Source organism: Nicotiana attenuata, chromosome 10 (assembly GCF_001879085.1).
Source record: "Nicotiana attenuata strain UT chromosome 10, NIATTr2, whole genome shotgun sequence".
Taxonomy (NCBI): domain Eukaryota; kingdom Viridiplantae; phylum Streptophyta; class Magnoliopsida; order Solanales; family Solanaceae; genus Nicotiana; species Nicotiana attenuata.
In genome coordinates, this window is record NC_031998.1 from 34,915,624 (window position 1) to 34,987,712 (window position 72,089).

General features: G+C 39.2%; 3 protein-coding genes and 1 pseudogene across 5 annotated transcripts in view; 1 reads left to right on the forward strand and 3 right to left on the reverse strand.

Annotated features, from left to right (window-relative positions):
• The window catches only part of LOC109233272 (dynamin-related protein 3A-like), a 49,154-nt gene extending 39,906 nt beyond the window's left edge, over positions 1-9,248 (reverse strand). The window contains exons 1-13 of one of the 3 annotated variants that reach the window (XM_019399086.1): positions 8,698-9,246; positions 6,455-6,737; positions 6,258-6,286; positions 5,996-6,097; positions 4,163-4,231; positions 4,028-4,087; positions 3,231-3,344; positions 3,003-3,051; positions 2,237-2,346; positions 1,925-2,017; positions 1,738-1,830; positions 1,451-1,588; positions 731-814 (exon numbers count right to left, since the gene is read on the reverse strand). In XM_019399086.1, coding sequence (XP_019254631.1) covers positions 731-814; positions 1,451-1,588; positions 1,738-1,830; positions 1,925-2,017; positions 2,237-2,346; positions 3,003-3,051; positions 3,231-3,344; positions 4,028-4,087; positions 4,163-4,231; positions 5,996-6,097; positions 6,258-6,286; positions 6,455-6,737; positions 8,698-9,087 — 1,614 coding nt within the window. In that variant the 5' untranslated portion in view covers positions 9,088-9,246. Of the gene's footprint in view, positions 1-730; positions 818-1,450; positions 1,589-1,737; positions 1,831-1,924; positions 2,018-2,236; positions 2,347-3,002; positions 3,052-3,230; positions 3,345-4,027; positions 4,088-4,162; positions 4,232-5,995; positions 6,098-6,257; positions 6,287-6,454; positions 6,738-8,697 lie in introns of all 3 variants that reach the window. The other 2 variants (XM_019399085.1, XM_019399088.1) reach the window with 2 other exon arrangements.
• On the reverse strand, positions 24,540-29,787 carry LOC109233703 (annotated as a pseudogene).
• Positions 31,233-35,571, forward strand: LOC109233274 (WAT1-related protein At1g09380-like). The gene is made up of 7 exons (XM_019399089.1): positions 31,233-31,579; positions 32,860-32,922; positions 33,620-33,736; positions 33,833-34,082; positions 34,429-34,584; positions 34,993-35,144; positions 35,255-35,571. The coding sequence occupies exons 1-7, from the start codon at positions 31,404-31,406 to the stop codon at positions 35,451-35,453; spliced, it is 1,113 nt and encodes a 370-aa protein (XP_019254634.1). The 5' UTR covers positions 31,233-31,403; the 3' UTR covers positions 35,454-35,571.
• On the reverse strand, positions 54,364-54,783 carry LOC109233903 (RNA-directed DNA polymerase homolog; the record flags this gene model as incomplete). The annotated part of the gene is made up of 1 exon (XM_019399754.1): positions 54,364-54,783. A coding segment is annotated over exon 1 (420 nt), but the record flags the coding sequence as incomplete, so codon positions are not given.

Genomic DNA, 72,089 nt, shown 5'->3' on the forward strand with positions numbered 1-72,089 from the left:
GCGGTAGTAAGAATTTTGCTAAAATAATATGATTTATTGTGCTCAAACAAGATAAATCACAACATTATATGTTTAGTATTCTTTAATTTCATGTCCTGCTTCTGAATTAATATCTAATAATTATTTATAATTTCTATATAGTAGGTTTACTTTTAAGGTTATTTGCACATACTTCAAATAATTCAAATCATGATTTGACGTTGTTTATGTCCGCGCATCGCGCGGGTACTAATACTAGTTTAACGGTAATGCGGGCATACATTGGACAAAATTCTGGCACGTGACTTGATGCCAAGGCTGACATTCCTTCTGGTGGCATATGGTGTTTTTTTCTTTTTTTGATGACTCTGTTCATCTCGTCTTAATGTAATTGGTTAACTTATATGGACCGAATAATCAAGGAAATCGAGGTAGCAATGCACTTAATAAACTTCGCCAGATAATGTTTTTGGTGGCCGAGACAACCTAAATTCGGATAGTTGCTCTATTTGGCTCTAAATTCATTGAAACAAGATATAAAAGAAAAAATACTTTGCATCAAAATTAACATGTAAAGAGAGACTTCTTAAATAGAAGTCTTTGTTTACATACAAATATACAATCAATTATGTTTCCTAATTATGTAGAATTCCATGGAATTGTCTACACAAAATCCTATCTAGTATTTCACTTTCCATACGCAGGCACAATGAATTTAGACATAAAACAGAAAGGAAGTTATAGTTGGTACCTGCATAGCCCTCAGTTCCATTTGAGCCATATCAACCGCTTTTGTCCCACCAATAAAATTGGGGTGCGAGGAATTTATATAATCCTTCTAAAATGAATTAAAGAGTTGGTTGATCAGCAATAGAAAATAATTTTGCATAACTGCTATGAACAAGCATGGAACATATAAAATCAACCGTTGAAGTACAAAACTCAACTCAAAGGAAACTGACAATACATCTTAATTGAATTTTTACTTCTCAATAACAGTCCAAGGAAGGCAATAAAAAGGTAATGGAAGATAATGATCTTAAGATGCAAAATATATTTCTACGACAACAATTCAGCAGATTCATAAAAGTGAGAAACCCACCCATCCCAACCCAACCTTTCAAATGGAAAGAAGCTGTATCTTGTTGTTACTTATCAAAAAGTGAACTGTATCTTGTTGATATTCATTCAAAATTTGAAGCATTACTCCAAGTGGCAATTAGAATATGGACCTAAATTAAGTTATTCATATCTATACTATTCTTCGCCATCTTTTTTTTTTGGTGTGTGTTTGTGTGTGTGTGGGGGTGGGGGGGGGGGGGGGGGTAGCATATAAAGAGTTTATCCTGGCCATATAAAAGAAAGAATGTAAAAGTATATGAGTATACACACTCTTGAACTGAAGAACCTTAAGTTTAAGGACATTACTTCAAGTAAATGGTCAAACAATCTGCAATTAGAGATCAGATACCTCCATCTCAATAAGATTTGTTATCATTCTTTCAGCGGGTTTTACACCATCTCGTAGAAACCTTGCAGTGACATCCTCTAGTCGCCTTCTTAACTCTAGGAAGCGGCGCATTTCAAATGTTTCACAAGCACGACTAATCTGCAAGATTTAATTAAGGGTAAGTCCAACTGAATATTTAGAGTGCCCCAAGGATCTAGTTTATGTGTGTTTGTAGCTGCTCATGAGAGAGGGAACCTACGTACTAAAACTGTAAAACACCATATAAGTCAAAAATACTCTTTTATCACCTTGATAAGCTCATCATAGACGAACCGCAAGCACTGGAGGCTGGGATCTAGCAGCCTGGCTATTTGTCTTCTAACCAAAACTTCAAACGGGACCTAAAACACTTATACCATCATTATCATCCCAACGATAATAGAAAGAATTATAGGTGCTCCGCTTGAAGCGTAAATTTACTATCACGGTATGCACCTCTGGCACAAATAGCGCATTTCTCGGACCAGTTGCATTGTGGATAGCTATTCTTATATCCTCGTTACTTAGATCTTCACAAGGATCCACTTCCTACAGTGACACAAATAACAACTTTACTACCTGATGCAGCATCAACAGCTTACTGCTACTGCTAGAACAACATCAGTTACATAGTTAAGTAGGTAAGATCTTGTTAATATCTAAAGCAAGAAATATTAAAGTAATATTGTCTTTAGCCCTTCACTAGAGAAGCTAGTCCATGAAAGACCAGCAGCAACAAGAAACTAATTGAGGAACAAAAATTTGCACCTCCAGGCTCTTTACAAAAATTGACTGGAATATGTGATGAATCCGTGCTCCCCCTGACAATTCTTTGGTTGTCATTGCTTCACTTTTTCCATCCACCACTGCAGAAAATGCTGTTAATCACCAAGAAAAGGAAGAACATCAGAAGCAACCAAAAATTCTACCCCCTCTCTCTTTGACTTGATTAACCTACTTTGACTGGCACAATGATTAAGACAACTTAGCAACATGTGCTAGTAGTCTGTTAGAACAAGATAAAGTAACAGTGGGAAGAAGCAACAAGAGATTAAAGATGTTTTTCAAATTCAAAATAAAGTGAAAAACAATACTCCATGTCATTCCGACCTTCTAAAGCTGTAAGCTTTACCACTTTAAGGAAAAGATCAATCTTTTGGAGGACGTTAGTAGGCCAATCAAAATGAGACAAGTGGGGTACAGAAGAACTATATGTTTTGCTACAGATTCATATCTACCTAGGTCAATCCAGAAAAGAGAATGCACTTATCTAAATTAAATACTATGCCGTCGTATTTGGATAACAAGACTTAATTTTCATACACAAGCCTATCTGGAACATACAGATGAGCCTCCCACTCAGTATCTTTCTCAACATCAAAATATTGAGGCGGATAGCTAAAATATTAAAGATGTAATCATCCTAGTAACTGAAAAAATGGGATGGCTAAAGAGAAGTTAGCACAAAGTTCTAGAAACACATAATAAAAGGAACTAGCCAACTTCCATAAAAAGAAAACAAGATACTCCTTACCTTCAGAGTATTTTGTCAGAACATTTAACAGCATGACCCCTCTTTCTGCCTGTCTCATGCCATGCAACAAGATAAATTCATTTAAATTAGAAAATATATTCATTTGTCTATAACTATCTGGTTATGCATATCTTAGAATCATTCCACCCATGACTTGAAATTGCAATTCATAAAAGATCAATTTCTAGCCCACGACTTTGAAATAAAATCATAGCACATTATCTTTACATTTGATTCCAAAGCCTCCCCGTAAGTACGTAACTCCTTTTCAACAGCTACAAGATGAGAATTTAAATCAGTCTTCAAAGTGGGGAGAACATTTCGAATGTGCTGCTCCAGAATCTGAAACAAAACAAAAATACCATAAACTTCATGCTATTATCTATTTTATTTCTTTAACACAGTTTGATTTATTGTAACAAAAAGATTAGCCAATGATGCCAAGTAGGATGTTTTATGTTTGATGTCTCTATTCACACTTTTTAAGCATTAAGGTAAACTAAGTTTCCATTTCACAACTGCAGCAATCAACAGAAAGGCACAAAAGAGATTGTTAACATGAATGCAATGCCTACAAGAAATGAAGGACAAAAAGGAATTCCATAATTCCTAAAAGTACACCTCAGTGTACATGCGTTCTGAGGACAATCGCAATTTTTCCAAGTAATTAGATTGTATTGACAATGGGCAAAAAACACCCGCATACCAGGAGTATACCAAAAATAGAAAAAAGATATGGTTTTCTACAAACAACACCCAATCTTCTATACATACACAAATCTTGTGGGTACACCAAAAGGATATAAGGGATAAGAAGCTACTCCTCAAGTGTACAAAATTATCCGCTGAGGACAATTGCATTATTCTAGCATCTTCTGATTTTTCCTCAAAATTACAGCTAGGCACCTACAAATGCCTTTGAACATCTTCTCCGGCAACACAAAAGACTTACCTACAGAACCAAATCGACCTAAATTAGAACCATTGACACGAATTCATCTTTTATCCATCATTTTGGCACCAACCTGATTTAGCTTCTTCGCCAACTGGGGGATTCCGCAACGATCAGATAAACCATGGTACACCTTCAAATGCAAAGTACCATGTGACAATGTAATTACCAAAAATAGAATATAAGATGAAAATTAGCAGAAACGTACATGATAATCACGGAAGAATTGCTCCTCATAAGCAAGTGCTTCTTCAATAGAACGCTTATTGTTAATATCCTGCAAAAATACACTTATATTATCGTATTTGGTTCAATATATTTGAACCATAAACACAATGTTTCGGCATTTTCTTCTTTCTTTCTGTTGAACACAGCTAAATAAACAAAAGAGTGTTCTCTCTAACAGCTTATGGACATAGATACAAGGTTTAAGATATTCTCCCACAAAAATGTTGTGTCTAGGTCCCTCGTGACGTTATAATGACTCTTCACTAGATCGCCCTTTTTTCCAATTAAATTGACCCCTTTCTCTTTAGCTTATCTGTAATTGACTTTTTTCCTTACATGGAAAAGATCTTCAAGCCAAAAGTTCGAACTAATATGTCGTGTAGAAAATTCTTCAATTAAGTAGCCTGATGACAAGGAGCCTATTGAAACGATAGATCAAGCCAATAATAGGAGGTCTCAAACAACTGCAGGTAACAGACAACTCTGAACAACAACCGAGATAATGTAGCACTTCATTACTTTCGCTTCAATGTGATATCTTTATAACAATAAACCACACCCTCACATATTCAATATATCATAAGCAAATATATGCATGATTACATACCATTCAAACTATAATTTCAATCATTATGCTACAAAAAAAGTTTATCCACTTTGGGACCAAGGGATCAAAACGTTTGACCTTATATAGTACATAGGACTAAGCTTGGGAACCATGTACAATGTGAAAGCTTTACTTCTTAAGCTTTGACTTAAGTAAGAAGCAACATGTACAGGTGCACTCAATTGCATCTCTTCAACCATGATACAATTGTAAGACATGCATAAGAGTAAAGGCCTAAAGGGCATAGGCATTGCATAGCAGTGACCCAAATTCTTAAAGTAAATCACCTAGACCTCAGCTTGTTTTCATTAAATATGATATTGGAACTGCTATTGCATAGAAAGATCATCAGTGTCAAACAAACATCTGCAAGCAGCTTCAAATCACATAGCCAAAATGTCTGTGGAAGGCGGCCTTTCATCCAACTGGATAGGAAATCCTTTTAGATCACTAACTACCCTCTTCCTACCAAACAAAATATCAGTTGATCTCGGAAGTGGCACACTAGAAGGATTAACCCCTAAAAAGGAAGAAGGACTGAGGCCAATGTTGATGGAAATACACGATAGGGATCTGATTGAAACTAACAGCATCTTAGACCTAATAAATAAGCACAACACCTTGTGAAAATTCATCTTTGCTCTTGAAAGGGAGAAAGTATGTGAAATATGAACGAAGTAGAATCGCTAAATTAGGTATGTAATAAAGAAGAAAGCAAAGCTCTGATATATTAGTTGAGGTTAAAAAGGTAAACCCATTCAAATAGGCAATGCATGTTACATAAAATCTTACGAAGGATCATTAGCCTCCTGATACACAAAACTTTGATGTCAATCTGAACAATAGCTTATATTAGACTTTTTTCTTAAGCTAATAGTGGTATCCAGGCCAGCTTGCATGCACCTCAACTACTCCATTGGCCACTGGGTACCTACTACCTCCCACCCGTTGGTAACTCTGCCCACTGAGAATTAGGCAAATGGGATTGTTTTATGTCCGATGGGATTTAAACCCTGGTCTCAAAGGTTTGCATCCACTTCATTCATCACTAGGCCACATCCTTGAGTGCTTTATTAGACAGTTATTGCTTTTGATGATGTGAAGTTGAGATAGATACAGGTCAGTTAGTAGTAGTACTCTGGATCAGCAAAATATAGGGCTTTAGTGAAAACAGCAAGTAGTCAAAGCAAAGAATCCAGAATATACCTGTTGACTACGGTTGACAACACCGACATAACCTAAACGAAGTGGAATAACTTTTCCCAGCAGAAAGTTTCTCGCGTCGGTACCCTTATCCATTATATCTAGCTACAGCCACAACACAATATTAAGATCACATGTCTGCCTGACGATTTCATGAAGAAGCTAATGAACACACAGCTGCAAAAGTTTCCTTTTCATGACATATTTTTCTTTTAAAAGGTAAAGGAGATGCTTTTTAACCTTCAATGCGAATGTGAAAACTAACCTTAGTTATTACACCAATTGTACGGGTACCTGTCAAATAATTTATCAAGTCAAGGCACTGGATGTGAAATAGTAAAATAAGTTGCATAAAGCAGTCATAAAAAATATTTGTCAGTGTGTGACTGTGTAACATAACTTAGGAATTAAAGCAACAAATTTGGGCTATCCAGATTCCAGACAACTACATCAGAGACCTACCAGTTGGATCCACCTCTTTAGCCATTTGTAGTGCATCAGAATTAGCCAAATCAGCATTTGCAGGAGAAACAGCCAATATGATTGAAGTTTCTTGTTTTATATAGGACATTATCATATTTCTGATCCTTGCTTCAATATCACTGGGTTGGTCACCGACAGGAACTTTAGTGATTCCAGGTAGATCAACAAGAGTAATATTGAGAACATTGGGAGAGCAGATTTTTAACCGAATTTGCTTATCCGAAACCCCCTTGTTAACTCCCACTTCTTTTGCTGTTTCACCCTGCACTAACAGATCAGTTTATTCACATAAGAAAGCGTGAAAAAATACGGTACCCCTAGTATATTCACAAATGTCAAAATAAAAAATAATATCTTCAACCTAGTTGATAAGAAAGAAAACAATAAGAAGTAGATAAAGCATAATATTTTTAACCTAGTATTTCAGAAAGAAAACAACAAGTTGATGAACATCATTAAATGCGATAAAACATCCTGCTAGTCATCAAGCTTCACTCTGAACTTTTGGACATTTCCGCTATACAAAATCTTATATTATATAAAGGAGTAATAGAAAATTGCCATTTCGCTGGTGTCCAACAAGTTTAACGTAGCCTCAAGTATGTTACCAAAAATAACTCTTTTAACTTCTCCACAGATTTTCTTTTTTTTTTTTAATCTCTGTCCAAAATGTATTACCACTAATTATTTAGCTCCTAATGGTCATCAGTAACACCATTTTTACTTTTTATTTTTCTTCTCACACCAATTGAGCAGCTTTTAGTAATGATCCAACTCAGTACTCCATATAGAATACCTAGCGTCAGAATTTAAAAACAATGGCATGATAAAGAAAAATGTAACACATAGGATTAAAGTATTATGGCTGAAATGGAGGAGTGGCAGGGAGTGCGGAAATAGAATATACCTAACAAAATGAAAGGCTATTTATACTTTATAGAACTGTTGTGGACAAGCAATATTATATAGGAAAGAATGTTGGGCCTCTCTCACGCCTATCATATGTAGACATCCACATGAAGGGGAGCTTTAGCGTAACTGGTAAAGTTGTTGCCATGTGACTAGGAGGTCACGGGTTCGAGCCGCGGAAACAGCCTCTTGCAGAAATACAGGGCAAGGCTGTGCACTATAGACCCTTGTGGTCCGGCCCTTTCCCGAACCCCGCGCATAGCGGGAGCTTAGTACACTGTGCTGCCCTTTTTTATATGTAGACATCCACATGCACTACCATAGTTGTGAGTTGTGACAGTATGATGATTGAAGGTGTTAAAAGGCAACAAGGCAAACCTGAAATCACATGGAGAAAAGTTGTCTGAAAAGACCTACAATCTCTTCCAACTAATGGATTGGGGACTTAGCTAAAAATAGAAAACAATGAAAGAAAAGAATTACTATAGCGACATTAACAAGTTAGGATTAAGATTGTGTGTCACATAATCCCGCACTAAAAAGAAAAGTGTGTCACGTACCCTAACTAATAACAGGACTAACGGACTGGGCTTCGAGCTAAATACGGTCCGAGAAAAAGTTATCGGTTTCACGTGAACTCATACCTAATACTTAGGATAGTTTCACTCCTGACTGAAAATGAAAGTGTGTCACATCAGCCCTAACTAAAAAAGAAAGTGTGCCATTGGACAGATGGAGTAGTGATTTACAATTATTTTTAAGAAAATAGAAGAAAAATCGAAGAACCTAACAATAATTTCACGGTGAATAGCGGAGAAGTTGTAGAATCATTTGTCAGGGAGGTATATTTACATTAAAAAAATTACCTATCTAAACAGTAATTAACCGGCAAAGGGGTGTCAATATGTGGCTCCGCCACTGCCTACACATTGATGAAATAATAACCAGACCAACAGATTGGGCTCCGAGCTAAATATTTTTATTAATATAAATACACAGTTTGGGAAAAGTTACCAGGTTCACATGAACGCATAGCCGATACTCATACCTAATACTACTATAATTCTCCCCCAACTAAAAAGAAAAGTGTGTCACGTAACCCTGACTAATAACAGGACTAACGAACTAGGATCCGAGCTAAATACGGTACGGGCAAAAGTTATTGGAGTCACGTGGACTCATACCTAACTTGCTATAGTTTCACTGCTGACTAAAAACAGCAAAAAAGATAGTGCGCCATTGGACAGATGGAATAGTGATTTCCAATTATCAAAGATAAAGGAAAAAATACAAGAAGAATGGAAGAACCTAACCAGAATTTCACAGCGAATAGCGGAGAAATCGTAGAATCGTTTATCAGGGAGGTGACCAAACTCGCCATATTCACGAGAATCATTATCACCAACTCCTATAGTGCGTTTTTCAAGCTGAAGAAGTAACGGTCTACGTGTACAAATATCAGTGCCACGTGGAAGGAAGTCACGGCCAACTAAGGCCTCAAGTACACTGGACTTGCCGCTACTCTGACTCCCAATCACCGCCACTTGAGGCAGCCGGAGACCGGTGAGACGATCGTCGATGTCGCCGAGCGGTGCGAAAATATCCTGAAGCTTGTTGATTAATGGAACCACCGATGAGCCGATGAAACATGTGGAATTTTTAGATTGTACAACGTCGCCGTTTGAGTTTGATTTCTTGCCCATTTTTTGTTGGAATTTTGGTGTCACAGTGTGTAGGTGCGAGATTGAGAGTGGAGAAGTGAGTGAGGTGTATGGGTTTAATGGAGATTTCTTGGTATTGAAGATTCGGAGAAGGAGAAGTGTTTCTCTGTTTTTTTCATTTTAAGTTGGCAGAATAGCCTAATAAACACTTTTATTTGTCCCGCTTTGTTATCCCGGTCCCGATAATCTACCAAGTTTTATCCAGACACTTGGCAACTTCATGACTGAGTTGGACAAAATATGTCAATTTCACGCGTATAACGAGAGTAACTATAAAAAAAGTTAAACTAAAAATGATTAAAATAAGAAAAAAAAATAAAAAGAATAAATAAAAGTAAAAGAAAAAAGAATAATATAAGAAAAAATAAAAATATCTGTTCTTTCTTCTTTCCCCCATCCCTCCCCATTTCTTTTTCTCTTTCTTTCCTTCCCCTTTTTCCGTTCTTTCTCACCCCTCCTCCATTTTTCTTTTCTCTTTCTTATCCTTTTCTGTTATTTTCCTCCTCCATTTTTCTTTTCTCTTTCTCCCGTTATTCCCAAACTTTCTATTTTTACAAACCTTCAGTCAATATTTGAGAAAAAAGTAGAAAATTTTTTTTGAAGAGCAACCACCATTAATGTTTTTGAGATGAATTAGATCTATGTTTATTGAATATTTTTGAGGTGTACAATGTAGAATGTGGGCATATGGATTCCTTTTTATCGGTTACATCACGCCTCTTGAATGTATATTACGAAGGCACCTGCATTTTTTCGACCACTATTTCTGAAAAAATTTGGACTGAAATCTGACCAATGATGAGAAGTTTCGGTGGTAAAAATTTCTGAAAGGGAGATGGACAATGGAAAGTTATAAAATGGTGGGTTTTAGTTGTCCGCCGTGGTGCTGCCGCCGGTAAAGGCGGTAAATCATGGTGTTATTTCTGCTCTAAAAAATAGAGATAGGTGGTCAAGGGTGGGGGAGGAGTGAAAAAAGGAAAAAATTAAATTGTTGAAATTAAATTAAAAAATAATGATATGTCATTTAAAATCTGATGTGGACTATGATGTGTTATCCACATCGTGTGTTTGAAGAACACGCGAGGCCGGAGGGGTTTAAAATAATGTATTTTGAAAACTACAAGTGTCTGAATGAAACTTGGTAGAGTATCGGGACCGGGCTGACAAAGCGGGACAAATAAAAGTGTTTATTAGGCTATTCTGCCTTTTAAGTTTGAAAAGTTATTCTTTTTGTATTCTTTTAATATAGCACGTGACCCTCATATTAATAAGAATAAACTTCTAAAAAAATATAAATCATATACGTGGATGCAAAATTCAAATTAGTCTCTGAATAAAATAAGGGTGTCTAACGGGTGAGCCGGGCCGGGCTGGATAGAAAAATTTAGGAACCGTACAGATTGCGGTTCGGGCCGGTTACGGGTTGGGGCTTACCGGGTTTAACGGGTTCGGGTTTATCCGGGTAAAAAATAAACCGTAAAGTTACGGGTACAAGGGGCCGGGCCGGGTTAATGTAATATTTTTTTTTTGTATTCTGTTTTTGTATAACTATTATAAGTTATATTAATATAGAGTAAAAATATAAAGAATACAATGAAGATGGGAAAAAATTGCACTTATAAATTGCAAGTGCTACATTTATTTCAAAATTCAAACTTACAAATTGAAAGGTTTACATTTAACATCAAGTAAATTAACGAAAAAAGAGTAAATTCAAAGGCCCCATTATTAAAAATAAATAAATAAATAAATAAATAAAAATTTAAATTAGCTGTTATAGCGGTCTGGCCGATTAACCGGTTGAACAGTAAAAACCTTTGACCGGCTTTGACCTGTCCGCTTAACCGGTTGTCAAATCGTGAACGGACCAAACCCACTACCCCTTTAACCCAGCCCGACCCGACCCCCTTCTACCGGTTCCGGTTTTAACTGGTCTGGATTGGTCCGAAAACGGGCTGACTCGGCCCATTAAACACCCATAGAATGAATTCAACTAATAATACAAACACGTGAACTCAAAATTCAACTATTAATACAAAACCATTTTGCTCAATAAAATAAAATAGAATTGGAAAATTCTTAATTTTATAACTGTTGCTAGAACAACGCAAAGTTTTGATAATAAAATATGGAATCATAGCTCCTTTAACAGAAGTAGTCGCTTATATAATTCAAATAGGAAAGAACTTATATAAGGTTTAATGATATATAGGTCAAATAGACAAAGAAAATATTATTAAAAAATAAAGATCCTAATCAAAAAGAAGTTCAAAGTGTTTGTTTTTTTACTAACACTCTGTTTGGATCATTGTTACCCATCGTTTTATAATGTATTGTACTGTACTGTATCGTATTGTATCGTTTTGATGGATACAACGTTTGGATAGATTGTATCGTTTGTTGTTGTTAAATAACATTTTTATTGTTTGGTTTGACTGTATTGTATTGTATTGTATTGTACTGCTATATTTACTAAAATACCCTCAATTATTTTAAATACGATGCTTATTAAGAACTACTCATAAAAATAATTTATTTATTTGACCTCCCCATCTTCCTCACGGGTAATCATCATTCTACCATAGTAACGAAAGCACCAAACTGATTTCATACAAAAAAAAATTATAGCCCCATCAAAACAGAGAACAATGGACCTCTGTTCCTGTAGTTTGGAATGGCAGAAGCCTAAGTAAATTATATATGTAATTAAAATTAGCAAAAAGTTTGCAAAGATCATAAATAAGATAAAAATACATAAAAAAAGAGAGGAAAAACTAACCAAAAAAATTAACGGCAGAAGGATGGAGACAAAGTACGAAGTTGGGTGAAGTATAATATAAATAATAGGGTAAAGGGTAAAATTAAAATATAGAATAATTAGTGTGGACGTAATTGAAAATAGAAATACAGAACAATCCCACCACACCAATTTGGTTGTTTCATAAAATGGGGCTTTTCATTGTTCCAGAACAATAGATTTAACAATACAATACAATCAGTTTTATATGAACAATCAGAACAAACATTGTATTTGAGATAACAATACAATACAATACGATGGGTAACAACCATCCAAACAATACGTAAACCTAAAAGGAGTACAATATGGTGAAATTGAATGAAACTTCCGTAGTGTGATTAATATGTCAAAATTTTATTAACTAAAAGAAGGCACATTTAAACCTAAAAGGAGAAATTTGATACTCCAACGTATGAATGAACTTGAACATGAACAAAACATTCATAGTGTAAATTGAATGTACTTGAAATTCTAGAACATAGAGGAATAAAACATAAAAGTTCTAAATATTAGGGAATAATTAAATGACAACTCCTAAATAATAGGAAACTAATTAAATGACAATTCCTAAATAGTAAGAAACTAATTAAATCTTTATTTCTAAATATAGGAAAATAATTAAATAATTATTTTTAAACATTAGGAAAATATCGAAAGACTATTTTGTCCAGTGTAAAATTTATTTTAAAAGATAAAAAAGGCGAACAATATTTTCCTAAGGGCCTTCGTACTTTTATTATAGTATAAATTTTTTTTGATCAATTAATTATTTGGTCGGTGTATAATATTGAGTGCACTTGAGGGGAGTAGTTATACTTTTAATTCTCTAAGGGGAGGAAGTAGGGCTATCTATGGGGGTATTACCCGAAATCGGTTCCGCATTAGTACTGGTAGTACATCGCAGTTTGGTTGAGGGTAATAAGGGTAAGGACTTTGGGCTAAGGGGAAGGGAAGTGGGAGGAAACCGAATAAAGTTTTCATAAAATCGGTCCGGTTGGTATCGCTAAGGTACCAAACCGATACTAATCTGGTACCCTTAAGGTTTTTTGTTTTCTTAATATAGCTGTTTTTTATTGTTAGCCAATATTTTTTAAAATACCCGCCAGCCAAAGATGGCCATTTTTGCCTTCCTACCCCTCCCTCTCCCCTCTAATACCCCATATCCCCTCATTTATATTTTTAACCCCTAAGTTTATTAAATTACATTTTGGATGTATTTTAAAACTATAAATACCTCATTTCATGTAACGACACGGCCGGTCGTTTTGAGTGTATTAGCCCCAATCCCTTATTTACTGCTTTCCCCGTATCTTTTTCTCCTTACGTGACTTGCCGGGAGGTTCTGTTTTTGGTTTGAGTGTTTTGGGATACTTAGTCCCTAATACGGAATTGCTTAAGTTCTAGGATTTTGACCATAGTCGGAGCTGTGTGAAGACAACTCCGTAATGGAGTTTCGTCGGTTCTGTTAGCTCTGTTGAGTGATTTTGGACTTAGGAGCGCGTCCGAATTGTGTTTCGGAGGTCTGTAGCTAATTTAGGCTTGAAATGGCGAAAGTTGATTTTTTGGAGATTTTGACCGGAAGTGGACTTTTTGATATCGGAGTCAGATTCCGATTCTGAAAGTTGGAGTAGGTCCATAAGGTTAAATATGACTTGTGTGCAAAATTTGAGGTCAAACGGACGTGGTTTGATAGGTTTCGGTATCGGTTGTAGAAGTTTGAAGTTTCAAAGTTCATTAAGTTTGGATTGGAGGGTGATTCGTGTTTTTAATGTTGTTTGATGTGTTTTGAGGGCTCGACTAAGTTCGTATGGTATTTTAGAACTTGTAGGTATGTTTGGTTGACATCCCGGGGGCCTCGGGTTGATTTCGGATGGTTAACGGATCATTTTGGACTTGTGAAATATTGCAGATTTTCTGATGTTTCCAGTTCTGGTTTCCTTTTCCGCGTTCTCAAGGGGAGTCCCGCATTCGCGATGGAGGTCTCGCATTCGCGAAGCACAGAGGTAGTTGTTCTACGCGTTTGCATTGGAGGTCCCGCGTTCGCGTAGAGGAAGTGGTCAACTGAGTCTCCAGGCCTCTTTACCTACGCGTTCGCGATGTTGGTCTCGCGTTCGTGTAGTGTCAAGCTGAGCAAGCTTCGCGTTCGCGATGAGTATTTTTAGGATGAAGCGAGTTTGTGCTTCGCGAACACGAGGATTCTTCGGCGTTCGCGAAGAAGGAATGCCTTGGCAGTATTAAACATTTCAAAATCGAGGATTTAGCCATTTTTATCAAAACTTGAGGTAGAGAGCTCGGATTTGGACGAGATTTTGAGAGATTTTCAAAGATATCGATTGGGTAATGATTCTACACTTGTTTTTGGTTATATCCCGCTAATCTATTATTAATTTCATCCTTTAATTTCGGATTTGGGTTGAAATTTTTGGGGAAAATGAGAGAAGTTCTTCAACTAAGTTTTTGAGTTTTGATTGGGATTTTGATATCGTATTTGGATAATTTTGGTACGAGTGAACTCAGAGTGAATGGGTATTCATATTTTGTGACTTTTACCCGATTCAGAGACGTGGGCCCAGGTTGACTTTTGGGGTGATTTTCTAATTTCTTGCTTAAGCCTTGATTTTATTAATTAGATTAGTTTCTTATAGTTATAATTATGGTATATAATTGCTTTTGGCTAGATTTGGACCATTCGAAGTCGGATAATCCAGGAAAAGGCATTGTTACCGATTGATTGAGCTTGGTTCGAGGTAAATGGCTTGCCTAACCTTGCGTGGGGGAAATCCCCTTAGGATTTGGTACTATTGTGTTATGTGAGCATCGTGTACGCGAGTTGAAGAGTGTGTACACGGGCTAATTGTTGAAAAATCCGATTTTTACTAAGTAGTAACCCGTTTTCATCTTAATGGAGTTATACTAGCATATGTAGTTATCCTGTTTAGTCTAATATCGCATGTCTGCGTGCTCTAACTGCTTATTTGAACTCTGTGCAGCGTGCCTAGTTGATTTCATATCTTTCCTTGATTTGTATCAGTCTTAACTGTAGAATTATTGTTGTTAATTGTTGTATTTAGGGATTTGAGCTGTGTGTTTACTTTTGGGACTACGAGATGGTACTTTGGGAGACCCCCTGCACCTTTACTTTTGAGACTACGAGACAGTACCTCGGGAGATCTCCCTGCATATTTACTTTTGATACTACGAGGCGGTACCTCGGGAGTTCTCCTTGCATCTTTACTTTGGGACTACGAAAGGGTATCTCGGGAGATCCTCTAATGTTTCATCCCTGTGTGTTGTACTGTTATTTTGCTGTGTTCTACTCTTTGTTAAATTTTAGTCTCTTATTATATTGCTATATTCTTTTTCTTTATTTATTGCATACTAGTGGGACCTGGCCTCGTCACTACTCGACCGAGATTAGGTTTGGCACTTACTGGGTACCATTGTGGTGTACTCATGCTACTCTTCTGCACATGTTTTGTATGCAGATCCAGGTACTTCTTATCAGCCACGTCATCAGTGATCAGTGACAGTTTGGAGATTTCAAGGTATATCTGTCGCGTTCGCAGACCTCGGAGTCCCCCTCTATTCCCCCTATGTCATTTACCTTCCGTACTTCTTTTCTTAGACTCTGGTGTATAGAGATACTAGTTTCTTTCTGTAGCTTGTGACATGATGTTCCGGGTTTTGGGAATATTGTGTTTCTAGAGTGTTTTCTATTGTACACGTCAAGCGGCATTGTTATAAGTTAATTAATTATCTGTTGCACTTAGTTGTTAAGTTTTTACTTCCGTTTTGTTATTACCGCAATTTATTAGGCTTACCTAGTCGTCGAGACTAGGTGTCATCACGACGTCTTACGGAGGGAGACGAGTCGTGACAAGTGGTATCAGAGCTCTAGGTTCATAGGTGTCGTGAGTCACAAGCAGGCTTAGTAGAGTCCCGCGGATCGGTACGGAGACGTTTGTACTTATCTTCGAGAGGCTATGGAACTGTTAGGAAATTTCACTTCTTTTGCTCTCCTGTCGTGCGAAATTTCTGTCTTCGAAATTCTAAACTCCTATCTTCTATTCTGTCACAGATGGTGAGGACACGTACAGGCGGATCTGATGACCAGGCACCTGCATCCCCTGCTAGAGCCGCGAGAGGCCGGGGCCGGGGTAGAGGCAAAGGACGTACACGTGGTGCAGCCAGAGCACTCGCACGAGCTGCTATAGAGGAGCCACCAGTAGCTCCAGCCGGAGCGCAGGCACCTGAGACGCCTGTTACTACACCATGCCTTCAGGAGACCCTTGCACAATTTTTGAGCATGTTCAGCACCTTGGCTCAGGCTGGATTGATTCCACTTGCTCTTGCCATATCTTAGGCCGGGGGAGGAGTACAGACTCCCATCGCCCGTACCCCAGAGCAACGGCTTTAGGTCGACCAGGTTCCAGAGATCATACCGATGCAGCTAGTGGCTCCAGTTCGGCCCAAGGGTAGGGCAGCAACTTCTGAGGAGGAGCAGCTCAGGCTCGAGAGGTACAAGAAGTACCATATTCCTACTTTCAGTGGATTGGCGTCAGAGGATACCCAGGGTTTTCTTGAGGAGTGCCACCGTATCCTCTGTACTATGGGTGTAGGAGTCGCGTGGGGTTTCTTTCACTACGTTCCAGCTTAAAAGAGTGGCCTATCAGTGGTGGCGTGCTTATGAGTTGGGTAGTCTGGCTGAGGCAGCTTCACTTACTTGGACTCAGTTCTCGGATATGTTCTTGAGGGAGTGTGCTCCCTAGGGTCTTAGAAATGCATAGCGCGCCGAGTTTGAGTAGTTGCGCCATGGTTCTTTGACTGTGTCAGAGTATGCGGTTCGCTTTAGTGATTTGGCTAGGCATGCTCCAACCTTGGTTGCTACAGTTCGAGAGAGGATCCGTCGGTATATCGAGGGGCTCCATCCCAGCATCACGATTAGCATGGCCCGGGAGTTTGAGATGGATATTTCCTACCAGCAGGTTGTGGATATTGCTAGGAGAGGGCATGCTTGCTCGGGAGAGAGAGGAGAGAGAGGCCAAGAGGTCTCGAGAGTCTGGCACTTATAGTGGTACTCGTGCCTCAACTGCAGTTCGTCATGGTAGGGGCTATGTAAGTCACCCTGTTCATTCAACACTCCTAGCCGCCAGTGGTATTTCGGCTATTACTAGGCTTCGGGAGCCTTATTATGCATTGCCAGTGTCTAGTGTACCTCCTGCACGGGGTGCTTCCAGCGGTTAGTCCAGTAGACCTGGCCCGAGCCAGCCACAATAGCCATGCCCTCCGAGAGCTTGTTTTGAGTGCGGAGACACTCGCCATATGGTGAGGGATTGCCCCAGACTTAGGAGGGGTGCACCTCAACAGACTTCTCAAGCACCGCATGCTCCGCTGGGTCCTCAGGCTATAATTACAACACTAGCTATCACTCCACCTGCTCAGCCAGCTCGAGGTGGAGGTCGGGGAGGTGAAGGTCGCCCTAAAGGGGGAGGCCAAGCCAGGTATTATGCTCTTCCTGCTCGTACTGAGTCAGTTGCTTCCGACTCTATTATTACAGGTATTGTTCTGGTCTGTCATAGAGATGTGTCGGTCTTATTTGATCCAGGCTCCACTTATTCCTATGTGTCTTCTTATTTTTCCCCATATATGGGCGTATCTCATGATTCTTTGAGTTCTCCTAATTATGTGTCTACACGTCTGGGAGATTCTATTATTGTTGACCGTGTTTATCGGTCATGTTTGGTTGTTCTTAGTGGTTTTGAGACAAGAGCTGATTTATTATTGCTCAGCACGGTAGACTTTGATATTATTTTGTGCATGGACTTTACGCTATTCTTGATTGTCACGCTAAGACTGTGATGCTGGGTATGCTTGTTTTTCTGCGGTTAGAGTGGAGAGGTACCTTAGATTATACTTCCAGCAAAGATATTTCATTTCTTAAAGTTCAACGAAAGGTTGAGAAGGGGTATGACGCGTATCTAGCTCATGTGAAAGATGTCAGTATTGATACCCCTACAATTGAGTCAGTTCCAGTAGTGAGAGATTTTCCAAATATTTTTCCAGCTGATCTTCTGGGTTTGCCGCCTAATATGGATATTGATTTTGGTAATTGATTTGTTTTCGGGCACTCAGCCCATCTCTATTGCTCCTTATCATATGGTTCCTCCTGAGTTGAAGGAATTGAAGGATCAGTTACAGGAATTGCTTGATAAGGGCTTCATTCGGCCCAGTGTGTCGCCTTGTGGTGCTCCGGTCTTGTTTATGAAGAAAAAGGATGGTTCTATGCGTATGTGCATTGATTATTGTCAGTTGAACAAAGTTACAATGAATAACAGGTATCCATTGCCATTGATGACCTATTTGATTAGTTACAAGGTGCCAGAGTGTTTCCAAGATTGACTTGCGTATAGGCTATCATCAGTTGAAGATTCGGGAGCCGGATATCCCGAAGACTGCTTTCAGGACTCGGTATGGTCACTACGAGTTCCTTGTAATGTTATTTGGGCTGACCAACGCCCCAGCATTATTCATGCACTTGATGCATAGTGTATTCCGGACCTATCTTGACTTCTTCTTCATCATATTCATTGACAACATTCTGGTGTACTCCCAGACTCGGGAGGATCATGAGCAACACCTGAGGACTGTGCTCTAGACCTTGAGAGAAAAGAAATATGCAAAATTTTCAAAGTGTGAGTTTTGGTTAGACTCAGTGGCATTCTTGGGTCATGTAATATTGAGTGATGGGATCAAGGTGGATCCGAAGAAGGTGGTAGTAGTGTAGAGTTAGCCCAGACCATCCTTAGCTACGGAGATCCGGAGTTTTCTAGGTTTGGCGGGGTATTACCGTCGTTTTGTAGAGGGTTTCTCATCTATTGCAGCACCCATGACCAGGCTGACCCAGAAGGGTGCTCCATTAAGGTGGACAGAGGAGTGTGAGGAGAGTTTTCAAAAGCTCAAGACAGCTTTGACTACAGCCCCAGTATTGGTATTGCCTTCAGGTTCATGATCTTATATTGTATATTGTGATGCGTCGCGGGTTGGTCTCGGTGCGGTGTTAATGCAGGACCGTAGGGTGATTGCCTACGTGTCCAGACAGTTGAAGGTGCATGAAAAGAACTATCATGTCCACGACCTTGAGTTAGTAGTTATTGTTCATGCCTTGAAGATTTGGCGGCACTATTTGTACGGTGTCCCTTCCGAGATCTACACTGATCACCGGAGTTTGCAGCATCTGTTCAAGCAGAAGAATCTTGCGTCAGCAAAGGTGGTTAGAGCTACTTAAGGATTATGATATCACTATTCTGTACCATCCCGGGAAGGCCAATGTGGTGGCCGATGCCTTGAGTCGCCGAGCAGAGAGTTTGGGAAGCTTAGCATATCCACCAACAGTAGAGAGGCCATTGGCATTGGATGTTCAGGCCTTGGCCAACCAGTTTATTATATTGGATATTTCCGAGCCGAGTCGAGTGTTGGCTTATATGGTCTCTCAGTATTCTCTTTATGATCGTCAGGAAGCGTCAGTATGATGACCCCTATCTGTTTGTCCTTAAGGACATGATCTAGCACGGTAATGCTAAGGAGGTCACTATTGGAGATGATGGTGCATTGAGGATGTAGATGTGTGGCCAATGTAGATGGGTTGCGTGAGTTGATTCTCTAGAAGGCTCACAGTTCGCGGTACTCCATTCATCCGGGTGCCGCGAAGATGTATCAAGACTTAAGGCAGTATTGTTGATGGAGGAGAATGAAGAAGGACATAGTGGAATATGTAGCTTGGTGTCTAAATTGCTAGCAGGTGAAGTATGAGCATCAAGGACCAGGTGGGTTGCTTAAGAAGTTAGAGATTCTGGAGTGGAAATGGGAGCAGATCACTATGGATTTTGTTGTTGGGCTTCCACGAACTCAGTGGAAGTGTGACGCAGTTTGGGTGATTGTGGATAGGCTGACCAAGTCAGCTCATTTCATTCCTATGATGACTACTTATTCTTCGGAGCAGCTGGCTCGAGTTTATATTCGAAGATTGTTAGACTTCATGGCGTGCCGGTCTCTATCATCTTTGACCGGGGTACGTAGTTTATATCACGGTTCTAGAGGGTTGTACAGCATGGGTTGGGTACTCAAGTGGAGTTGAGCACAATATTTCACCCTTAGACGGACGGACAGTCCAAGCGCACTATTCAGATACTAGAGGATATGCTCCATGCGTGTGTAATGGAGTTTGGAGGTTCTTGGGATCAATTATTGCCACTTGCGGAGTTTGCGTACAACAACAGTTATCAGTCGAGGATTCAAATCGCACCGTATGAGGCTATGTATGGTAGGAGGTGTCGGTATCCAATGGGTTGGTTTGAGCCGGGCGAGGCAAGGCTATTGGGTACAACTTGGTTTAGGACGCCTTGGAAAAAGTTAAAGTGATTCAGGTCGACTTCGCACAGCCCAATCCAAAAAAAAGAGTTATGCGGATTGGAAGGTTTGTGATGTTGCATTCATGGTTGGAGAGCGGGTCTTGCTCCGGGTTTTGCCCATGAAGGGTGTTATGAGGTTTGGGAAGAAGGGCAAGTTGAGCCCAAGGTTTATTGGCCCATTCGAGGTGTTGTGGCATGTTGGGGAGGTTGCTTACGAGCTTGCCTTTCCTCCCAGCCTGGCAGGGGTCCATCCGGTATTTCATGTTTCTATGCTCCGGAAGTATCACGATGATCCGTCTCATGTATTGGCTTTCAGCTCAGTCTAGCTGGACAAGGATTTATCTTATGCTGAGGAGCTAGTGGCTATTTTGGACAGGAAAGTTCGAAAGTTGAGGTCAAAGAACATTGCTTTAGTGAAGATTCAGTGGAGGGGTCAGCCGGTCGAGGAGGCAACTTGGGAGACCGAGCTTGATATGCGCAGCCGTTATCCTCATCTTTTCACCACTTCAGGTATGTCTCTATACTCATTCGAGGACGAACGATTGTTTTAAGAGGGGGAGGATGTAACGGCCCGGCCGGTCGTTTTGAGTGTATTAGCCCCGATCCCCTAATTACTGCTTTCCCCGTATCTTTTCTGCTTATGTGACTTGCCGGGAGGTTTTGTTTTTTGGTTTCAGAGTGTTATGGTACACTTAGTCCCTAAAACGGAAGCTTAAGTTCTAGGATTTTCACCATAGTCAGAACTGTGTGAAGACGACTCTGGAATGGAGTTTCGCCGGTTTCGTTAGCTTCATTGGGTGATTTTGGACTTAGGAGCGCGTTCGGATTGTATTTTGGAGGTCTGTAGCTGATTTAAGCTTGAAATGGCGTTAAATTTTTGGAGATTTTGACCGGAAGTGGACTTTTTGATATCGGAGTCGGATTCTGATTCCGGAAGTTGGAGTAGGTCCGTAAGGTTGAATATGACTTGTGTGCAAAATTTGAGGTCAAAGGAATGTGGTTTGATAGGTTTCGGCATCGATTGTAGAAGTTTGAAGTTTCAAAGTTCATTAAGTTTGGATTGGAAGGTGACTCGTGTTTTTGTTGTTGTTTGATGTTTTTTGAGGGCTCAACTAAGTTCGTATGGTGTTTTAGTACTTGTAGGTATGTTTGGTTGAGGTCCCCGGGGCCTCGGCTTGATTTCAGGTGGTTAATAGATCATTTTGGACTTGTGAAAGATTGCAGATTTTCTAATGTACCCAGTTCTGGTTTTCTTCTTCGCGTTCGCGTGGGGAGTCCCGCGTTCGCGAAGAGGAACTGGAGGCAAATGGGATTTTATGCTTCGAGTTCACGATGGAGGTCCCGCGTTCGCGAAGCACTGAGGTAGTTGGTCTACGCGTTCGCGATGGAGGTCTCTTATTTGCGTAGAGGAAGTAGCCAACTGAGTCTCTAGGCCTCTTTTCCTACGTGTTTGCGATATTGGTCCTGCGTTCATGTAGAATCAAGCTGGTCAAGCTTCGTGTTCATGACCAGGTCATCGCGTTCGCGATGATTATTTTTAGGCTGAAGCGAGTTTGTGTTTCGCGAACGCGAGGGTTCTTCCGCTGTTACACCCCATAGTTTCGAATGTGAGAATACGTCATAAGTCAATTGATGTAAGCTCTGAAATGAGATCATCTTTGAAAGTACATAAAGTAAGTTAATCATGTTAACTTGGAGGTTACAAATATTTAAGATCACGGATTGCAAGTACCAAGAGGGTTGGAAGGCTTAGAAGCTAAACCAATTGAAGAAAGTAAGTTTCGTCGAAAGTCGACAAGTTGGGAATGTTATAATACGTACTTTTGGGGTGAGACTAGGGTGCTCAGAATAATAAGGAGGTTATGTTATGAGTTATTTTTGTCTTATGATAGTCGTGTGTTATGTTTTGAAGTCAAACGAGTTCTGGAACAAAAGTTGGCAAAGATCATCACAAGTTACATTCATAAATATGTTGAAAATTAGGTCAGTTGTAGCTGAGCTTTTCTCCCAATAAACTTGGAGTTATGGGATTATATACCTACCAAATTAAAGATCTATGAGTCTATTTTCTAACTCATTAAACTGTTCGTCGATACGACATTACAGTAAAGAGATATTTGCAGTTTCGCGAGACTGCGCAGGGTGACAAATAGGTGTGTCACTGAAGCTTTTTGAGCAATACATTTCGTGTTTTATATGAGGTCTTTTTGGGACATATTATATACCAAATTGAAAGTCTTGGAATTTAGTTTCCAGCTCTCTTAACCGTTCATTTATACGACATCCGAATAAAAAGATATAAGCATCTGAAGATGGGCCAATGAGAGGGTGCCAAGCTAGCACTTCTTTGACTTTTCCAAAGTTGATATATAATCCCTAGGTCGTTTTTTCTCTTCATTTATCCATGGAACACAACCAGAGAACACCCCTAAATGTAACTTAAGCTCTCTTCAAGGGTTTCAAAGAGTATTAGCATCCCGTGTACGAAATCAAGAAGCGATAACACTAGAATGATCCCTACGACGTAAGTATCGCTATATCGCCTCTCTTTTTCTTTGTAGTTTGAGTTTTGGAAGGTACTTCATAGTTAAGAAAACGTCTAATTTCTTTATTTACGCTCTAAATATCAAGAAAGGTTGATAAATTCATTTTCTAATAGTTAGAACTCACGGGACGGTGATCGGATGCCGTGAGTTCGAGTTATTCGACTTGTAGTGGACTGTTTGTGGGCTGTTTCGTGTTGCTTTTGGGTTGTCTATTTTTCTGATGTTTTATGGAGTTTGGAGGATAAAAGGCGTGGATAAACACCACATAATGACGGAATGGTGGGCTGGTCATTCGTCGTTACATTTTTTTAGGTTGTTTGACACTACTTTTGTTGTCGTTTTATGTATGAAGTGATTAGGGTGTATGAGCTGTTTTATGATATATTGTGATGGAGATAAGGTTGGAAAATGATGCATACATGTGGTTATTGTTATGTTCTTGGTGTTGTTGGTATATGGTATTGGAGGAGGGCCTTGTTACAGGGGATATGCTGCCCAAGTTTACGTAAACGAGCTACTAGTTTAAGTTGCGAACTTAGCATTTACTCAGCACTGATTTTGGATCTCCTTATGGTATGGTAGATCGAGTTGAGTTGTTTGAAGAATTTCTTGGAAGGTATTAAGGACTCAACAGAGTTAAGGTATGTTAAGGCTAAGCCTTTCTTTCATTTTGGCATGATCCAGTAACTACCTCTGTTTGATAACGAGACATAAGAAGAAGTTCATATTCCTGAATTTATTTACATTTTCCTAGTCTCATAAGTTACAGCATTATCCCTTATGAGGACGTCATATTCAGTTTAGTTTTGTCTCCTTTCAGCCAAGAGAGCAGAGAGTCTATATATATACAATATTACAGTATTTTCACCACCATCGAGCTATAATCGATGGGCAAGCCCCTATTGGGCAATCTCTGATCAAATGGTGAGTTATATAACGAGCCTACTGTGGCCGAGCGCCTATGAGCGAGCCTAGAAAGGCCGAGATACAGAGCCTAGTATGGCCGAGCCCTATGAGCGAGCCTACTACGACAGAGCAGTTACACATACCGAGCCTTATAAGGCCGTACAACTATTTTACTTACTATATTGAGAGAGTTGAGTCAATATCAGCAGGTAAGCATATCTTTAGATTATCTTTGACACTCAGTTACTTTCAGTTATTATATTATCAGTTCAATTTCAGCTTTTAGTTATTCTGTTGCCTTACATACTCGGTATTATTTCGTACTGACGTCCCTTTTGCCGGGGATGCTATATTTCATGCCTGTAGGTCCTCATTGAGAGTTGGACAAACCGTCGCAGTAGACAGAGTCAAACATCAGCTTGGTTGGTAAGCTCCACTTCCTCGGAGTTACCAGGTCTAGTCCTTGGAGTCCATTTTATATATACAGATTTGATGGGTAGGTCGAGGCCCTGTCCCGACCATGATACTTTTAGTTATCTCTAGTGGCTTGTAGACGAGTCGTGCAAATATTTTATATCAGTAGATGTTCATGGAGGCTTCATTGTCCTTTACAATTTTATACATATACATATACATATACATATACATACATATATATATATATATATATATATATATATATATATATCAGCTAACTAACTAACCACCTAAACTAACTAACTAACTACATAACTCATTCTAGAAGATTCTACACAACTATATACATCTTCACTATCATATTGAATTCTCATTACTCCCCCTCAATGTAGGTGGTGCAAATATGTTCAGCACACCTGACTTGCTTACAAGATATTCATGTTGTGGTCTTCCTAATCCTTTTGTTAGAATGTTAGCTTCCTGATCACTAGTTCCCACATGTTCTGTCTTTATCAAGCCCTCCTGAATCTTTTGTCTGATAAAGGGACAATCTATTTCTATATGTTTCGTTCTTTCGTGAAATACTGGATTGGCTGCAATTTGCAATGCAACCCTGCTATCACCGTACACTTCAATTGGTAACTCTACGTTTGTCCCCAACTCCTTCAGCAGTGTTGTCAACCACACTACTTCTGACACTGCGCTTGCCATGCTTCTATATTCAGCTTTAGCTGAACTTCTTGACACCGTGTTCTGCTTCTTCGACTTTCATGAGATCAAAGAATTTCCATAATTCATTAGAAAACCTGATACTGATTTCCTTATGTTGGGACATGATGCCCAGTCAGCATCACAGTACACACTCAAACAGTTGTTGCTGCTGCTACTTAACAGAAATTCCCATTCATGGTTCTCTCTTATTAATGTATCTTACCACTCTCAATGCTGCATCCCGATTAGACTTCTTAGGGCTCTATAAACATTGACTAAGTGTTTGCACTGAGAATGCTATGTCTGGCCTAGTTAATGTCAGATACAATAACATTCCAATGAGCCTTTGATATTGCCCAATGTTAGTTAGTAAAGTATCATTCTCAACTCTTGTCAGTTTATCAAGCTCTGGCACAGTTAACTTTGCATTTGGCTCTAAAGAAGTCCATGATGACTTAGCACCTATGAGCCCTAACTCAGAGATTATCTCCAAAGCATATTTCCTCTGGTTGATTAGTATACCCTCTCTGATCTGCTGAATTCCATTCCAAGGAAAAACTTCAATTATCCCAAGTATTTGATCTTGAATGCTTGATGCAAAGAGTTTTTGGTGGCTTCAATCAGTTGTAAATTGCTTCCTGTTACTAGCATGTCATCCATATAGACTAGAATTACTACAATGTATGACCCTTGTTGTTTGATAAACAAAGAATGATCCAGACTGCTTTGATGAAAGCCAGAATGCAGAAGTGCCTCTGTTAGCTTGAGATTTCATTGTCTATAGCTTGTTTAAGTCCATAAAGGGATTTTACAAGTCTACAAACCATACCTTGATCCCCCTAACTTGTAAAACCCTGTGGGAGCTCCATATAGACTTCATCATTGAGGCCTCCCTATACAAAAGCATTATAGACATCTAGTTGATGAATGAACCAATTGTTTACAGCAGCAAGAGATAGAACAGTCCTGACAGTAGCTATTTTAACTACTGGGGAGAAGGTCTCATTATAGTCTAACCCTTCCCTTTGGTTATATTCTTTAGCTACCCTTTGAACCTCTCTATCTGACTATCTGCTTTAAGTTTCATTTTGTAGACCCATTTGCATTCTATAGGTCTCTTTCCTGGTGGTAGCTTAACTAGTTCCCAAGTGTTGTTCTCCTGAAGAGCTCGAATTTCAGTATGCATAGCTTCAACACATCTCTTATCTTGAGATGCCTGCTGGAAATTTTGAGGTTCTATGATTGCTGAAAAGGCTCTAAGGTAGATGTGATGAGATGAGGATAACCTATTATAGCTGACAGCATTCTCAATAGGATATACAACTGAATTAGTAGATGGCTTCTGAGTAATATAGTCTGTCATCCACACAGGTTCTTTGGATCCTCTTTGAGATCTTCTTAGAGGAATTGCAGTGTCAATGTTGTTTATGGGTGGTAAAGCCTGCTCAATATTGTCAGTTGGCATTACTGACTCATCTACTGTTGGAATGTTCTGTATATTCTTATTAAGGTCAGCTGATTCTGTAGATGCATGTATGTGTTGCAGGTTTATTCTCAAGAGTACCCCCTAAGGTTGAATTCTCCTATGAAAATTCATTGACAGGAGCTACTTCTGACATGGATCAACTGTAGAGATACTTCCCGGAGGAGATTCCAATATAGGTGAACATGCTGGTATTGAGCTCCCTGCTGGTAATTAATCATTATCATTTACAAGGAAGGGATCCATCGTTTGATTCATCTTTGTACCCTGTAGTTGAAATGGGAAAATATCTTCCCTAAATGTGACATCTCTGTTCACAAAGAACAGATGTTTCTCCAGACATATAGAATGTAACCTTTGGTTACACTAGAATACCCCATGAACACTGCTCTAGTTACTCTGCTTGCAAACTTGTCTCCCTTGGTAAGACAGCAGCAAATCATAGACATCCCAAAGTCTTCAAGTGGCTTATAGAAGTTTTTTTATGAAAGAACACCTCATAAGGGGATTTGCCTTCAAGAGCTACTGATGGTAATCTATTGATCACATAAGTTGCAGCTAGTATGCAGTGTCCCCAAAACCTGATAGGAATGTGACCTTGAAATCTGATTGATTTGGCAACTTCAAGGAGGTGCCTGTGCTTTCTCTCCACTACGCATTTTTGAGTTCAGAAACTCCCCTCCATTATCAGACCTTTCTGTCTGAACCATTGCACTAAACTGAGTTGCAACCATTTTAAGGAAACTTTTAAGGGCTATGATGGCATCAGATTTAAATTTCATCAGAAAAATCCATATCACACAAGAATAGTCATTTACAATTATTAAGAAGTACTTATTTCCATCAAAAGTTGGTGTATTATATGGTCCTGATGTTGGACGTATTTATGTATTTTTGAATATTACTTGATTTACATTTTTATTGATTTTGGGTTATATTTTATATAAATTATGTCCAATATTACTCAATTATGGAGGTTCTACTATTTATTTAATAATTGTTGAATTAAGACAAATATGGATTGAATTGGAAAAAAATATGCTAAAAGAGGAAGAAGAGGGAGGCATCACACGGAGAATCATTCAATTAGAAGGAAAGAAAAATGATTAGCATGGAGACATCGGAAAGCAACACGTGAAGGAGCACTTGGAAGGAATAGACATCAAATTGGAGTTTGTGCGTTTTGGGCAGTGACGCATGCTTTATCGCACTGAAAGCAAATTGAAGGCAAAATGTTTCTGCTTTCTGCGCCAAGGCCAGCGCTAGCCGCTGGTCTGGACGCTGGGTACGAGGTACTCTCCTATTTCGCTCGAGACAAGGTTATTTCGGTTCTACACAGTCCCAACTCGTATAAAAGAGGTCCTAAACCTATTTTGGAAGAAGAGAATATTTTTTAGAGTAACTTTCGACCAAGGGAGAGCAAGGAGCCGCCGTGGAGGCCGGAATTCATCAGATTTCATCTTTCTTCCATCAAACTTGGTAATTTTTATGTTTCTTTGGATGATTGGCTGTTTTGCTACCATGTCTATGTGGAGCTAAACTTCACGTTCTAGGGTTGTGGTTCTTTCATGACTATTATTATTCTGATATTGATTTTTCTTTCTTGATTGGTCGTATTGGTTTATTTATTCAATCTTGCGCTTAATTATTTAATTGCTTGATCACCAATTGAATACTATCTACGAATCTAGAATTGAACTCGAAAGTGGGAATTCTAGATTGCATGTAGGATTGAGTAGAGCAAGTTCTTGAATCCGGGCATCGGAGAATAGATTCGCGATTAGGATAGACATATACCTAATTGCCTTCCTTGGTTGATGTACAGGAATTATAAATGCGTTCTTATTGATTCTAACTCCATAGACATATAGGCGTTAGGTTAGCTTGAATAGGCAAGTTAGAACTCGAAAGATTCTTATGAGCAATATTAACCCTGTCAACCAATAAACTAGATAAATTAGTTAGTCAATTCAATTGAAGAATACAATAGAAATGTTAGATAGCCCATGAACCTAGATCGTTTTCATTACATTGATATCATAAAAATCTGTTTTTCCCTTGTTCAGAGTTCACCATTTATTTTTCTTTATTTTAATTAGTTTAGAATCAAGTATTTCTAGATTTAATTCTTGTTTAGATAATTAGGATAGTCTAACTTAGTTAATAGTTAATCAGAAGTCCTCGTGTGTTCGACATCCGACTTTTAGTCACTTTATTACTTGACGACCGCGTATACTTGCGTGTGCGTTAGGCCGCAAAAGGTCCCCAGACTTCCAAATGCAACAATTGAAACACCTTGTTTGATCTATTTGTACTTGGAGGAAAAGGTAACCTGTGGTGTTTGGCAAATGAACATACATCACAACTATCTATTATAGATTGGAATATTTCTAAGTCGTAACCTAGAAGTTTTTTCATAGCTCCTCCTGAAGCATGTGCCAACCTCTTGGGCCACACCATCACTTCTTCTTTATTTTCCTGTGCTGTTAGTCCTCTTGTTACTTCCCTTGATTCTGCTCCAGCTGCTTTATTTGTTTGTGATACCAGTAGATAAAGTCCATCTTTCTCTCTACCAATCCCCTTCACCTCCCCATTGAAGAGGTCCTGGAACAGACAAAAGTCAAGGTAGAATGCAACTAGACATTTAAGATCCCTTGTCACCTTAGACACCGACATAAGGTTGTATTAGAAATCAGGTAAAAATAGCACTTCTTTGATTTTCCCTGTTCCTGTGACTTTGCAATTCCCAATATGTGTCATATTTAGTACTTCCCCATTTGGTAAATTAACCTTCTTAGTGTCTTTAGTGTTAACTGCTTTAACATTATTCAACACTCTTAGATCAGCAACCATGTGATTGGTTGCTCCCGTGTCTATTATCCAGTGTGCCTTTGCTATATCAACAAGAAATGAGTAAGCATTACCTGCCATGATGGCTGTATTTTCCTGTTGTGGTTCTCGATTAATATTCAGACTCAACATCTTCATGATCTGATCATACTGCTCTGTAGCCAATTGTGGTGCTCTGGCCATTTCTCCTTTGTTAAATCCCTCAGGTTGACCAATGCCTCCTGTATTTCCAGCAATTACATTTGGGTGATTGTTTTCAGCACACGCATTATATGCATTGTTCATCATCATCATCATCTTCTTCCCTTTGAAACCTGCAGGATATCCAATAATTTTGTAGCATCCTTCCTTCGTGTGACCTTTCATCTTATCATAGTCACACTGCACATTCCAGTTCCTTTTTGGTCTCGGATAGTTCTGGTGTATATCACCTTTACTAGCCAAAAGAGCCGCAGAATCATTTGCATCCCTTGCTGTCATGATGTTGGCCACTGATCTTTGGCATTCTCTCTCAACCAGCATTGAATATGCCTTATTAATGCTTGGTGTAGGGCTAGTCATCAGAATTTGGATTTTAGCTTGTTCGTAGGTTTTATTCAATCCCATCAAAAACTATAAGACTTTCTGTTTTTGCATGAATTCAATGAAATTTTTAGACTTGGCGCAATCACATAGAGGTGGCACCATGTTATCAAACTCATCCCAGAGATTACGAAGTTTGGAGAAATATACTGATACACTATCAATTCCTTGAGTAATTGTAGCTATTGCCTTATGCAGCTGATACACTCGTGAAGTGTTTGCCTTATTAAATCGTTCCCTCAAATCTTCCCAAACAGCTCTAGCATTCTTCGCATACACAATCCCTGTTATCAATTCCTTCGATACTGAGCTCATGATCCATCCTAAAACGATGGCATTACTTCGGTCCCACTGGTGACCTAGTTCTACATCAAAATCCCTCTTTTTTAGAGTCAAATCGACTAACCCTAGCTTGTTCTTCCCAAGCAGCTGGATTTTCGTCACTCGACTCCAGGTGATGTAATTGTCAGAACCACTCAATTGGATCGATATTATCGGAGCTCCCGTCGTGTTTGAAGGATGAAGGAACAGTGGATGATTATGGTCCATATCTGTCTTTGCTGCCATTGTTGAATCTCAATTTTATAGCTCACCTCTTAACTGAATCATTGAACTAACAGAGTCTCCCAGAAACAATGTCGTGCACTCGCAATCGCGATTAATTTCTCTGATACCATGTTGATTTTGGGGGTAATTGATGAACCCTAATCAGCAGAGGAGACTGTGGTATTGAATGTCTTTGAGAGGGAAATATTGAAAGAGAGAAATGAAATAAAATTTTTACTTGTATGTCTGTACAATGTATTCAAATACATATATAGATGATGTATCAACTAATTAACTAACCACCTAAACTACCTGACTAACTACATAATTGATTCTACACAACTATATACATCTTTACTATCATATTGTATTCTCATTAAATAATTCCTTTATTCTGATTTAGTCCATCATAAATTAAAAATGAACCATCAAGATATAATATACACATCAAAATCCATTTTTTGTGAGATAACTCAAACTCATTTATTTTTGTGCGTTATTAATTAGAAACTTCCTCCGGTCCACAATTAGTGATCAATTTGCCTTTTTATTTTGATCCAAAATAAGTGTCCATTTATATAATCAAGAAAAAATTTAAGTTTTTTTTTCCCCAAAATTACCCTTATGTACGTATACCTAAAGGTCTTTTACTCCTCACATTAAATTATGCTGCAATATTTAATTAAGGGTAGTTTAATCACACTAACTAATTTTGTCTAGAATTTAGTATTTTTTTTAATGGGTGTGTCCAAGGTAAATTGATCACTTATTAGAGGAAGTAGCTTTTTGAATTGGATCATTAAAGTTTTTATGATGACAAATGTACGCCATGCAATTGTTATATATACACATATATGTGTCGCCCAAGAAACCTACCATTTTCTTCTCCTTTTTATCATCCATCAAAATTCATCCTCCCTATTTCCTCTAGTTCCTTTCTTCTACTTCTTCCTCTCCCCAAAATCACTAATTTTACTATAAAATTAGTTCGGTGATTAAAAAAATAGTCTCTATTGAGGTGTTTGGGGTGATCAAGAATATTGAAGAAAATGGGGAATGATTTGTTGGCATTTGTAGTAATGGTGATTGTGCAATTAGCGTTTGCTGGAATGATTATAATAACAAAGCTAGTTATGGACGGTGGCATGAATCCTTTCGTTCAGTCAGCATACAGACCTATTTTTGCCACCATCTCCATTGCTCCCTTTGCTTTCTTCTTGGAGAGGTATCCCTTCTTGTTACCTACAACTTTAAACTTCTTTTTTTTTTTATTTTTAAATTTTTATTACATATGTGGAAAAGAAAGAGGAAGCTGGAGAAAGATGACAATGAGAAACTCTTACTAATACTAGTAATTAAACTATGAGTTGCCGTGAATATTATCAATTAGTAAAATGACTTTTTCATCCTATTTCTGACCAAGACATAAATAATCAATGAAAAATTCCCTTTTTTAATCCTACTCACGCGAACCATTCCTTGGATTAATTTTGGCTCAATTGTAGTTTAAAAAATATCTGACATGCATAAAGCATGAACATTTGTCGAAATGCACAATTGAAGTACGTACTATAACAAAAAAGACTTATTTAGTCAATCATTTATTCAGTTCCGAGAATTGTTTCTTGGATGACGATTAAATTAAATTAGTGCTCTAAAAAGACAGCAGCTTTTGCTTTTTCTCTTTTTTTTTTCTTTTCTGTTTTCTTGTTGATCAGCAATTCATTTTCTAGTGGCATTCTTTCTGTTATTTCTGTCCCTTTCTTTGTCCCCATACGTTCAGCGGCTGCATATTTATTTAGTGGATGCTCATGTTACATTCATTTATCATATTTTTACGATGTGTCTTTTTTTAGGTTCTATGTTGATTTATTTGACACCATTTTTTGGTCTTTTAAAAAAGATTGACATATTTTATATTGAAAAACTAATTACCTTTTGCATTATCATTTCCTACTAAATGATTATTATAGGTCCGTTGGATTCAAAGCAAATTGTTTGGTGCAGGGTATTTTTAGTTGTATTTAATTTATTCATAGGATTTTTTTAATTTTATAAACTTCGAATTGAATTAAACTTTGCCAAACAATATGGGAAGAATGAAGCTCTTTTCATGAAAGTTGAACAAACACATCTATCTGATAGACTTTCATTAATGCCATTACACTAAATTCTTCTATTGATTTCGACCTTTGAGCATGCGTATTTCTCTTCTTGTTAATTTTGTTTCGTAATTAGTTGCAGTACTAAACTTGATGAGCTCACGTGACTAACGTTATGGGCAAAGGAAATACACATATTAAAGCTAAGTGGACGTTAAGATACGAGATCATTTCTCGATGAAATGAACGTTCATTTTTCATTTCTTGGCAAATTATATTGATGTCTATACCTTATTTGTCCCTCCAATTGGAGATAACATAATATTCTATTATTGTCTCTTGTTTCATTTTTTTTGTTTACCTTTTTTTTTGTTGTAATTATTTTATCTCTTCATCTTGACAGGAAATCAAGACCCAAATTGACTCGCTCTATTCTTTTCCAAATATTTTTGTGTTCTATTTTCGGGTAAGCATTTTTTTTTTAAGTTGAAAAACATATATAACTGCATTCAACCAAAGTTTTCTTTTAGATAAAGAACTGTATAATTCTGTTGTTTTGCTCCTTTGTTTTTGCTCTGTTTGTTTTCATTATTAGAAGAATACGTCATTACATGATTGAGTTACACAAGGGGAAACTGAGAAACGCATTATTTTCTCCATAATTCAGTACTAGTATGATTTATAATTTACGCAAAGGCAACTTTTATATTAAACTCAAACAAGCGAAATTAAATTTATATATATTCTGATAATGTGAAGCGGTCTGTTCGATTTTCAAATTTGCTAAGGGTCTACATAAATGTAAATATGCAATATCTCATGTGGCAAATTGTGTGTCATCATTCATCTAGGGCTAAGATCAGCCAACTCTGGATATTTACTAGTCCATATAGTGTTAGGTTTGGCTATAAATCTCATGATTCTCGTCCTTTAATTAACAAAAGGCCCGTTCACCTATTATTGTTATAATAAAATATAATATAGACTGTAGTACTTAATTTAGTTAGGATTGCGACGGACTTAAATAAAGTGATATGAACAATGAAAATCATATAACTGACTTCAACTTATAAAAAAATATTGAGCCGTAATGGTTGTAATTATACTGTCCTATTCTTGCTTGCTTTTAAATTTTTTTTTTTTTACCGTGCCATAATATGCAGGATCACAGTGAACCAATATGTATATTTCATAGGGTTAAAGAATTCAACTCCAACAGTTGTTTCCGCAATTGATAATCTAATCCCAGCTTTCACGTTTCTCATAGCCGTACCCATGGGGTAATTTCTATACAACTTTAAGTACAATTCAAAAGTAAATATATATCAAATTGGAACAAGATAAATTAATACCTGTAAATTAAACCTTTGTGTCAGGGCTGAAAAATTGGGGTTGAGAAATATAGCAGGACAAGCCAAGTTATTGGGGACGATAATATGTGTGGGAGGTGCTATGGTATTGTCATTATATCATGGCAAAGTGGTGATTGGTCAATTAGGGTTTCACTGGAAATATGCAGAAAGTACGGGCAAAGATGTTAATTCTTCTGGCCATGGCAACTTTTTTACTGGACCTTTTCTAGTCATAATGAGCAGTCTCACTTATGCTATTTGGTTAATCATTCAGGTAATACTCATCTTCTAAAAATTGTAAATTTTTACCCCTAGCTATTGAAGTTCTAAAAAGGCGGCCCGGTGCACTAAACTCCTGTTATGTGCGGAGTTTAGTGAAGGGCCGGACCATAAGGGTTTATTGTACGTAGCCTTACCCTGTATTTCTGCAAAAGGTTGTTTCCACGGCTTGAACTCGTGACCTCCTGGTCACATGACATGGCATGACAATAACTTTTACCCGTTACGCCAGACTCCCTTTTAACTGGTGAAGTTTTATATATCTTATTTTCTTATTGTTGCAAAAGAAAAAGTGCAAGTTCTTACTTTTCCCTATTTGTTTCTTTTTGTGGCTTAATTAGGGAAAGGTAAACGAGAAGTATGCAGCTCCATATACATGCATAACGTTGATGTGCTTAATGGCAAGTGTGGAGAGCGTGATTATTGGCTTTTGCGTCGTCCCAAAACTTTCTGAATGGGCTTTAAACCCCATTAGAGCTATCTCAGTTGTTTATAACGTATGAATTCTTATCCACTTTATAAATAATTCTTAACTTTATAAACAAAGGCGAATCCAGGATTTTAATTTTATGGGTTCAGCATTTACGGTTCTTAGTATTGAACCTATTATATTTTTAAAGTTATGGGTTCAGACCCACTATATGTTGCAATTTTGGTGAATTTATACACTAAATTTATACTCCGTGTCGAAAATAGTGGGTTCAGATGAACTCGGTACTATAACACTACATACGCCTCTGTTTATAAATACTATCAGTGCAAATTTTAACCTTTATATACTAAGCCAATGCCTTATTTTCGAAGTCTCTTTAAAAAAAAATTCATCATTGTTGAATTAAAGAAAGACTAGAAAGTATCCTATTTAATGTGTTTATGGTAATGAGTTTCATGGATTTTGACTACAGGGAGTTGTGTGTACGTCATTTGCATATTTTCTGAGCTCGTGGTGCATCGAAAGAAAAGGTCCTTTATATGTCTCGATGTTCAACCCATTGCTGTTGGTTATTTCTGCATTTCTCAGTTGGACTTTGCTTCGTGAGAAATTGTACCTTGGAGTGTAAGCAAACCCAAATCCTTTTCTTTCATATCCCAAGCTATTTATTTCTTAAAATATTTCTCATTTCTTTGTTCATTTGATAAGCTCATTTATGTATTTCTATTTATCAGAGTTGTAGGGTCTATCATAATTGTGGTTGGGCTTTACGGCTTTCTCTGGGGACAAAAAATGGAGACAAGTACAGACGACGATATTGAGGTGATGATAAATAAAGAGAAGAATCAGTCCACTAAATTTGATTTGGAATTGCAATTACCTCAAAATCCCAGCTTCAACGGTCATCCTTCAGCTGCCAAAACTGAACTATGACGGGGCAAATATGTATTTATTACTACAACTATTGGACTTATAATATGAAATTAATCTCTTGCAATTTGTGCATAAGATTATTTATATCTTACAATATATGAAAACCATTTACCTTTCACATGTGGAGTATTTGAGACAATTACACCTAAGTAAGATATTTTTAAAATTGAACTCGAGATCTATAATTAAATGAAGAACACACCTATTACTTGTCTATTTTATTTTGACACCAAAACGTTGGTATTCTCTGTTAAATGAAACTTTATATCTATCTCCAATAATTCTAAATATTCTTCATTATCCAATTAATTTATAAGATATACTTACTTTATATTCCTTCATCGTTCATTCCCAATAAATTTGCTATATTTTTATTTTTTAATTTACTTATGAGTTTGCTAAGTTTATTATTCAGCATATGAAGACAATGACACAATTTTAATAAGGTTAAATTATATTATATATATATATATATATATATATATATATATATATATATATATATATATATATATAATCATGAATACAATGTCGGTTTACAAAAGTAACCTTATAATATTAAGTGTATTGGTGGTGAAAAAAGCTACACGTGAAATATTAAACTGCTGACATATCATAACACGTAAAAGCAATAATATAGCAACACGCGGCAGTCTTATTTGATAGAATAAGAAAAGGCACGGGAGGGAAACACCCACGAGAGAGTACCGAGCCTAACAACATAGGGCTAAAGAGAGAGCCAAAAAAGGATCTTTCGTGTATAATCCTGCATAATCTCGAATGTTATCAGTTCCGGTACGTAGACCAAATAATACAATGCAAGCAAAAGTTCCACTGGCAAAGACTGAATCAAGACAGTAAAGAGGGAAGATTCATGAACCTTCAATTAATGAGGAGGGAAATCAGAATCGTTACGAAATTCTCGTGGACAGTTACGATTACCAATTATAACGGATCATTAATACCATTAAAGCTCGTAATGATTTAGCCATAAATGGAAGGAAACGTTATATGTGTAAACCTCTATATAAGAGGAGAGAATTTCACTTGTAAGGACATCTGAGACAATATTGGAATATATTCATTTACTTTTCTGCTTTTCTCGAAATTCACTATATTGACTTTGCAATCAATTATTTTCTTATTTATTCTTGTTATTTTCCTTTGACACCACTGAGAAAGTGAGGCAAAACTTGGTTATCAGAAGCCTGCTTTCTTCTAAAATTAATCTTTGACCGAAAGATATATTTTTGGTTAAACAAATTGGTTCCGTTACTAGGAATCTGATAATCTTTTCACTTTTCAAATTCATTTTTCTGTCAAACAACCATGTCGACTGCCAATGACAACAACCAACAGAACCAACAGAATCAACAAGAGGGTGGAACTCCAATCCCTTCACCCCAACATTCTCCCCAACACTCCCGAGAGGGGTCACCTCAAAGATAAACATCACATACGAAAAATGAACAAGGGGACGATCAAACTGCTGAAGACGCATTAAAATAGCTAATTGCAGAACACGTCAACAATGCCTTTGAAGCTTTCGTTAGTGGATTGCCAACTGTACCACCAACTCCACCTCCAAACAACACTGCAACCACTGAAAACCCATGCTCGGGACTTGCTAATTCAGGCAGCGGAGGAACTCCCAGCGAATCTTGCGATGGAAGGTCAGGTACCCTAAATAATTCTGATTTAAAAAGTTTAGTACTAACTTTGCAGAAGCAGATCAAGGAGCAGAATGATCGCATAAAACAAATACCTGGTGTGCCACCCGTGATTAAAGGAGGGGATATTGACAAATATTCACAACAGCCCTAGAAGCCAAGTGCCGCCCCCTTGCCGATTCAAAAAAAGTTTAAGATGCCCGATATTCCGAAGTATGATGGAACAACTGACCCACAAGATCATGTAACTGCGTTTACAACTGGCGTAAAAGGCAATGATTTAACCAAGCAAGAAATTGAGTCGGTGTTGGTCAAAAAATTTGGCGAAACACTCACAAAAGGAGCACTAACATGGTATTCTCTTTTACCGGAAAATTCTATTGATTCTTTTGTTGAGCTTGCAGATTTATTTATGAAAGCACACTCGAGAACCCAAAAAGTTTAAAAGAGGATGGAACACATCTTCAAAATAAAACATGAAGATACAGAACTACTCAGGGAATTTGTGGATAAATTTCAGCGTGAAAGAATGATGTTACCGCGTGTACCTGATAACTGGGCGGCCATGGCGTTTGCAAGTAACTTAAATGAAAAAAGCTCAGAAGCCACGAGGAGGCTCAAAGAAAGCTTACGAGAATTCCCTGCTACAACTTGGAATGATGTTTACAACAGGTATAGTACGAAGCTGCGATAGAGGAAGACACTATCACTCAGTCACGGGGAGATGAAAGAACAAGTTGGAGGCGACCAGAAACTGAAAAAGGTGCGGTAAGAACAGGTACGGACCTTACATGGGACCAGCAGGACCGGATTCACGTTCTAAACAAGAAAATTCGAGGTACGGTTCTAGATCAAGAGACAGAGATGCGGGTTCATCATCCAAGTTTGGGAAAGAGCGAGATACGCGGGATAGCAGTGTTAATACGAAGGCAAAGATTGGTGATTACAGTTTCAATGTTAGCACTTCTGAGTTGGTAGCTGTTTTAAGAAGTATGGGAGATAAGGTGCAGTGGCCAAAAGAAATGAGGTCGAACCCTAGCAGAAGAAATCCAGATTTCTGGTGCGAGTTTCATAACGAGCACAGACATAAAACAGCAGATTGCATATTGCTACAAGGTGAAATAGAGCATTTGTTAAAACAAGGTTATTTAACCGATTTGTTTAGTGAGAAAGGTGTTGATACCCAATTTTTCCCTATATTTTTTTAATATGCAAAATACCTTCAAAATAGCATGTATATGCATATATAAGTATGTCCCAATGTTTTATTATTTTCCCTAATTTTTAAAAGATTTTTAAATCAATTTATTGCCTTATTTTATCAAGAAAAACTCAATAATTATTTCCAAAATTATCATTTTGGTTATTCATTTATTGGATTCTCATATTTACACTAAAATATAGCTAACATAATTTTTGCGCATTTTTTACAAATTTATTTAGTATTTTAAAAGCTAATTGCATATAATTGCAATATTAGCCTCTTTTAAGGTTTAATTGTGTTTATAATTATAAAATTGACTCCAGTATTTTTAATTTGATAATTATGTATTACTAATCATTTCAGTACCTTTAATTTATTTTTAGAAATTATTTTACTATTTTTATAAAATAAACAAGGGAAAATGGCTATTTAAATATTAGCCCATTTTCATTTCAACTTTTAGCCTGATTTGGCACCCCAATTAGACCCAATCCTAAAACCCAGTTACCCAGCCCAAATCCTAATATACCCGACCCACGAACCTTTTGAAATAACCAGCCCGGATCCCCATTCAATCCAGGCCGTTAATCAAAATGATCAACGGCCACCTTTTAACCTAATTTCTTCTTAATTCCCCATTACCCCCCAAACCCTAATCACTTCTCACCGATAGCCGCCCTTAATTCCCCCTTTCTCCCAAACTCTCTCTCAAACCTAGCCGCCGCCTTCTAACACCACCCTAAAATCGCCTGAATCAATGGCTTCCAAAGCCATTAAAGGCCTGTATTTGCCTCCTGTGACTCCTACATGCTCGATTATTATGGTTTCAAGAAAAGCCAAGACTCAAGCTTGGTCCAGACCTCGGATGCTTTCAGTTCTATGGCTGTTTCCGGCCATCTTTGACCTTGTTCCGGCCAGCCATGGCTATTCAAGCCTGACTCTTGGCTTTTCCTGCTCAGATCAATGACCTTCCAAGCCTTTCTCACCATCTAGGTTCTTCTGAAACCCTAACCTTCGAGGTTCTTCTGATTCTTTTAGATCCGTTGTAGATCTGCGTTTTCTCTAAGCTTTTAAACGTTTTCTCAAAGTTTCTTTCAAAACTTTACCTTCAGAACCTTTATCTTTTCCGATTTAGGGTTTTGTTAAGTTATTTAGAAGTTTCTCTAATCTTTAGCATGTTCTACTGTGTTTCTTTATGTTGTTCTTCTACTGGAGTGTGCATGTTAAAATCTTAATTCTTTCTTAAGGTTTCTGATTTTATTTTTCTTTGTTGATATTTTTGCCTGATTCTTTTGTCTTTCATCCCTATACTCGATTGATGGTAGAACCCTAAATTGGGGTTCATTCGAGTTTTGAGACTATTTGCTATGTGATTTGCTTGTTCCTCATCTCTGAACTTGTTGGTTTCGAACCTATTNTAATAACATGAAACAAGAAAGAACTGAGAACCCTAATAGAAAACTAAAAGATAGGAAATCTTACTTAATAAATTTTATTCTGATGAAATCACACTAACACATAGCTAACCAAGATCACAACAGACTAATAACCAGGCACAAAATCAAAACAAACATTAACGGAAATTAAATGCGTATCGGAGTAGAGGTTTAACAAGTATGAGAACAAGAAACAAACTAAACAAAATAAAGAAAGGAGAACCAAACTTAACTGACGCTCGAGACTCTGCCACTCTCCGATCTGACGTTTGAACCAATCCGGTGACATTCGACCACCACTGACACTGAATTCCTCATGAGGAAGACGAAAGGATCGCGTAGTATTAATTTGGAGAGGTTTGGGGCAATTAGGGTTTTGTCCGGAAACTTTGAATCCATATTCGAGAAGTTCCGGCCATTTTTGAGGATCAGGGCCTTGGGGGTTTGATAGAGGAGGTCGTGGTGGTCTTATGGTGTAAATTTGGTGGGGTTTGGTAAAGGTGGTATCCTGGCCGAAAATTTCGATCTAATATTCGAGCATTTTGGTTACGATTTGAGGGAAACTAGGTTGGGGGTTGGAAAGAGGAGGATGAGAGGATTGAGGGGTGTAATTTTTGAGCGATTTGGAGCTTCGCCGCCGCCGGCGGCGATTTCCGACCGGCGGCGGACGGTGGCAAGAGGGTGGAGATACGGCGGGGTACGGTGAGGTACGGTGGGGTACGGTGGTGGTGTTACAGTTGTACGAGGAAGATGATAAGTGTTCTTGAGTTCATACAATTTTTCGGACACTTTTATTAAACCCCTTGGACTAATGAGGACCGTTAGATGATGGGGAACGGAGGGCCACGATTAATTGGTCTAACATTATTTCAAAACAACGTAGTTTCTCCCCTATACTACGTCGTTTTAAGAGCTTTTGGACCGGGCAGTTGGGCTAGTTTTGGACAGGTTTCAAGTGTGCAAATTTTAGGCTTTGATTTGGGCTGGGGTGAATTTAGCCCAAATTCCTTTTTTTTGATTTTGTTTTCTTGCTTTTGTATTCTATTTATTTATTTATTTATTTTGGTATTTTAGTATTTATTTTTTTTTTTTCTAGTTTTATAAAAATGCTAGAACAAAACAAAGACTCAATTAAGCTATTTAAACTTCCTAAAATTACTTAAAAAACTCTATTTAGAAATAAAACGCAACAATTAACAATTAAGAGCGCAACAGCCTATTTTTTGCAAGTTTTCTTTAAACTTTATTCTAAATCTAATTAATAACTAATTAATACTAAATTTTTAAAAATAAAAATCCCTAAATGCATGTGCGTATTTTCCTGTATTTTCATATTAAAATGCAACCAATTAACACCAAAATTCACACAAAAATTCACAAAAATTGTAAAATAATAAAGAAATCAATTATTTGAAACTTTTGGAATTAATTTGCTTAGGGCAAAAATTACGTGCTCACACCAACGTATAGATACTCGTCACCATGCCTATACGTCATACCCGACAAGAAGCAATTAGAAAATATGACACAACTCCTAATCCCTCAAGCTAAGGTTAGACCGGACACTTACCTCGAACTTCCACGGCCAACTCAATCCTCAAATACCGCCTTTCCTTTCGAATTTGGCTCCAACACAATCGTATCTATACATAATCGACTTAATAACATCAAAAAATGCTAAACAATCCAATTCCAATGCTTAATTATAACTTTTTTTAATCATTCTTTCCAAAAAACCCAAAAATTGACCCCGGGCCCGCTTGGTCAAAACACGAGGTTCGGACCAAAACCCGATCACCCATTCACCCACGAGCCCGAATATATAATCTGTTTTGAAATCCGACCCCAAAACGAGGTCAAACTCCCAAATAATCAAAAAGCCCTAACTCTACCCAAATTCCCAATTTTCTACCCTCAATTTCATGTTTTAAGCCTAAATATCTAATGGTTGATGATAAAAATGGAAGGAAACAAGTCAAAGATTACTTACCTAAGAGGTTATGGTGAAGAAGCTCATCAAAAATCGCTCCAAGAGGTGTGGAGAAGAAGAAGTTATGAAATTTGGTTTAAGTCCCGTAATGATACTGTTTTTGAACATTTAAAATAACTGGGAAGATTTGGACTACGCGATCGCGGACCAAGGGATGCGATCGCATAGAGTAAATGAGGCTGAGCACTGCGATCGCAGACAATACCATGCGATCGCATAGAACAAAATGAAGGCTGGGGGCTAACACATTGCGATCGTGGAGGAAACAGTGCGATCGCATAGAACAAAAATGGACCTCTCAGGTTTAACTCTACGCGATCGCGGAAGGTACTATGCGATCGCATAGAACAAAACAGAACCGCTGAAGTTTACACTATGCGATCGCGGACTTATTGTTGATACCCAATTTCCCCCTATTTTTTTATATGCAAAATACCTTCAAAATAGCATGTATATGCATATATAAGTATGTCCCAATGTTTTATTATTTTTCCTAATTTTGAAAAGATTTTTTGAATCAATTTATTGCCTTATTTTATCAAGAAAAACCCAGTAATTATTCCCAAAATTATCATTTTGGTAATTCATTTATTGTATTCTCATATTTACACTAAAATATAGCTAACATAATTTTTGCGCATTTTTTACAAATTTATTTAGTATTTTAAAAGCTAATTGCGTATAATTGCAATATTAGCCTCTTTTAAGGTTTAATTGTGTTTATAATTATAAAATTGACTCCAATATTTTTAATTTGATAATTACGTATTATTAATCATTTCAGTACCTTTAATTTATTTTCAGAAAATATTCTACTATTTTTATAAAATAAACAAGGGAAAAATGGCTATTTAAATATTAGCCCATTTTCATTTCAATTTTTAACCTGATTTGGCACCCCAATTAGACTCAATCCTAAAACCCAATTATCCAGCCCAAATCCTAATCTACCCGACCTACGACCCTTTTAAAATAACCCGCCCGGATCCCCATTCAATCCAAACCGTTGATCAAATGATCAACGGCCACCTTTTAACATTTCCTTTTTAATTCCCCATTACCCCCCAAACCCTAATCACTTCTCATCGGTAGCCGCCCTTAAATCCCCCCATTCTCCCAAATTCTCTCTCAAACCTAGCCGCCGCCTTCTAACACCACCCTAAAATCGCCTGAATGCGCCTGAATCAATGGCTTCTAAAGCCATTAAAGGCCTGTATCTGCCTCCTGTGACTCCTACATGCTCGATTATTATGGTTTCAAGATCATACTTTGAAGAAGCTTGGTCCAGACCTCGGATGCTTTCAGTTCTATGGCTGTTTCCGGCCATCTTTGACCTTGTTCCGGCCAGCCATGGCTATTCAAGCTTGACTCTTGGCTTTTCTTGCTCAGATCAATGACCTTCCAAGCCTTTCTCACCATTTGGGTTCTTCTGAAACCCTAACCTTCGAGGTTCTTCTGATTCTTTTAGATCCGTTGTAGATCTATGTTTTCTCTAAGCTTTTAAATGTTTTCTCAAAGTTTCTTTCAAAACTTTACCTTCAGAACCTTTATCTTTTCCGATTTAGGGTTTTGTTAAGTTATTTAGAAGTTTCTCTGATCTTTAGCATGTTCTACTGTGTTCCTTTATGTTGTTCTTCTACTGGAGTGTGCATGTTAAAGTCTTAGTTCTTTCTTAAGGTTTCCGATTTTATTTGCTTTGTTGATATTTTTGCCTGATTCTCTTGTCTTTCATCTCTATACTCGATTGATGGTAGAAACCCTAAAATTTGGGGGTTCATTCGAGTTTTGAGACTATTTGCTATGTGATTTGCTTGTTCCTCATCTCTGAACTTGTTTGGTTTCAAAACCCTAATTTCTTTGGACCTATTCGAGTTTCTGAAGTTGTTTTATCTACTGCTCGACTGAGTTTCGAAATCTTTGTTTCAACTTTTGTTTCTTTGTATGATTCTGACTTCCTACTAAACTCTATAAGATCTTTTACTTGACCCCTTTTGCATGCTATTGGATACTCCCACTTCTCTGTTACTGAGGTGACTACCATGTTCCTATAGTCCACTACTTAGTGTTTTTGTGATTGCATGACACTTCTCTTTGCCATGGATTCAACCTTGCGTGCTTAATGTTTATGCACTCTTTATAGGCTAAATTTCCCTCTCAAAATAACCCTTAATTGTGGACTGATTTCGGACCTCCTCGTGTAAGTGTGATTGATTCTTTCCTTGTTTACTGATTTCCCTGTTTCTTGGGTTCATTTTAAAGCTTTCCTTAGCCTTTCGATTCTCCTATTTCTGACTTGGTTTATTTGTTTATTCATGAATCAGTAATTTCGAATCCCTGACTCCTTGATTTACTATGCACTGATTGCCCCTATATTCTGTAGCTTTACTTTGTTTTCTTACCTTATTTGGTTAACCGAGTCTTTCAAAGATTCTTCCCTTAATTAAACCCTTATGTATTTACCCCTAATTGTCTACTTTGCACAAGATGCTTACTTGATTTCTTTCCTTAAAAGTTTTCTGTCCACTACCGTTTGGTTTTAACCCCTTGATTAAAGGAAGTCTTTGATACTGATTGATTTTTAATTGATACACGGTTCCATAATTATTTTCTTGCCTTACTTTCTACCTATTTTCAAACTATAAATACCCGGCTTTTCCATTAACAAACAGACACGAACACTCTTAGTTTCTGAACTCACACTCACACTCAAAAGTATTCTCTCTTGTTACTTCTATTGTGGCCTGTTCTCGAGCCCTGCTACTTGCTTTTACTGTATTTTGCTCTTTGAAACTGGTATGTCCTGATTAAGATTTTCAGCAATCACAACAATGTGTTTATTTAATACTTTTACCCTCTTGTCTGCCTACTGCTTGTGTTTAGTTCAGTACTTATTTTAGCATGTTGCAATTTCCTTTTGCCTGTTCTGCACCTACTATGCATCCTAAATGTGTTTGATGCTAATGGTTTGTTTGAGGCATGACAGTATTAAGTATTACTGTCTATGATTCAAACTTGATTCCCCTGGAATCATAACCTCTATGTCACCATCATATGTTGTGTATTCTTGTTGATTTCGCAAGCATAACAACACTCTCTATTGCTGTGTATGCCCAGAATTAGCTAATTCCTAAGTACATAGGCTCTTTGCAATCCCCAATCCCTGGAACCCTTTGTGTGAAATCCTCAATCCTGTAATTGTTTCCCAGCCCCTCTTCCCCTCTTCTGTGCTTTCTTAGTTCTTTAAAACTTTGTTTCTTCACTTGCACTCTCTCTTAGACTTAAATTCTGCCCCCCTCTTGTGAGCCTCGCCTTGGGACCCTTTGAGCTCCCTCTGAACTTGGACACTTGAGGGCTGGCACTTCCACACTGCACTTGTCCCTATTCTGGTAATACAATTTGGGAGTTGAGCACTGCCCTGAGTCCCATTGAGGCTCTTAGGGAACTCTGACACACTCAAATTGGAGAAAGGCTTTGGATCGACGGTCTTTGAGTTGGTCTATCTCATAATTCAGGCAGGAAGTCAAGAATCAGGCCTTTTAGGGTTGTACTTATTTTCTTTGTATTTTTCTGATGTATTTGTTACTCTGGTTTGTAATAATTTGTAAAGAATACTCGGGGCTGGCTAGTGAAACAGGGTTGGGGTAACTATGCATGCAAAGGGTAGAAATCATGCCTATAGGACTGTTCTAATTCTGCATATTCAACTACATGTAGAAATCATGCCTATAGGACTGTTCTAATTCTGCATATTCAACTCCGCCTAGAAATCATGCCTATAGGATTGTTCCAACGCCATTCTACAAAATTCAAACTGCATTTAGAAACCATGTCTATAAGGTTCAATTTCTGCATTTAGATACCATGTTTTAAAACAAGTTCTGCATTTAGAAACCATGTCTATAAGGTCAATTTCTGCATTTTGATGCAATGTTTATAAGTTTTAAAACAAGTTCTGCATCTAGAAACCATGTCTATAAGGTTCAATTTCTGCATTTAGATACCATGTTTTAAAACAAGTTCTGCATCTAGAAATCACGTCTATAAGTGTATAAAATTAGCAACGTGTAGAAAACATGCCTATAGGAGTTTCTAAATGAATCTGATTCGCTTCACCCATTGCTAGACGTAAAATCAGTAATAATATATACCACCACCTACAGAGCCTGTAATCAATTTGTTAATTCCGCATCTCTTTTGGATAATCTAAGTCCCCCAATGTTAACAAGCATGCACTTTTATGATTTCAAACAATTCATTTTTTGAGCTTTACTGTCTTACCACCTTCTGAGTTCAATAGATACCATGCCTATAGGATCCCGTCTGAGCACTTAGGCAAACCTTAGAGTAATAATAAAAACTGAATCCGCTTCTGTTAATTATTACAACCAGCAGGCAGTCCTGATTCGGGCTTCTTATCTGAATTATGTAATAAACCAATCTGCCCTAATCGTTTAGACTCCTTCATATTTAATTCTAATCAGACCTAAGCAGTACGTGCAAGACATGCTATTATGTGCTTTTTTTCTGTGCAAGGAGGTATAATTGAGCCTTATATGTCCAAATAAGCCTAATATCCTTCCCTTTTTAGGATTAATAGTCCTAAGTGCCTCCGGGACTGATAGGATTGGGACGGGTAATAGCATGCATTAAGTAATTGATACCAACCCGCGCTTTAAATACCTTAACGGGGTGGGATGGGTAGATATGGATATGATGACCACGCGATAATGTCACTTGTAGACCCTCATTGAGGAGTGATTACCGGACATTGTGTGGGGTGATCCATATTATTAATAAACCTAGGACCCCTCTCCCTTCATTCTTTATTTCTTTTCCTTAGCATTTTAACTCTTTATTTTCAAATCAGCTTTTCTAATTGCTCTTGCAAACCTTGTTTACTTTCAAACCATTATGTGCTGAAATCCCCTCTTATTTGAGCCTTATTTGTTTATATGTTAATTTTACCCAAATTCACAATAATTGTCTGGCCGGGAACCACACTAGTGGATTCTGAGGGGTGCCTAACACCTTCCCCTTAGAATAATTTCAAGTCCTTACCCTATCTCTGGTTATTCAAATCGAATTCTTTTGGTGTCCTAATGCACCCTAATCATTAGGTGGCGACTCTTCAAACCCAGTTCCCAAAAGGAATGAGTTGTCCTTCCAAATGTCATAAACCCGATTTCGCGAGAAAAAGGGGCGACTCTGCTGGAGATTTTTTAGGCTTTTACCATTTCAGACTATTATTGTGAATTTATGCTTCTTTACGCGCAATTATTTGTTTATTTCTTTTAAGCATTCAATTTCCTTTTCGATTGCAAAACTGACTTGTCTTTTTGTTTCTTTCCTTTATTGCCGCTTTAAATTATGAAACTGTTGTATTTACTACTTTCTTAAACGTGCAAATACGTGACAACATGCCTTTAATTGTTGCATAATCATTCTCAACATCATATTCCACTCGTGCCAAACAAATCCTATAGCAACGCTTATAATGAGTGGTTGCGCTCTTCTGATATTATCACCCCCTAAATCCAGAAAATGCATATTTGCGGTAAAACCAGTCGATCAACGGTGTAGTCGACAGTTTCGTGCCTTTCCCCCTTGAGTTGTTCGCTCAAGGGTACCAGTCTAAAACCCCATAGAAACCTTACTCTGTTTATCTGTGCATGCATCATGGTCAAACCTACCCGAGTCAGTTATGTTGTCCCCATAATGACTCTTTAAGGTAGCCTTGTCCAAAGTCCACTGGGTTTCCTTAAACCCAAAACGGACATCATCACGTTCTGTGCATTTATTTGGAGAACTAAATGCTTTTATGCCAATTATTGATGTTAAATAGTCGAGTCCGGTGAGGATCTAACCCTTCTGTCTTGTAGATAATGAGGCACGAAATCCCCAGATTCGGCATGGTTACCAACATCCACCCGAGACTGCTAAGCTGGTGGAAGATCTTCATTCCAGTGACCAGACTCTTGTCCGAAAATATCTAGGGAATCTACCCTCCCTCCTGGAAATCCAACCCAACAACAAGATCATAGAAGCTGCTACTCTATTTTGGGATTGTGAAAGGTCCGTCTTCCGCTTTGGGGAAATTAATATGACACCTTTGCTAGAAGAGATATGAGGATTAGCCAGTTTGGTATGGGAGACTCCGGGTTTATTGATGCCTGAGAACCTCAAGGGCAGGGGTTTCCTCAAAATGATGGGTCTGAAGAAGAATCCAGAACTGACATGCCTCAAAGAATCCTATATCCCCTTTGATTATTTGTACGAGAGGTACGGTCACAGCAAATCCTACCGTACCTATCCTGATGAGTTTGCCATCACCTCATTGGGGCATATTCAGCGAAGGGTCTTTGTATTCATGTTCTGTTTTCTGGGGCTAATTGTGTTTCCAATGAAGAAAGCGAGAATCCACACCCGACTAGCCATGGTCACTAAAACCTTAATGAAAGGAATTGGAGGGCAACCATTCAGCATTGTGCCTATGATCATCGCGGAAATATACCGAGCCCTAGAAAAGTGTCAACGGGGAGCTAGTCACTTCGAGGGTTGCAATTTGCTACTTCAACTGTGGCTCATGGAGCATCTACAAAAGGGTGAATACCGACAAGAGATTCAACGAAGGGACTGGGACGATCGTATCGCTTTCCATCACCCAAAGCGAATGAATTATATCCCCGATATGTTTGCTCAGCCGGAGGATGCCAAAGGATGGTTCAAGCTATTTGATAATTTGACCGAGGAGCAAGTACAATGGATGTTCGAATGGTTTCCGACAGAAGAATTCATCGCCCGATCCCGAGACGCGCCTTTTCTGATATTAATCGGTCTGAGAGGAACGTACCCTTACGTCCCTCTCCGAGTTATGAGGCAAGCTGGTAGGAAGCAGGTTGTACCCAGGGTCGACAAGCTGAGTCACTTCCGGGCTGACTTCCAGGATGATGATAGCCCTTACAAGTGCCAAGCTCAGCATATGTGGCACTGTAAGATCGTCACGGGGAAAGATACCATCGAACCATATAGATACCACGCCGGTTGTACTCCCTACTATTCCGGTTGGTTGGAGGATAATCATAATGGTCTGAGTTAACCTGGGTTTGTTCGAGGTCACAGGATCATAGATGAAAAGGCCGAGGCACAGGTCAAATACAACCAACTACGCAAGAGAATCCGGGAGTGCGAAAATGAGCAACGTGAGATACAAGAAGCCAATCAAAAGTTAATGGAAGGACATGGCCGTCAATGCCAACAAGCGACCAGGATACCTGGAGCGAGGCAAAGTGGAGCTGGAAAGAAGGTTTCTCAAAAGGTTCGAAGACTGTCGGAATGCTGAAGGAAACAAAGGCGGACATGTAGCCAGAGCCTACCTGCTGCTGGGACATCGCGAGTTGGGAAAGCTGTTCGATGGAGCCAGGGATGCCGAATCTTGGGAAGGTCCTTCTGGGACCAAATAGATAGGAGTTTTCTTCTTTTTATGAAATGTAATAAGGCCAATGGCCACTAGCGACTTGTATTTCCTGTTATTTAGTGTCGATTTTGGATTCGTCTACTTTTTTATCAATAAAATGAGGCATTTAGCATTCCAAGTTCTCCAAATCAACTTGTCGCTAGGCCTACCTCGGGCACAAAGAGGTCCCCAAATTAGGACACGCTTTACATTCTCGCACTATGTGTTTTAATATTGCAACATCTTTTATGATCCTTACTAACTTGTTAGCATTCCAAGTTCTCCAAATCAACTTGTCGCTAGGCCTACCTCGGGCACAAAGAGGTCCCATTGAGGCTCTTAGGGAACTCTGACACACTCAAATTGGAGAAAGGCTTTGGATCGATGGTCTTTGAGTTGGTCTATCTCATAATTCAGGCAGGAAGTCAAGAATCAGGCCTTTTAGGGCTGTACTTATTTTCTTTGTATTTTTCTGATGTATTTGTTACTCTGGTTTGTAATAATTTGTAAAGAATACTCAGGGCTGGCTAGTGAAATGGGGTTGGGGTAACTATGCATGCAAAGGGTAGAAATCATGCCTATAGGACTGTTCTAATTCAGCATATTCAACTATATATAGAAATCATGCCTATAGGATTGTTACAATTTTGCATATTCAACTCCACCTAGAAATCATGCCTATAGGATTGTTCCAACGCCATTCTGCATAATTCAAACTGCATTTAGAAACTATGTCTATAAGGTTCAATTTCTGCATTTAGATGCTATGTTTATAAGTTTTAAAACAAGTTCTGCATCTAGAAACCATGTCTATAAGGTTCAATTTCTGCATTTAGATACCATGTTTTAAAACAAGTCCTGCATCTAGAAACCACGTCTATAAGTGTATAAAATCAGCAACGTGTAGAAAACATGCCTATAGGAGTTTCTAAATGAATCTGATTCGCTTCACCCATTGCTAGACAGAAATCAATAATAATACATACCAGCACCTACAGAGCCTGTAATCAATTTGTTAATTCCGCATCTCTTTTGGATAATATAAGTCCCCCAATGTTAACAAGCATGCACTTTTATGATTTCAAATAATTCATTTTTTGAGCTTTACTGTCTTACCGCCTTCTGAGTTCAATAGATACCATGCCTATAGGATCCCGTCTGAGCACTTAGGCAAACCTTAGAGTAATAATAAGAACTGAATCCGCTTCTGTTAATTATTACAACCAGCACGCAGTCCTGATTCGAGCTTCTTATCTGAATTATTTTATAAACCAATCTGCCATAATCCTTTAGACTCCTTCATATTTAATTCTAATCAGACCTAAGCAGTACGTGCAAGACATGCTATTATGTGCCTTTTTTTCTGTGCAAGGAGGTATAATTGAGCCTTATATGTTTATATGTCTCCCCAAATATGCAGTATGTGTTTTGTATGTCGCCTTAGAATTTTACCTTTGAAACTCCAAATAAGCCTAATATCCTTCCCTTTTTAGGATTAATAGTCCTAAGTGCCTCCGGGACTGATAGGATTGGGACGGGTAATAGCATGCATTAAGTAATTGATACCAACCCGCGCTTTAAATACCTTAACGGGGTGGGATGGGTAGATATGGATATGATGACCACGCGATAATGTCACTTGTAGACCCTCATTGAGGAGTGATTACCGGACATTGTGTGGGGTGATCCATATTATTGATAAACCTAGGACCCCTCTCCCTTCATTCTTTATTTCTTTTCCTTAGCATTCTAACTCTTTATTTCTAAATCAGCTTTTCTAATTGCTCTTGCAAACCTTGTTTACTTTCAAACCATTATGTGCTGAAATCCCTCTTATTTGAGCCTTATTTGTTTATATGTTAATTGTACCCAAATTCACAATAATTGTCTGGCCGGGAACCACACTAGTGGATTCTGAGGGGGTGCCTAACAGCTTCCCCTTAGAATAATTTCAAGCCCTTACCCTATCTCTAGTTATTCAAATCGAATTCTTTTGGTGTCCTAATGCACCCTAATCATTAGATGGCGACTTTTCAAACCCAGTTCCCAAAAGGAATGAGTTGTCCCTCCGAATGTCATAAACCCGATTTCGCGAGAAAAAGGGGGCGCGACACTTAGCTATGCGATCGCATAGCACAAATATCTGGACACCAGCAGACAGCAGATTTCTGCAATTTCCTAAGTCCAAAAACACTCCGACGCCTATCCGAAACTCACCCGAGCGCGTGGGGCTCCAAACCAAATATACACACAACCTCAAAAACATCCTACGGACTTATTCGAGTAATCAAATCACCAAAATAACATCATGAACATCGAATTAAACCTCAAGATCAATGAAATTTCTCAAAACTTCTTTAAACATCAAGTTTTGCTTTTAAGGTCCGAATCCCGTCAAACGAATTCCGTTTCTTACCAAACTTCACAGAATCATCTTAAATCATATAAAAGACCTGTAACGGGAGCCGGAACCAAAATACGGGGCCGATACTATCATGTTCTAATCGAATTTTATTTCAAATTCCTTTAAAAAATATCAGAAAACAATTTTCTTCAAAAATTCATTTCTCGCGCTTGGGACCTCAGAATTTGATTACGGGCATACGCCCAATTCCCATATTTTCCTACGGACCCTCCGGGACCGTCAAATCACGAGTCTGGGTCCGTTTACCAAAAATGTTGACCGAAGTCAACTTAAATACATTTTAAGTCAAAATTTCAATATTTCACAGATTTTTCACATAACAGCTTTTTGGCTACACGCCCGGTCTGCGCATGAAAATCGAGGTGAAGAGAAAAGAGGATTTTAAGGCCTCGGAATGCAGAATTTAATTTAAAAGCAAGTGATGACCCTTTTGGGTCATCACATTCTCCACCTCTAAAACAACCGTTCGTCCTCGAACGGACATAAGAAGGAAGTACCTGAGTCGGGGAAAAGATGGGGATAACGGCTCCTCATATCAGACTCGGAATCCCAGGTCGATGTCTCAGGAGGCTGACCTCTCCACTGAACACGAACAGAAGGAAAACTCTTCGATCTCAACTGACGAACCTGCCGGTCTAGAATAGCTACCGGCTCCTCCTCATAAGACAAGTCCTTGTCCAACTGGACAGTGCTGAAATCTAACACGTGGGAGGGATTGCCGTGATACCTCCGAAGCATGGACACATGAAACACTGGATGCACGACTGATAAGCTCGGCGGCAATGCAAGTCTATAAGCTACCTCTCCCACTCGATCAAGAATCTCAAACGGGCCAATGAACCTAGGGCTAAGCTTGCCCTTCTTCCCAAATCTCATCACGCCCTTCATACGCGACACTCGAAGCAATACTCGCTCATCGACCATGAAAGCCAAATCTCGAACCTTGCGGTCGACATAACTCTTTTGCCTGGACTGAGCTGAACGAAGCCTATCCTGATGATCCTGACCTTGTCCAAGGCATCCTGAACCAGATCCGTACCCAACAACCGAGCCTCTCCTGGCTCAAACCATCCAACCGGAGACCGACACCGCCTACCATATAAAGCCTCATAAGGAGCCATCTGGATACTCGACTGGTAGCTGTTGTTGTAGGCAAACTTCGTTAAAGGCAAAAACTGATCCCACGAGCATCCAAAGTCAATAACACAAGCTCGGAGCATATCCTCCAAAATCTAAATAGTCCGCTCAGACTGCCCGTCCGTCTGGGGATGAAATGCTGTGCTCAACTCAACACGTGTGCCCAATTCTCGCTTAACTGCTCTCCAGAAACGCGAGGTAAACTGCGTACCTCGATCCGAAATGATAGACACGGGTACACCATGAAGACGAACAATCTCCCGGATGTAGATCTCGGCTAACCTCTCGGAAGAATATGAGACTGCCACAAGAATGAAATGTGCCGACTTGGTCAGCCTATCAATAATGACCCATACTGCATCGAACTTCTTCCGAGTCTGCGGAAGTCCAGTAACGAAGTCCATAGTGATCCGCTCCCACTTCCACTGCGGAAGCTCAATCCTCTGAAATGAACCACCGGGCCTCTGATGCTCGTACTTGACCTGCTGACAATTCAAACACCGAGCCACATATGCAACGATATCCTTCTTCATTCTGCGCCACCAATAATGCTGCCGCAAGTCCTGATACATCTTCGCGGCACCTGGATGAATAGAGTACTGGGAGCTATGGGCCTCCTCTAAAATTAACTCTCGAAGACCATCCACATTGGGCACACAGACTCGGCCCTGCAATCTCAAAACTCCATCATCACCTATGATAACCTGCTTGGCACCTCCGTGATGCACCGTGTCACTAAGGACACACAAATGGGGATCATCAAACTGCCGATCTCAGATACGCTCCAATAAAGAAGAACGAGCGACCGTGCAAGCTAACACACGGCTGGGCTCAGAAACATCCAACCTCACGAACTGATTGGCCAAAGCCTGAACATCCAAAGCAAACGGTCTCTCACCGACCAGAATATAAGCTAAACTGCCCATGCTGGCTGACTTCCTACTCAGGGCATCGACCACCACATTGGCCTTCCCCGTATGATATAAGATGGTGATATCATAGTCCTTCAACAACTCCAACCACCTCCTCTGCCTCAAATTCAACTCCTTTTGCTTGAACAAATACTGAAGACTCTTGTGGTCCGTGAACACCTCACATGCCACGCCATACAGATAATGCCTCCAAATCTTCAATGCGTGGACAATGGCTGCCAACTCCAAATCATGAACCGGATAGTTCTTCTCATGAATCTTCAACTGTCGCGAAGCATAGGCAATGACCTTGCCATCCTGCATCAATACTGCACCAATTCCAATACGAGAAGCATCACAATAAACTATATAAGGCCCTGAACCTGTGGGCAAAACCAACACCGGTGCCATAGTCAGAGCTGTCTTGAGCTTCTGAAAGCTCGCCTCACACTCATCCGACCATTTGAACTGGGAACCCTTCTGGGTCAACCTGGTCATCGGAGCTGCAATAGATGAAAACCCCTCCACGAACCGACGATAGTAGCCTGCCAATCCCAAGAAACTTCGAATCTCTGTAGCTGATGCTGGTCTAGGACAGTTCTTGATTGCCTCAATCTTCTTCGGATCCACTTGAATACCCTCTGCTGATACAACATGACCCAGAAATGCAACCGAACTCAACCAGAACTCACACTTAGAGAACTTAGCATATAACTGACTATCCCTCAAAGTCTGAAGAACCACTCTAAGGTGCTGCTCGTGCTCCTCCTGACTGCGGGAATATATCAATATATCATCAATGAAGACTATCACAAACGAATCCAAATAAGGCCTGAACACTCGGTTCATCAAATCCATAAAAGCTGCTGGGGCATTTGTCAACCCGAATGACATCACCAAGAACTCATAATGCCCGTACCGAGTACGGAAAGCTGTCTTAGGGACATCGGATGCCCTAATCCTCAACTGATGGTAGCCATATCTCAAGTCAATCTTTGAGAATACCTTGGCACCCTGAAGCTGATCGAACAAATCTTCAATCCTCGACAGCGGATACTTATTCTTAATTGTAACCTTGTTCAGTTGCCGGTAATCAATACACATTCTCATTGACCCATCCTTCTTTTTAACAAACAACACTGGCGCACCCTAAGGCGAAACACTGGGTCTAATGAAACCCTTCTCGAGCAAGTCTTGCAATTGCTCCTTCAACTCTTTTTACTCAGGCGGGGCCATACGATACGGCGGGATAGAAATGGGCTGAGTGCCCGGAGCCAAATCAATGCAGAAATCAATATCCCTATCGGGTGGCATACCCGGCAGGTCTGAAGGAAATACCGCAGGAAACTCCCGAACAACGAGCACAGAATCAATAGGAGGGACCTCAGCACTAGAGTCGCGAACATAAGCCAAATAGGCCAAACACCGGTTTTCGACCATACGTCGAGCCTTCACATAAGAAATGACACTACGAGTAGAATGACCACGAGTCCCTCTCCACTCTAAACGAGGCAAACCCGGTAAGGCTAAGGTCACCGTCTTGGCATGACAGTCCAAGATAGCATGGTAAGGTGATAACCAGTCCATCCCCAATATAACATCAAAATCAACCATGTCCAGAAGCAACAAATCTACACGAGTCTCAAGACCCCCAATCACCACAATACAAGAATGATGGACTCGATCTACCACAATAGAATCACCCACCGGTGTAGACACATAAACAGGAGCACTCAAAGAATCACTAGGCATGACCAGATACGGTGCAAAGTAAGATGACACATACGAGTACATAGACCCTGGATCAAATAACACTGAAGCATCTCTATCACAAACTAGAACAGTACCTGTGATAACTGCATCGGAAGCCTCAGCCTCAAGTCTGGCTGGAAGAGCATAACATCGGGGCTGGGCCCCACCACTCTGATCTACCTCTCTGGGACGGCCTGCAGCTGGCTGGCCTCCACCTCTAGCGGTCTGAGCTCCACCTCTAGCACCTCTACCTCCACCTCTAGAACCTCTACCCCCACCTCTAGCTGGGTGGGCGGCCTGTGGAACACCTGGTGCCTAGCACGGGAACCCTGATGCAGAGAACTGCTCGAAGCTCGAGGGCAATACCTAGCAATGTGCCTCGTGTCGCCATAAGTAAAATAAGCCCTCGGCTGCTGGGGCTGACGACCCTGGAAACTCTGAAGCGGTGGTGCACTGATAGGAGCTGGTGGTGCACTGTAGGACTGCTGATCAGAATACTACATCTAAGGACCACGACCATATGAAGCACCGTGAGAAACCTGGAGTGCTGACCGAAAAGTCTAGGAGGATGGCCTCTATCATACGAATCCCTTCCTCCAAACGAGGCACCACTGAATCTGCCTGACTGACGGGGTCTCTTGTCTGCCCTGTGACAACCCCCCTGTGATAAAACCATCTCAACTCTCCGGGCTACATTGACCGCCTCCTGGAAGGATATCTCACTCCCAGCCTCTCTAGCCATCTGAAGACGAATCGGTTGAATGAGTCCATCAATGAACCGTCTCACTCTCTCCCTCTCAGTGGGAAGTATGATAAGAGCATGGCGAGCCAAATCAATAAATTTGGTCTCGTACTGGGTGACAGTTATGGATCCCTACTGGAGGCGCTCGAACTGCCTCTGATAGACCTCTCGCTGTGTGATAGGGAGAAACTTCTCCAGAAATAGCTGCACCATCGCCGATCTGAGCTACCACACCCGGCTGAACTGCCCCAACTGGTTGAGCTACTGGAGTCTGAAACTGGGGAGCTACCTGCTCCGGGGTGCGAGTAGTAGGAGTTTGGGCTCCTCCTCCAGCCTGAGAGACGGCTGGTGCTACAGGAAGTAAACCTGCCCTGGTGACACTCTCCATAAGGCCCACTAGACGGATCAGAGCATCCTGAAGAACTGTGGTAGCAATAAACCTCTCTGGGACCTGAGCCGGGCCCACCGGAACTGCTGGGGCTGGAACCTCGTCGTCAAAGTCAACCTGAGGCTCCGCTACGGGTGTTGTTGCCTTGGGCTGCACTCTGCCCCTGCCACAGCCTCTAGCACGGCCTCGGCCTCGCCCTCTGTCCCTCGTGGGAGCTGCTGTTGGGGGCTCGGGCTGCTGATCGGTAGATGAGGAAGCACGTGTTCTCGCCATCTGCGAAAGAACAAAGTAGAAATTCAATTAGTATTGAGAAACCATACCGCACGACAAGAAAGAACAAATGTGAAGTTTTTTCCTAACTCTGTAGCCTCTGGGATAAATACAGACGTCTCCGTACCGATCCCTCAGACTCTACTGAGCTTGTCCGTGAATTGTGAGACCTATGTAACCTAGAGCTCTGATATCAACTTGTCACGACCTGGATTTCCCACCCTCCGGAGTCGTGATGGCGCCTACTCGAAGAAGCTAGGCAAGCCACGAAATACAGAAATTCTAACTCTTTCATTTTTAATGCTTTTTAATAACTTGTAATAACAGGTGATCAACACTTGAATAATAGCGAAAGATGGTTTTAAGCGGAAGACATAGATAAATATTACACCAAAATCGATACGAAAAGCCAACATATGTCTCTACCCAGAAACCGGTGTCACAACATTCACGGACTATCTATGATTACTATATACAAATGTCTGAAAGAAGGAAAGAAACTCAGTCTGTCTCGGATACAAGTGATAGCAGAACATAATCGTAGATAGAAGAGACGTCGGGCCTGCGGACGCCTACAGGACTACCTCGGGATCTCTGTGGACTAAAGGCTGGCTCTCAAGCTACTGCTGCTGTCCCAGTACTGCTCCGGTATCTGCACAGAGTGCAGAGTGTAGCATCAGCACAACCTACCCCATGTGCTGGTAAGTGCCTGGCCTAACCCCGGCGAGGTAGTGACGAGGCTAGGACCAGACTCCAGATAAACCTGTGCAGTTATATATATATACATCGGAAAAATAAACTAGAACAAACAATTAAAGTTGGGAAGGGGAAACATGCTTCGGGGAATAACAGTTAAAACAGAATCTCAAGAGAATTATCAAGAAACCAAAATTTAACTTCTAACAAGGATAAGGAAGACAAAGGCAGATTTCACTCTCAGTTCACATCTCGTTGCAGGCGTGCAACCCGATCCCATTTCTCATATCTTGTGGTAGGCGTACCACCCGCTCCCATTTTATTATATCTTATGGTAGGCGTACCACCCGATCCCATTTTATTATATCCCGTGGTAGGCGTACCACCCGATCCCATTTCATTATATCTCGTGGTAGGCGTACCACCCGATCCCATTTCATTATATCTCGTGGTAGGCGTACCACCTGATCCTATTTCATTATATCTTGTGGTAGGCGTACCACCCGCTCCCATTTACAAGCCAACACAAAATCACAAGGAATCCCGGCAAGGGAACAAAAGCAATATAATAACTTCCCGCCAAGGGAACAAAAGCAATATAATAACTTCCCAGCAAGGGAGCAACAATATCAAGACAAACATCCCGGCAAGGGAGAATCAGCTATAACCAATCCTAACCCAACTCTTACTCAGCTCAATTAGTACCATCACTCAATCATAAATAAAATCCACGAAAATAAACTAAATCTTTGCTCAATATCGATAATCCTCAATTAAAGCATCCGTAGTGACATTTAAGAACACAACATCTATCAATTCAAGACTCACGGTCATGCTCGACACCAACGTATAGATACTCGTCACCATGCCTATACGTCGTACCCAACAGAAGCAATTAGCAAATAGGACACAACTCCTAATCCCTCAAGCTAAGGTTAGACCGGACACTTACCTCGAACTTCTACGACCAACTCAATCCTCAAATACCGCCTTTCCTGTCGAATTTGGCTCCAACACAATCGTATCTATACATAATCGACTTAATAACATTAATAAATGCTAAACAATCCAATTCCAATGCTTAATTATAGCTTTTTTAATCATTCTTTCTAGAAACCCAAAAATTGACCCCGGGACCGCTTTGTCAAAATACGAGGTTCGGACCAAAACCCGATCACCCATTCACCCACGAGCCCGAATATATAATTTGTTTTGAAATCCGACCCCAAAACGAGGTCAAACTCCCAAATAATCAAAAAGCCCTAACTCTACCCAAATCCCCAATTTTCTACCCTCAATTTCATGTTTTAAGCCTAGAAATCTAATGGTTGATGTTAAAAATGGAAGGAAACAAGTCAAAAATTACTTACCTAAGAGGTTATGGTGAACAAGCTCTTCAAAAATCGCCCAAGAGGTGTGGAGAAGAAGAAGTTATGAAATTTGGGTTAAGTCCCGTAATGCTACTGTTTCTGAACATTTAAAATAACTGGGCGAATTTGGCCTACGCGATCGCGGACCAAGGGATGCGATCGCATAGAGTAAATGAGGCTGAGCACTGCGATCGTAGACAATACCATGCAATCGCATGGAAGAAAATGAAGCCTGGGGGCTAACACATTGCGATCACGGAGGAAACAGTGCGATCGCATAGAACAAAAATGGACCTCTTAGGTTTAACATTACGCGGTCGCGGAAGGTACTATGCGATCGCATAGAACAAAACAGAACCCCTGAAGTTTACACTATGCGATCGCGGACTTAGCTATGCGATCGCATAGCACAAATATCTGGACACAAGCAGACAGCAGATTTCTGCAATTTCCTAAGTCCAAAAACACTCCGACGCCTATCCGAAACTCACCCGAGCCCCCGGGGCTCCAAACCAAATATACACACAACCTCAAAAACATCCTACGGACTTATTCGAGTAATCAAATCACCAAAATAACATCATGAACCTCGAATTAAACCTCAAGATCAATGAAATTTCTCAAAACTTCTTTAAACATCAAGTTTTGAATTTAAGGTCCGAATCCCGTCAAACGGATTCCGTTTCTTACCAAACTTCACAAAATCATCTTAAATCATATATAAGACCTGTATCGGGCGCCGGAACCAAAATACGGGCCCGATACCATCATGTTCTAATCGAATTTCATTTCAAATTCCTTTAAACAATTTCAGAAAATAATTTTCTTCGAAAATTCATTTCTCGGGCTTGGGACCTCAGAATTTGATTCCGGGCATACGCCCAAGTCCCATATTTTCCTACGGACCCTAGGGGACCGTCAAATCACGGGTCCGGGTCCGTTTACCAAAAATGTTGATCAAAGTCAACTTAAATGCATTTTAAGTCAAAATTTCAATATTTCACAGATTTTTCACATAACAGCTTTCCGGCTATACCCCTGGACTGCGCACGTAAATCGAGGTGAAGATAAAAGAGGATTTTAAGGCCTCAGAACGCAGAATTTAATTTAAAAGCAAGTGATGACCCTTTTGGGTCATCACAATGTAAGATCAAGATTAACTTAAAATTCTTTTATAATGATTGTTTATATACTAAAATTCACTTTTAATGTAGAATCGGTATGAAGAAGCAGTGGAAGAGCTTGTTAGTAGTCAGCCGTCCGATGAGCAAGGCCAGTCAATCATGCCATTGGAGGAAGAAACTCTCCCATTATGGTTGAACGTGGTTGGTGGCGTGTATAAGGGTAGAGCATACGGCCTTTCCTCCGAACGTAATTTTCATCGCCTCACGTGTGGACTACAAGGTATATACTTTTTTGGTTAATAAGATCTTCTTTTTGTTAAGAAACTCTAAGGTTTGCAAATACTACTTTATAGGCTATCCTTTCCAGCTAAATATTTTAAGTCTTCTGTGAGAACCCTTAGAGATATTCAAATAGATATCCTTAACCTTTTATTTGAATTATTGAAAATTTTTAAGCATAGGATGACAACATAAACTTGTGGTGATTAGATAAAAAGAAAAACAACATGACATTTTGATTATTATATTTAGTTGGTTTAGTTAGGGTCAGAGTTGTACTGCCGATGCTATATTCACCAATCACTGGCCTTTAACTTCAAATGTAAAGTGGGAATCAAAAATGAATTAAACATAACCTTTCTCAATTACCAACTAGCAAGTTAAGGGATGGAAAGGAAAACTATAGAGAAAATAGACATGAAAAAATAAAAAAATAATGAAGGTAAGATAAAGAATATAATCAACTTTTATTTTCTTCATTTTGCTAAACATAAACGCTAGATGGAAATAAATTAGTCACTTTTCTATCTCGGCTAGACAGAAGCAAAATATTTCATGTAAGAGAACCTCTTGTTTCGCAAAGACCACAATAGTTTAAATTCTAGGACTGACTTTTCGTTGTTTCTAACTTAACTTTTCCAAAAACTAATTGAAATGTCATAGTTTAAAAGATATTGCTTCCTTTTGAGAAAATATTCAAAAGGAACTCATCATATCAGCCTGATAAGAAACAAAAGACTGATACTTAATATATAACGTAAAACTATACTTTCATTGACCAAATGGTGTAGAAAGTTCATCTGTCTCCTACCTTAAGAATAAAAAGTTAGAAAACTTAATCTGCCTATATTTTGTATAACTGGTGCCTTGTCAAGTGAGTCAAGTTACATAAGATTGTTTGAGAAAAATTGAGGTTTGACTTGGGAATTTTGGTTTCCCTATTAAGTTCAGAGGCTTATGTCCACTTTAGCTCTTTGCACGTCACTGATAAGCACATTGTACATTACAATTCTGAGAGTGTAAATACTTTGAAATATTACTATGTAAAAGGAGTAAAGCCATCTAGCAAGTAAAAGGAAAAAAAGTGAACTAAAAGTTTACCCAGGTTACAAGTTTGGTTCTTTCCTCCAAAAATGATTCATCTGTTGGCTTTCTCCCAGTTAGAAGCTCCAGTAAAACAACTCCAAAGCTGTAAACATCTCCTTTAGCTATTGCCTTTTGAACTTTATATTTACCTAGTTGAAGTTTATGAAGTTAGGTGTTGAATTATTCAATTTTAACTCTATGTGTATTTTTTCCACTTCTCTTTTGTGGATTACAAGGTATTGGGACATCCGCCACCGTGCAAAATGAGGAGCTTGAGGAGATGCAGCGAACAGTTCAACAACTTTCTAGGAATTGTGCGGATGAACGAGAAAAAAGAAAGCATGAAGAAAAGATTAGAGACGCACTTAGGAATGACATTGACTCCCTCAAGGCTCAAGTGAACCACTTAATCGGCTTGCCCCGCTCTCCGCCAAAAAGCCACATTTATGAAGATGATGAAAGTGGTGGAAATAATGCAAATGATGAAGAAGATGAGGGGGAACCCGAAGATGAGTGATTTTATGTTTGGTTGGATTGTTGTTTAGTTGGATGTTAACTTTGAATGTTACGTTTTGATGTTTGGTTGGATATTTGGATGTTTGATGGGATAATTTGGATGTTTGGATGTTTGATGGGATAATTTGGATGTTTGGATATAGTTTATAAAGTTTTTTTGTTGTTAAGTTGAGTTTTTTTGTTGTTGCATTTTAGTTTGTATTGTAATATTCTGCTGGCAGGTGGTGCAACAAAAAATAGGCACTGCCTGCCAAAAATGTACCAGACTTACCGACGGAGTACTTACCGAGGGACTTACAGACGGAGTCCGTCGGAAATATTATTCATTTTCAATCCAGAATTCTTAATTAGCGAGGGAGTCCGTCGGTATACTTGAACCAAATTTTTAGATTTTGTTGAAAATACCGACGGATAGCCATCCGAATATGAATTTATTCATATTTTTTATTTTTATATTACTAAATCAAAATTCTAAACTTACCGATAGTGTCCGTCGGTATTATTAAATTATTATTTTTAATTTACCAACAGATAGCCGTCGGTATTGATATTATTATTATTATATTATTTTATAATATACCGACGGATATCTGTCGGTAGTAAAATTATTTGACCAACTCCTGTCAGCAATGTACCGATGGCTTTCCGATGGGGTTACCGACGGAGTCTGTCAGTATATTTTGCCGAGGAAGGATTTACCTACCAACCACTTACCGTCGAATTTCCGTCGGTAAAGCCTTGTTACCGACGGAAATCTGTCGGTAACGTGCGTCGGTAAACAGGTGATTTTAAGTAGTGGCGAGTGTGATGTGGACTTGAGTCAATAGCAAACAAGTCTAGTTCAGATCCTTTCAGTTTACAGCTGCAAGTACGAAAATGTCACCTACTTTTTACACCCCAACCAAACACTAAAAACGATCCAAGAAATGCACCATTTCCTTGAGGGAAACCATATGGATTATTATTTATAAATCTATCCGCATTTTGGGAGGTGCTTAAGGACTTTTTAGGGATAATGGTGCTGGGCGTGGCGGATTGAGTCTTAAGTCGCAAAAATTCAACCCTCCCCCCTCCCCCGGGCCCAATTTTTTTTTGTTTCCAAGTTTCAACCCGCCCCGCTTAAACTTTCTTCAACTTTCTCTTTGCTTCTTGCATTAATCAGTAGATATTTTGTATCGCATGAGAAGAGATCTTACTTTTCAAAATGATATTTAAAAACAAATTGTAGAAAACTTATGGACTATGATTTGCAAAGTTGATATATACTGTAATTGTAGTAATTAGCATTGAAATTAAGTTGTATTCCAATAATTATATACTAGATTATTCTACGTTGGTCAACTTATGGACTAACGATTTTCACCTACAGGTGTTGTTTGAATAATGTTTCGAAATAACCTTTTAGAAATAAGCTTTTGTTAAGTTTTTTATTGTTATTCTTTTAAGAATTTTGCCCACAGAAAAAAAAAACAAATAAACTTCTGATAAGTGTCCTTTTGGAAAGGACCATTCAACCATCCAAGTGATGAATCGATAGGATCTCCACAACCGCATCCCGCCCCGCCCCGCCCCATATTTTGTTAAAAGATGTTTGAACTCGCCCCGCCGCATCGCATCCGCATATTCCATAACGCGCACCTCCCCGCATGCTCTCTAACCCGCACGGCCACACCGTTCCGCACCCGCACCATTCCATTGCCATCCCTAGTTTTAGTACGCCATTTAAAACTTCAAATGCAGGGAATAGTCTAATCCAAAAAGGAATAAGTATCCACCTTACATATGCAAATAATAAAACTACACCAAATTAAAAGGAAATCAATCAAATGGAGAACTCCAACAACAAATTCCAAATATTAATTCATGCATGGGTATCATAATTACAACAAATACATGGCAATGGTAATAGCTACCGGAAATTAAAGTATTGTTTAATTGAAAAGTGTCATCTATAGTTGTTTGACCCAAAAATATGATTATTGGTTCAAATATTTAAATTTATATGATTAAGGACTAATCTTAGTTAACAATAGCATTTCTAGATATAGCTTCCGAGAAATTGGCAAACATCAGATAGATCAGGTCGAGTGTTGATATCAGTATGCAATAACTATTCCAAAAGGCATGAGTAATATTATATCATTTAATAGCAATACATAACAATAAATGTCACTTGAGTAAATAGGAGGAATGATTCACCAAATAAAGGATGAACTAGATGATAGTTTCTCTTGACAATGATGAGTGACAGATAAACCTTGAATGTTCGAATTACCCTTGGATCTGATGGAAAAGCATAGAATAATATTGTGACGACCCAAAGGGTCATCACCTGTATTCCTACTCACTCTGTATTTCTGAGGCCGTAAAAACCTCACTTGGGGGTTGCCTCGAATTTGTGTGCGCAGTCCGGGCGCGTAGCCGGAACGTTTAAAGATGAATTTGCGAGAAAGATAATAAAAATTTTGATGTTTTGATTGATTAAGGTTGACTTCGGTCAACGTTTTGGGCAAACGGACCCGGACTCGTGATTCGACGATCCCGGAGGGTCCGTAGGATAATATGAGACTTGGGGATGTACCCGGAATCAAATTCCGAGGTCCCGAGTCCGAAGAATGAATTTTTACGTGAAATTGTTTTCTGAAAATAATTAAAGAATTGGAAAGTGTTATTTGTTAGAAGACTGTGCTGTTGGGCTCGTATTTTGGTTCCGACGCCCGACACAAGTCTTAAATATGAGTTAAGCAATTGCTGTGAAGTTTGGTTAGATTTGGACGTCATTTGACGTGTTTTGAGCTAGCAACAGTAATATTTGATGTTTCATGGAAATTGGAAGGANTGATTTCAGTAAACCCTAACTATTTCGAGTTTCTAAATTGTTTCTTCTGTTGCTCAACTGAATCTTGAAATCTTTGTTTCAATCTCTATTTCTTTAGGCAATTCTGATTCTCTACTAAACTCTTCTAAGGTCCTTCTACTGGACCCTTTGTATGCTATTTGATACTATCTCTCTTCTACGCCGCTGACCTATGTGACTACCATCTTTGCAATGGCATGACGTTTATTTGCCCTAAATTCAGCTTAGCATGTTTGTGTGCTCTTTATATGTGCTGAACCCCCTCTAAAATGGCTTTCAAGTTTGATTGGTTTCAGACTTCCTTTGTGAAAATCTGATTGATCTTCTTTCCTTGTTTGCTGATTTTCCTATTGCTTGGTTTGAGTCGTAAACTTTCCTTAGCTTTTCTGACTTGGTTTATTCATGGACCAATAATTACAAACCTCTTGACTCCTTGATTTACTGTGTACTAATTGATTTTCTACCTTATTTATGTAACCGTGTATTTCAAATTTTTGCCTTTAAATAAACTCCTATGTATTTACCCCTAATTGCCTACTTTGCACAAGATGCTTGTTTATTCTCTTTCCTTAAATAATTTCCTTGCTCATTACCGTTTAAGTCTGAATTCCTTAATTAAAGGAATTCTTGCAATGATTGATTTTAATTGATACCCAGTTCCTTAATTATTTTCTTACCTTATTTTTGCCTGTTTTTCACACTATAAATACACGACTCTTTCATTAACACAAGGGACCCCATCATTCGTGGTCTTTCTGAACTTATACTCACACTCAAAAGGTATTCTCTCTTATTGTTGGTAACTGTGGCCTGTTTACAAGTTTTGCTGCCTGCTTTCTCTATTTGTGTGACGACCCAAAGGGTCATCACCTGTATTCCTACTCACTCTGTATTTCTGAGGCCGTGAAAACCTCACTTGGGGGTTGCCTCGAATTTGTGTGCGCAGTCCGGGCGCGTAGCCGGAACGTTTAAAGATGAATTTGCGAGAGATAATAAAAATTTTGATATTTTGATTGATTAAGGTTGACTTCGGTCAACGTTTTGGGCAAACGGACCCGGACTCGTGATTCGACAGTCCCGGAGGGTCCGTAGGATAATATGAGACTTGGGGATGTACCCGGAATCAAATTCCGAGGTCCCGAGTCCGAAGAATGAATTTTTACGTGAAATTGTTTTCTGAAAATAATTAAAGAATTGGAAAGTGTTATTTGTTAGAAGACTGTGCTGTTGGGCTCGTATTTTGGTTCCGACGCCCGACACAAGTCTTAAATATGAGTTAAGCAATTGCTGTGAAGTTTGGTTAGATTTGGACGTCATTTGACGTGTTTTGAGCTAGCAACAGTAATATTTGATGTTTCATGGAAATTGGAAGGAAAATCATGGGTCTTGAGGCCTAATTCGATGTTGTTTTGGCGATTTGATCGCACGGATGAGTCCGTAGGATGTTGTTGGAGTTGTGTGTATGTTGGGTTTGGAGCCCCGAGGGCTCGGGTGAGTTTTGAGTGGGTCCCGGGAGGGTTTTAGACTTAAAAGTATCAGAAATTGCAGGTCCAGGTGTTGCAGGCCCCCAGCGCGGCCGCGGTCATTTTTGCGTGGTCCGCGCTGGAAGCCGCGCGGCCGCGGTGCATTTCTGCACGGTCCGCGTGGCTAGGTTCAGAGGGCCAGTGAACTCTAGGTCAACCAGCGCGGTCGCGCACCAAATCAGTGCGGTCCGTGCTGGATAGGTTCAGAGAGTCGTTTTCCCTCCCTTCCTCGGCGCGGCCGCGGGGCATTTTTGCGCGGTCCGCGCCAGTCCTTCAGCAAAGTATATAAATCTAAGATTTTCAATCATTTTGCACTTTTTCAAAACCCAAAACATAAGAGGCGATTTTCCAAACGATTCTTCTCCTTCAAAACGATTGGTAAGTGATTTCTAACTTATTTTCCTTGCTTCTTAACATCTTTAAACATAATTTCAACTTCAAAACAAAGATTTTAATGGGGGAATTTGGGAATTTAGGGTAGAGCTAGGGTTTCAAAATTTGGGGGTTTTGGACCTCAATTTGAGGTCCGATTCCAAAATAACTTATATATCTGAGTTCGTGGGGGAATGGGTAGTTGGGTTTTGGTTCGAACCTCGGGTTTGACCACGTGGGCCCAGGGGCATTTTGGGGATTTTTGAACAAACTTTGGGAAATTCACTTTTCATGCATTCAAATTTATTAGATTAGCCTTTGTTGATACACTCAAGTAATTTGTGACTAGATTCGAGCGGTTTGGTGGTGAATTCGAAGGGTAAAGCTATACTAGAGGATTGAGTTGAGTTTGGAGCATTTGAGGTAAGTGTTTGTTCTAACTTTGGCTTGAGGGAATAGGATTAGGATGTTATTTGCTACTTGCTAAATGTGGAGTACGGTGTATAGGCATGGTGACGGTTATCTATGCACTGGAGCCTAGCATGACCGTGAGTCTTAACTGCTTTTAATTCGAATGACGTGACACAATTTCCTGGTTAAATTGATAAATTTCATATAATGTGAACGGTTGAGGAAGAATTGTGATTGGTATATTTTGGAGCGTTGGCTCGAATAAGAATGTGATAGTCGAGAAAGAAGTGATTTAAAAGAGGATGCGCTGTGAATATTCCCTTGCCGGGACGTGTAGACTATTATTATGTACTCTCCCTTGCCGGGATATTTGGGCTGTTAGCTGTACCCTTGCCGGGTTAAAGTGTTATGTTGTCGAATTCCCCTAATGGGGCCTCCTTTACAAAGCTAGATATTTTGAACTATGATATGGGATCGTGTGGCACGCCGTCCACTTATATATTATGAAATGGGATCGTGTGGCACGCTGTCCACTTATATATTTATCAAATGGGATCGTGTGGCACGCCGTCCACTTATATATCTATTATGAAATGGGATCGTGTGGCACGCCGTCCACTTATATATTATGAAATGTGATCGTGTGGCACGCCGATCACTTATATATGAGCTATGGTATTGAGGTAGTTTCGTCGTTATATCCGTTGATCTGTATTCGCTGTAGTTTTCCCCGAGCATGCCCCCTTCCCCTTTTTAGTTGATATTCTCTGTGGTTATTTCTGTTGCCTTGTATATATATATATATATCTCTGCACATGTTGTTTTTGGTAGGTCCTGTCTAGCCTCGTCACTACTTCGCCGGGGTTAGGCCAGGCACTTACCAGCACATGGGGTCGGTTGTGCTGATGCTACACTTCTGTGCTTTTTGCACAGATCATAGTACCGGAGCAGGAGCCTTTGTGCAGCAGTAGGAGCGTTGGGAGCTTACTTCAGTCCGGAGATTTCCGAGGTAGCTTGCTGGCGTCCGCATGGCCCGGAGTCTCTCTTATCTCTGTCTTTCGTTTGATTTCCCTTGTATCGGATCAGACAGTACTGTATTCTTATTTCAAACTTTGTATTTAGCATTCAGCAGAAGTTCGTGAGTTAGTGACACCAGATCTGGGTAGAGGTGTATTTGAATTTCCACACTTGGTTTCAGTCATTTATGTTTCGAGACTTGCGCTTTTATATTAATTGCCTCGTTATTCTTCATACTGTTAATGATGTTGAGAGAAGTGTTAAATTAATTGGCTTTCCTAGCTCCTATTAGTAGGCGCCATCACGACTCCCGAGGGTGGGAAATTCGGGTCGTGACAATAAGGAATTCTGTTAACCCGAGGGAAGGTGTTAGGCACCCTCGGATTCCGTGGTTCTAGCACGGTCGCTTAAACTATTATAATTGGCCTATTATCTGATTGTAATACATGTTTAACCTATGATGCCATTTTAAACTTATTAATCGCTTTTGATTATTTTAAAGAAGATTACGTCGTTTAAAACATGTCTTTGGATCGCGCCACATGAAATACATCCGCAATCCGAAACACATTTTATTCAACGTTGTGAGATTTAGAGTTGGGTCACATGAAATGCACACCCGAGTTTAGGAAGGTAATATTATTAAAATATGCGCCTAAAGCAACTATGCGTTTTAACTTTGCGAGGGCCATGGAAATTTGCTAAATGGCATGCCTCGAGTTCTAAGTATTTTAAAAAAAGAAATAAGTAAGTGAGGGCCACGCATTTGAGATTTTATTTGGCGCGGCTCACCTCAATTCTATTTTTAAAGGGTATTCAAGCTAAAAGCTCGGAGGGCTATAAACTATGTCTTATATAGTATAGCTCACCTCCCAATCTAATTTAAATGAGCCTAATCAATTAATTAAAGAAGAACCGAGGAATTTCTACCTATTTTTTAATCAAACATTCTGGCATGCTACCCAATTAATGACCATTGAATTAAAAGGCATTGGACCCGAATCCACTTCAGGACTAATTCTGAGTTTGGGCCCCAAAGAACCCAACAATTGAAATGGCTTCGAACGTTGTTGTCACCACTGACGGCCCAAGATGAAACCCAAAAGAGAGCCCCGTTTGGATACAAAACTGAGGCTGGGACCCAGGATCGAGTCCCTGGAATAATGGAAACAAAGATGAGGTTCAGCAGATGAAAAAGCAGCAGCAACACAGCAATGGTATTAGCCCAGAAATAAACATGGAAAAACCAGCTTTTGAAGCAATTTCGAAATAGCAGAAATCTCAAAGGATGTTCAGTAATCAAAAGACAACCAAAAATTGAACCAAAAGATCTTCAACATCAACAAAAATCAAGTCATTTTTAACCACTGATTATCCAGAAATGATTTCAGAAATGAGAGCCTCAAGGATCAACCAATTTTTTAATGGAACAGTGTTCTTCTAGCTATTTCTCAGCCGTTTTGCCACTTTTGGATTTTTTAGCTCTTGAAAATCTCCTGTACAGAATGGAAAATGAGTTTATATAGACCTGCCTAGGGCAACCCTAATGCAACTAGCTAATTCCCCATTTACCCTTCCTGCCTTGGTTGTTTTTTTACCCTTCTAACCATCTCTCAAAACTATCTCATATTTCAGCTCTTATCCTATTCTGTAGAAGCTTCAATTCTAACAGAATTTTATTCCCTCATATCCTAAAATCCCTAAACTGACCTCTACCCAACTAGGTATTACAGTCCCTGCCCCTTCCCTTGAGACCCCTCTAAGTTTTAAGCCTGACAAATAGCCCCTCTACAGATTCAAGAAGAGTAACAAACAGGACTAACCAAACACGAGGGCTTCAAACAGATCAAAAAAAATTCTCAAAAGAAACAGAAAACTTGGACAATTTCAACAATTGAAAATGAACTGATGCAAACTTCACAGAATCGCTAAGCCAATTAAGCATTGCTCAAATATTTAAACAGAAGCAAAAATCCGCAAAAAACTTTTTATAATTAAACTAAACAGGATTGAAACAACTTTAGACCTAAACTAACTGAAACGACTATTGAAGTGTCAATCAATTATGAACTTAACGGGGAAGAAGAACAGAAAAAAGGAACACGAATAAAACACAAAAAATACCTGAGGGCAGAATCAAAGGCAAACCTCACTGAAGAAGCCAACGGCCAAATTAACTCGAATTGAACGGAAATTGAGGATAATCAGTTGCTCTTTGACAAGAACAACCAATTAGCCTTTGTTCCCGGCTAATTCGGAACTTGAAAATCCCCAAGAAACTAAGCGCGGATTTATGACTTGGGGGACAACATCAAGGTTTTCCTTAGAGTTTAGCCGTGAAATCATCATGAGCGAAGGCTATAGATACAGGGATTTGAGTTTTGGGCGATTTGGGGAAGGTTAGGTTTTCGGTCTAATTTTCGATTTAAGATTCGAGACGAACCAGTGGGATTCGAAGGACATGGGTTAGGGATTTGGGAAGAGGAAGTGAAGGAGGTCTTGGGGTGTATTTTTTGTGATGTTTGGAGGCGGCGCCGCCACCCTAAGGCGGTGGGGACTGGTGGCGGCGCTAGGGTTCCGGAGTGTCTCTGCATAAAGGGTGAGAGAGATGAGATGGGGGTGGGTAGGGGCGTTAGCACAATCTTATATCAAACTAACTCAGCTTCCCAGCCGTTTGATCGAGAAACCTCGACGGCTGGGATTAAATGTTAGCTAAACGGGGTCGTTTGGGTTATTAGGTGGGGAGACTGGGTTATTTTGTGTGTTTTGGGCCGGCTTAAAGGGTATTTTGTGCTCAAGTCATGTGGGCTCAGAACAGTTTGGCCCAAAGAATCTGACCTCTTATTAATAACTCCAATTTCTTTTTTTCATTTTCTTTTCTTTTCTTCTTCTTTGCTCTTTTTTTTATGATTTTTGTTAAATACAAATTAAAATAAAAAGACCTGATTTAAACCCAAAACTAACTAATTACTTCCTCAAAATTAATTAAGTCCTATTTTAAAAGAAAAACCACAAAATTCGAAATTAAAGAGTAAAAATGCAATATGAACTATTCTTGGTATTTTCTTTTATTTTTGTAACATTAGTTAAATAATTAACCTAAAAGTATAAAATTGGGTCCTAAATGCAAATGCACTATTTTTGTATTTTTTATGAATTACATAAATTAAATATGCACACAAACATGCAAACAAACACGAAAATTATGCAATTAATTCCTAAAAATCAAATAATAATAAAAAAAATCCTAATTTTAAGAATCCTGTAGGAGTAATTCATGCGAGGCAAAAATCACGTGCTCACAGCTGCCCCTCTTTGCTCGGAGACACGAATGGTTTTCGGGCAAAGATAAAATGAGCAATTATGAGAGATTTTTGCCCGCTTGGCACTCCATGAGAAGCATTTGTTTTTGAAAAATGTCTGACCGAACCTTGCTTCAGAGGTTGCCTACATATCCTTGGCTATAAAGGAATCAGGTCAGTGTAGTTCTGGAAGTTTTGGTAGCTGGGACTACCGGGATTTGTGATTTCACTGCTGGTGCTGCTGCTGCTTGCTAACCTCCTTATTACACCAAAAGGAAAATCAAAAGCTAAGCTAGCTATGCCTATCAACTACGAGTTACAAGATTCCTATCTATAAATCTCTTGAAGCTTGATCTTGAGTCTTAGCTGATTTTGCTGTGGACCCGATCTGAATCTTGATGCTCGCAAGCTGTAGGTGCTGGTTCTTTCTTCAGCATTTGGATCAAAACGGGACATGCGAAGCTTATGACTTCAATCAAATTTTGAGCAATCCGCATCTTTGTCTGTTTCAGCACTTTGAATTTACTTCTTTTTTGTTCTTTTCTTCTTTTCCTTTATTCTGGATTGAGACTCATTTTTTTGGTCATCTCGAATCCTGAGCCTTGAGGTAAAACCTGTTCAGACAACAAAATAAACAAACGAACGTAATTTTCTGCCCAATTTTCACTATGAAAATTTCGTGAGTTATTTGTAACAAAATCTAAA

Bases quoted from the DNA above. Each gene is read 5' to 3' on its own strand.
- LOC109233274 (XM_019399089.1), top strand. From the start codon at position 31,404: ATGGGGAATGATTTGTTGGCATTTGTAGTAATGGTGATTGTGCAATTA. The intron at 31,580-32,859 runs GTATCCCTTCTT...TCATCTTGACAG, and splicing joins TTTGCTTTCTTCTTGGAGAG to GAAATCAAGACCCAAATTGA. The intron at 34,083-34,428 runs GTAATACTCATC...TGGCTTAATTAG, and splicing joins CTATTTGGTTAATCATTCAG to GGAAAGGTAAACGAGAAGTA.